Genomic DNA, 72,089 nt, shown 5'->3' with positions numbered 1-72,089 from the left:
GTGGCACCTACTCACTCTGATACAAATGTTGATGAAGTAAACTCCTCTACTCCAAGGAGAAACACAACCGCTGATCTTACTGAGAACATCTTTTCTCAAATAGCCATTTGTACACCACTGGTGAAACAACAAGAAGTCAACATGACTCAGTTCACATCATACGAAGCTCCTCAGAGTGAATTTACTTTTATACCTACCAAAGAACTATCCAGTGACTTTAATGTCCTTCCATCAAATGATGTTTTTTCCTGTCAGTCAAGTGCTGCCTGTGATCTTTCTGATACAGTTTTACAAAAAATCTGTAACCTGACAAAAGTTAATAAACACCAAAGGCGCAAAATGAAAAGAAGATTAATGGCATCAGACAAACCGAGAAAACAGAGAAAAGAAAACCAAAAAAGGAAAGAACGACAAAGGTATGCTTCAAACAAAGTATACAAACAAAAGAAAAAATCTTGCACAAGCATGGCATATAAAAACAATCCTGAAGTCAGACGGAAACATCAACAATATATTAAAAGACGTTACTCTGACAATGCTGAATTCAGAAAGAAACAACAACAATATGTTAAAAGACGATTTTCTGAGAATGCTAAAGTTAGACAGAAACAAAAACAATATATCAAAAGACGTTACAGTGAGAACGATGAATTCAGACAGAAGCGGCAACAATATATGAAAAGACGGTACTGTGAGAATACTGATTTCAGACAGAAACAAAAAAACTATATCACTAAAAGGTATCAAGAGAGCCCAGAATTCAGAGAGAGACAGAGATCTCGAGTGACTCAGCGTTATGCACGTGACAATGCATTCAGAGTAAGACACAGACAACTAATGAAACAACTAATGCGAGACAGGTATCAAAGTAATCTTGCATTCAGGATTATGCACAATATGAGATGTGCCATGAAAATAAAAAGGAAATACAGATGGGTTAACAGACAAACCCAAGAGAGTGACAACAGTGTGATCAACGAGGCCATATCTGTGTTCAAATCACAAATCAAAGTTGGACCATCATACCCATGTACCGTATGTTTCAAGGCTTCATTTCCGAACCAAGTGCGACTCTGCAGAAGGTCAAATTATGTCAAAAACCCACATGTGGTTGCAACATGTTTGACAGGAAAGTTTGTTCATGTTTGTGATGAAAACTGCAGAAATGAGCAGTGCAATGTGCCTGATGAGAGAAAGAGAGAGTGGATTTGTCACACCTGCCACAATCATCTTAAAAATGGATCCATGCCAGCACTTGCTGCGGCCAATAAACTGGAGCTTGCTGATGTTCCACCTGAACTGTCTGATCTCAACATACTGGAGAGACATCTCATAGCCAAGTGCATACCATTTGCCAAGATTATTCCTCTTCCCAAAGGCAGACAGAGAGCAATTAGAGGAAATGTGGTCTGTGTCCCATCAGAGGTACAGGAAACTGTTGAAGCATTGCCTAGATTAAGAATTAATTCTCAAGTCATGAGAGTAAAACTGAAGAGACGCTTGTCTTATAAAGGTCATCAGCTGTTTCAGACTGTAAGCTGGTCTAAACTTGTGCAAGCACTGCATAAACTCAAGCAGATTCATCCACAGTATAAGGATGTGAGCATCAGAGATGATGCTGAGCTGTGTGATCCAACACTTCCTGATGAAGATGATGAGGAGGAGGATGATGAAAACATGAATGAGGACGATTACGATGAGGCTGATTTAATGGAAATTGACAGCTGTGAGAAAAATGCACTGAGTGAAGCACAAAATAAAAATGAACAGGATATTGACATGTTACCCTGTGATGGTGAACAACCACATGAGCAGATGAGAGATGATTCAGAGCAAGCAGATGGACTGACTAATGGTGGTTTTGCACTCGAGTCCTGTTTGCAGCCCCTGATGTGGCTGAGGAGATATTATGTTTCAGTGAAGGAATCTACTCTGTTGCTCCTGCAGAGAGAAACAATCCAATAAGTTTTTTCAAAACACCTAAACTGGAGGCCATGGCCTTCCCTGTGCAGTTTCCTACAGGCCAAAACACACTGGATGAAAGAAGGCTGATCAAAGTATCCCCCAGTGGGTATTTCAAATCAAGACTTTTCTGCATTGATGATCGTTTTGCCAGAGACACAAACTATTTGTTCTTTGCACAGTTTGTGACTGAAATACATTTGGCTACTTCCAGCATGACAATACAGTTAAGGAAGGCAAAGCCTTTGACCAGAGATGGGAGAAAAATAACCTCAGGCATGTTACAAGATAAACATGAGGTGGAGAAACTGGTGAGAAATAAAGATGCAGTGAGATTCATGCAGCCTCTGAGAGGAACCCCAGCCTATTGGGAGAAAACCACTAGAGATCTTTTTGCCATGATCAGACAGTTGGGAACTCCCACGTTCTTTTGCACATTCTCAGCTGCTGAAATGCGCTGGCCCGAAGTGATTGAGGCAATAACAAGGCAGCAAGGTGAACAAGTCAATTTTGAAGGACTCGACTGGTCAGCAAAGTGTGACATCCTGAGGAGCAATCCTGTCACAACAATGCGCATGTTTGACAAGAGAGTTGAAGCATTATTCAGAGATTTACTCTTATCTCCTGCAGAGCCACTTGGCAAAGTCATTGACTACTTTTACAGAGTCGAGTTTCAGCACAGAGGAAGCCCACACATACACTGCCTCCTGTGGGTAGAAGGTGCTCCTGTGTTTGAGGAGGATGATGATCAAACTGTTGTTGATTTTATAAACAAATACATCACAGCTCAGCTGCCTGATCCACATAAACAACCTGAACTGTACAAGAAAGTAACAGAAGTGCAAAAACACAGTAAGAACCACACGAAGACGTGCTTTAGGAGTTTAAGCTCCGGGTGCCGTTTTGGTTTTCCTAAACCACCCTGCAATGAGACAATGATCACAAGACCCAGTGAGGATGATGAACTGGAGGTAGAAACAGCAAAAAACAAGCTCAGGCCACTGAACCAGCTGCTGAATGAGCCTGAAACTGCTTCCATGAGTTTAGAGCAGCTCTTGGCAAGATGCAAGTTGACACATGCAGAATATGAGCGATACCTGAATAAAATGAACACAAGGAGTACGATCATACTAAAGCGTGATCCAAAAGACTCTTGGATAAACGGCTATAATCCACATCTGCTTGAAGCCTGGAACAGTAATATCGACATAAGCTTTGTTTTAGATGCTTTCGGTGCAGCAAATTATTTAATGAAATATATATCAAAAAAAGAGGGCGGGCTATCTGAGTACCTGAAAACTGTCATTGAGAACTCCCATAAGGACAGTGTAAATGAGTGCGATGAAATGAGAGCTGTCATGCAGGCATATTCAAAGAAGCGAGAGATCAGTGCACAGGAGTGTGTTGCTCGTGCATGTGGTCTTCACATGAAGCAATGTTCACGGGCTGTAATATTCATACCAACTGATGATAATCCAGTGAAAATGAGTCGTCCCCTGTCAGTTCTGGACAACACAACACCTGAGTCTTCCAATGTTTGGATGACATCTTTGAATGACAAATACAAAGCCAGACCTGAAACACCAGAGTATGAGGAGATGTGCATGGCAGACTTTGCTGCTACTTGCAGGATTGTCTATGGCCAACAGACAAAAGGTAAAGATGTTTTGCCCCTTCTCAATGAGATGGGATTTGTGCAAAGGCGCAAAAACAATAAGCCTGCTATCATCAGATTTCACCGCTGCTCACAAGAAAAACATCCAGAGCAATATTTCGGAAGACTGCTTAAACTGTACCTTCCTCATCGTTCAGACCATGAACTGAAAACACCATCTTTGCCAACCTATCAGGCTTTCTATGGTGCTGGCTGTGTACAGCTACCAGGTACTGACCGTCTTGAGTACGTGCAACACACTGTCAAAAGAAACAGAGAAAAATATGAGAAAAACAGTGAGGAGATCGAGAGCGCTGTTGAGGAATATGAGCAGAACAGAGGTGTGACTGATGAATGGTGTAATCTGGCACCTGAATCAGATCTTGTAAGGTTGCCACTTGTTGAACAAGAAAGAGAGCGAGACAATGAAAATGAACAGGAAGATGTGCCCGACTACAGCCGTCAGGCTGATGCTTCAACAGAAGTCAGAGCCATCAGGGAACCCCCTGCTATTGATCCCACTTTGTTACGTCAGATGTTTCAGAATCTAAATAAGAAGCAAGCCTGCATATTTTATGCAGTTAGAGACTGGTGCATTAAAAAAGTCTGTGCTCTAAATCCGGAGCAGTTTTTCTTTTATATTAATGGTGGTGCTGGAACAGGAAAATCACATCTTATCAAATGCATCTACTCAGAAGCATCTAAGATACTGAGCAAAGTGCCCAGATATGCAGACGACGTTGACATATCAAAACCCACTGTCCTGTTAACTGCTTTCACTGGGACTGCAGCATTTAACATTTCTGGAACAACACTGCATTCTCTTCTCAAACTCCCTAGAAGCTTAAAACCTCCCATTCAGGGACTTGGCAATCAGCTGGATGAAGTCAGATCAGAACTTTTGAATGCTGAAATAATCGTCATTGACGAAGTGTCTATGGTGTCAAGACATCTCTTTGCATATGTAGATGCAAGACTTAAACAGATCAAAGGGACTCGGAGACCCTTTGGAGGCATGTCAGTCATTGCTGTTGGAGACTTCTATCAGCTACCCCCAGTGCGACAGTCGAAACCTCTCTGTGTGCACGACCCGTCCGAGATCGACCTGTGGCGGGAGCATTTTCAGATGATCACTCTGACTGAGATTATGCGTCAGAAAGATGATGTTGTCTTTGCTGAGATGCTGAACAGAATCCGTGTGAAAGGAAAGTTGGATGTGCTTTGCGAAGCAGATAGAAATTTGTTGTCACAGGCCATAACTGAACCAGCCCGTTGTCCGACTGATGCGTTGCACATTTTTGCAACTAACAAAGAAGTGGATGCACACAACTCTGCAACACTGGGTCTGCTCCATACTCATATCATTGACATCCATGCAGATGATTATAGAAAGGATCCTAGAACTGGCAGAATGGCACTTCAAGACAGACCATTCAAAGGAGGTAAAAACGAGTTACCAGACACACTGAAAGTTGCAGAAGGAGCTCGTGTCATGCTCACCAGAAACATTGACATACAAAATGGTTTGGTTAATGGAGCTTTTGGAAAACTACTTAGAGTAGTTTACTCTGAAAACGACCAACACATCATCAAGCTTGGACTTAAAATGGATAATGAGACATCTGGAAAGAATAACCGCACACCAGCAGACGACATGGTGTACATTGAGAGAGCAGAGGAGAATCTAAAGCAGAAAGGAGTGGTACGAAGACAGTTCCCAGTGAAGCTGGCCTTTGCATGTACAATACATAAGGTACAGGGTATGACAACCACATCAGCTGTTGTCTCTCTTAAGAGCATTTTTGAGCCCGGCATGGCCTACGTAGCTGTCAGTAGAGTGACGTCTCTCAGTGGACTGTATCTTCTTGATATGGAGGAGAAAAAAATATTCACCAATCCAGAAATCACTGCAGCGCTTGAGAACATGAGACAAGCCAACCTTGATGACATGATGCCTCTTCTACATGTGAGACAAACACTGAGCAGGTCAGAGGTTTTCACCATTGTTCATCATAATACAGAGGGACTGCCAGCTCACATTAATGACATCAAGAGTCACCATGAATTGTGTCTAGCAGATGTTTTGTGCCTAACAGAAACACACCTGCGGGGCTCTTTTGTCGCAGAGAGTCTCCACTTGGAAAATTACAATTTGTTCAAACGCAACAGACACCTGTCCTACACAAACTTTCCCCAGATGGCAAACAGAAGTGGTGGTGGAGTTGCTGTTTATGTGAAGAGTGACATTCAAGTGCATGAAAAACAGTACATCCATAATGTAACTGACCTTGAATTTCTGGCTTTAAAGGTTGAAGCACCAGTCAGTGCTCTGATTGCAGTTGTGTACAGACCTCCAGACTACACTCTGAGGCCATTCCTGAAAAACCTGGTAAGCCTATTAGACTCATTAGAGATCATGGACTGTCGTCCCATCATAGTGTGTGGTGATTTTAATGAGAATGTTTTATCCAGTGCAAACAAACCAATCCTGGAGCTGTTTGAATCTAGGGGATACGCACAGGTCATCACTGCCCCTACCACAGAGAAGAACACACTGCTTGACCTAATTTTCATTTCTCAGCCAGAGCGATGTCTCCATTCTGGAGTCATGAAGACCTACCATAGTTACCATGACCCTGTATACTGTGTATTGTCCTGTGATGATTCATGATCTAGATCTTTGACTACAGTAAGTAATTTCTATATTTTTGAATGACTTAAGAAAGTAGAGCGATATTTAAAAGTTGACTTAAGAAAAAGCGCCCTGCATTGCAATATAATGTTTGAATTGTCTACATAAAATACAATTAAATGAATTAAGTAATGATATCAGTAAAAGATGACAATTTTATGTATTACAGAAAATCTAAAAATCAGAAATCTATGAATGTCAGAAAAATCAAATATAGCAGTTTAAAACAAACAGTGTAGGCATATCCTCTCTGCAGCCAGGCTTCAAAATCCTGCCAGGCTGCCCCAGTCTCACTGTGGCTGGGAGGGAGGGAGGGTGGACCAGAGGATTGCCCACACAGCAAATAAATGTTCAACAGCTTCTTCATTGTTTCTGAGAGAACAACACAGACTAAAGGTTGCTTTTAAAAAAAATAAAAAAAATAAAAATAAAAATCTAATTACAGCAATAATGACAGTTAAGCCAGTTTATCTGTGCCTCTATTTTGAAATAATATTTACAAAAATGTTATTGATTTCAGTTTAATATAATCTTTAAACTTTTTCAAAAGTATATCATTATATTTTTGGACAAATCTTTCAATGAAACATACATTTTATGAGCTTTTATCATGTTTCAGCCAGTGCATTTATCAGGGTGGGTCTGGGTCTGGGATGATAAATGCACATTTCTGGCCAGAAATGTTTCAGCAGTGTTACATATGCACTACATATGTTAAACTTGCTTTTTGTTACCAGTTGATACCCTACATTTGTATAGACATTGGGTGGTGTGAGGCTGGGGAGTTGAGTGGAGTGGGTAGGTGGGAGTTGAATGTGGGGGGGTACGGTGGGAGGTTGTTAGGTTTCTTTTTTTTTTTTTTTTTTTTTGTTAAGAGAGACACAGTCCTCCTGTGTCTTCTCCAAGCTTCACATGCAAAATCCAACAGTGTGAAGCACATAGCAGCCAGAAACTGTAATGCCACAGATCAGAGAGGCTTCATCATCACCATCTTCATCGCCGTACGATCAGAGCATGAGACTTCACATCTGGAGCACAGGAGAGATTCTGTGATAAGTCCTCCTTCTAGCTTGTCCCACTAGCAGTCGGTGAGATTTACTCACAACAAAAAGGGTTAATGACATTATTTTCATGAAAACATGTATTAATTCTTTGTAAAGTGTTTAAATTGTGTTTTCACTTGACCTTAGGAGTGTTATTTTGAGTGTATTTTAATATCTGTACTCAGGTGTTTCCCTCTGTGATCCATCCCCTTCAGAGCTAAGACACTCAGGACTGAACAGACTGCACAGTTTCTGTGACTGAGCCTCCAAAACATCTTCTTTGAAACCACACATGATAGAAGGGCTTTATATTTGCAGCAGCACTACTAAAGGTATTCAGTTTATTACAGGATGTGTTTGTTTCTTAGGACCAGCTCTAAGTGCATACTACCTAACATATCCACCTTTCTGTTCATTACAAACCAACTACTCTGGATCATATGGCCAGTCGGCAGGACTGTTGCTGCAGGAAAACATCCCTGCAGATCACCATCATTGTCAGACTGACTGTGCCTCCTCTGTGCAGTGTCAAGATCCTCCCTAAATGAGTGTGTAAGTTCATTATTTTATTCCCTTTGACAAGACAAGTATCACTGATATTTACATTTACAACTACATATGTTCCTGTTTTCTGCTCTTCTTTTAAAGTCCTCAGCTATCCTGCTTCTGTGCTGCTTGCCACACATCAAACACTGGCCGGATGACAGGGAGGATCCACTCTGAAGTCACTGGACATGATGAGGATCATATGGGACTTTATAGTTTCACAGAAATGTTGTGCTCTTTGATTACAGGTTTTAAATGGACATAATGACTGCCTCTCTCTGATCTGACAGGCTAAAGGATTGTTTTCATTGTTAGTGCTCTGTACAGTGTATGCTTATTTAATATTTCATCACAGAGCAAACCTTTATTTATTTAACATATTTTTATTTTGTTTTAATGTTGAATTAACTGTGGGGATTTTTTTAAGTGGGCACTCGGGATGTCATATGACCAGAAATGTGGTAACTGTAATTCAACAGTATGTAAAGAAAGAATCTGCTAAGAACAAAACACACACAAAAAACCCCAAGAGAACTCAAATTCGTTCCATGTAATCCAATCTAAAACATTTTAAACTGCTGAACAGCAACACAAACAGTGTTAAAGAAACAGTGTTAACAGAATAATTATGATGAGTTTGTACCAAAGTTTCAGGTCACATGGCACACCTAGTGTGTAGTGTGGGGTATCAGCTGGTAAGTATAGGTTTTTTCATATTTGTGTCCTTAGAGTTCAGATAGATTAAGCCTTGTGTATAATAATTAGTCATAACCACAACTCAAAGTCAGGGATGAACTAAATTTGGGACTTTGTGCCTGAGCCCAGGTTAAAACACAGTGTTAAAAAGCATTTAGTGGCATGGCTGAACAATGCTGTAAACTAATGATACGTATTTATCCATGTTCACAAAAAGGACTAATGTGTTCATTTGATTATTTGTATGTGTTAAACTGTGTCACCACCTTAGGCTTTCGTTTGAGTTCACTCAAAAATCTCTATACAGTTCTATTTTACCACTGTGTGGACACTGTTTACAATAAAACATAAAAAAGAATGAGTAATAAAAAGATGTGTAGACAGATCAGTAGATTCAGTAGACCAATATTAACAGCTGTTCAGCCATGTTCTACGAAACCAACACAATTTAAAGGTTCAGGATTGTGGTTTTAAAAGTTGAATTTTCATGTATTTCATATGTTGCTTATTATTTTTATTTGGTTATTTAATTTAGTTATTTTTATTTATTCTCCTGTGAAGTGTTTAACAAAAAAAGCTACTTTAATTTCAATTTTATTTGTTTATTATTTGGTAATTTGTTCTTTAAGAATCGAGTCTGTGCCAAAAACTAAAGTTGAACAGACACATGACAGGATCAGATTATTAACACCTTAAAACATTGCAAACGTCTCTTTTTAAAATGATTTTTATTCTATTTCGAAAAAAAAAAATGTTGAATTAATTTAAGTCCTTTTCAGAAAGAAGCTGTACAATATGACTTAAGATTTTTATGTTATTTTCTATGATATACAAAACAAATGGATGTATGTAATACCATTAAACATGATATACACATGTGTATATGTCTGAAAAACATTATGCTGTATATTAAAGCTTGTATTTTCTCCAGCATGTTTGTTCATCTTTTCAGTTCAATTCAACAAATTTGTTTTTACATTTATTTGTATTATTTTTTTTATGAATTAGAGATTTATAATACATAATTCCACTCTTTAAGTGATTAGAAGAATATGAAATTTTGTTATTCATTCAGAGGTTTTCTGACTAAATTTTCTTTTGTCATTACTCATCTTTTTCTAATTTATATTTTAAACATGTTCAGCTATTTTCCAACTTCTTCTGTGTGAAAACGAGCTTTCAAAAGTTCTGCACTTTTGTTTTCAGGTTAAAAAATCTGTATTTTCCAGCTAATTCAACATTTTTAGCTTAATATTCAGTAATGATTTCATTTCAGTGCATACATTCAGATTCAAGCATTCACACTGCAGTTTCTTCAGAAAATGCACTTTCTAGTTATATAATAAGTTCATCATTTTTCAAATAAAAATGCTCAGCATTAAAATTATAATTGTAAAATTTAACATGTTTAGATTTCAGATTGTTTCAGATTGCTTCAGATTGCAAAAACAAAGATTAATTGATTAATGCAAATATTGTAAAGCCAAAAGCTGCAGCTCTATGATGTATGTTGGGCTGATGTTTATTAATCAAACCTGAGGAAAAGTTATGTCTTAAGTGTTATTCACTAATCCATGTTAGAAAATTCCAGAAAGTTGTTTTTGTTCATCTGGTCACAGGATCTTTAATGGCAGAAATGTTTCACTGCTTATCCAGGTGACTTCGTCAGTATCAGCTGACCACAACCTTAACAGTGCAGAACAGCTGCATAACAACTGAAACCAGCACCACTGACTAACAATGAGCCACCAATTCAGTTTCAGGATCGTCAGTATGCAAACTGGTACCATGAGTACCAATCACATCACTATGAGATGATGAACAATCGTTGAGAGGTGTCATCGCCTTTTCACATAACGGCTCCCCACTCAAACCAGGATGTGCACATCGTCACTGAAAGCGTTGCCACTGGCCTGTAGGTGTAAACAGACCACAGCGTCCCGGCCTGATGAGCTAGCTCTTCTGCGCTGTGCAGTCTGCTAACCTGTGGTTCTCTGGTTGACTTTCTAAATTCAATGTAATTGGGAAATAAAGAAAAATATATTAAACTGCAAGCTTGTTGAAGGAAACCAGGGTTTTGGTTCATGAAGACACTTCACCTCTCATGCGTGATGGATCGTTGACCCGCCCGGTTTCTATGCAGGTCGTTAAGGGTCCCATCAGTTGAGCTGATGTGTGACCCAATGGGTTATTTGGGTCACATGACCTAAGGTGTGATTTCTATGTGGGACAGCTTCATGAACCAAAAACAAAGTCTAGCTGTCATCACATTAATAACTTCAAACTAGCCTGGTCTCAACAACCGTATCTTATGTTTCATCAGAACCAAGAATGTGGCAATCATGTGACATCCTTTGAGAAAAGCTGCATGATAACATGTTGCTAACAACAGTGACACGTTAAAAGGTGATTTGTGTTTCCACTTTTTTCTTCTTTAAAAAAGAAACAAGTGCTGCCTGCTATAGGAAATCAAATCCGGCTTTTATGGGCTTAGACTAAAATGAAGCTATTCTTCTGTAAGTTCACTGGCGTGTTTTGTGATTTGTCTTTCAGAACTGCTCAGGATCCACGAGCGCCATGGCATCCACCCCAGGTACTGCACGAGCCTTAATCTGCACTTTAGAGCTTCAGTTAGATGTTCATGTTTTAATTCTTTACTTGTTTTCAGAGTTGAAAATCGGCCAGAAGCTCAATGAGGGCAAGACTAAACAGATTTTCGAGCTCGTGGACCAGCTGGGACTGGTTCTAGTCCAGTCTAAAGACCAGATCACAGCTGGGAACGCCGTGAGGAAAGATCAGATGCAGGGCAAAGCTGCCATTGCCAACAAAACCACGAGCTGCGTGTTCCAGCTGCTGCAGGAGTCTGGTGAGGTTTTTATTTCTGCAGAAGGTTTTGGAAACAACAGATTGCATCAAAGGTTGATTCAGTGACTGGAAAAAACTAAATCTCGTACATGAACAGAAATGATAATCATGCAATAATACTTAATATATACAGATTCAATAAAATATAGTTTTTAATCTCAGATGTTGTAATATGTCAGTGAGTTTGAGGTTGCTCTGATATCCACCCTTCTCTCCTCAGGCATTAAGACGGCCTTTGTTAAGCAGCACTCGGACACGGCGTTCATCGCAGCGCACTGCGAGATGATACCCATTGAGTGGGTGTGTCGCAGAGTGGCGACTGGATCTTTCCTCAAGAGGAATCCAGGAGTCAAAGAGGGCTACCGCTTTTCTCCTCTAAAGATGGAGATGTTCTTTAAAGTGAGTCTTGCTGCGTGCAGTGATTCTCTCCGTGTGTTTTCAGTCTGAGTGTTGCAGAAAACTCATCACTGATTGTGTTTTTAGGATGATGCCAACAATGATCCTCAGTGGTCAGAGGAGCAGCTGCTGGAGGCCAAACTGTGTGTGGCTGGGCTCACTATTGGTCAGTGTGAGGTGGACATAATGAATCGCAGCACTGTGGCCATTTTTGAGATAGTGGAGAAGGCCTGGGCCACTCAGAACTGCACCCTGGTGGACATGAAGGTAGCTGTGCAGCAGCGCCCCCTGCTGGTTAAAGTCACATCTTGGTGCGATCACTTTTCTCCTGTAGCTGCAGCAGAACTACAACTAAGGACTTTTTCTTTGCTTATAGATTGAATTTGGCGTCAGTGTGAAAAGTCGAGAGATTGTGCTCGCTGACGTGATTGACAACGATTCATGGAGGCTTTGGTCAGCTGGAGATCGGAGCCAGCAAAAAGACAAACAGGTGATGGACTGACTTTGATTTATTTTCATGCTGATATGAAAAAAAGACACAAGCCTCAAACTTTTCTTTTCCCCTTTGTAGGTGTACAGAGAGCTGAAGGAAGTGACCCCAGAGGCAATGCAGATGGTGAAGAGGAATTTTGAGTGGGTCTCTGAAAGGGTCAAGGTACAGCACACAGATGCCTCTAATCTATTCTTGATCTTGTAGGAGTGTTTAGCTCTTTCTTTGCTTTGAACATCCAAACCAACAAACACTGTTTAACATCACAAAAGCCTGCAGCTGCTTTTGATGTCATTCAGGAAAAAACCAGCACAGCTGTACGATTTTTCTTTTGAGCAGGTAAAACTGACATAAAGTGATGATTCAATGGTTTCTGTGTGTCTACAGTTGCTGCTGGAGCCCCAGGCAAGCAGCAGGGTGGTGCTTTTAATGGGCTCCACCTCAGACGTGGCCCATTGTGAAAAGATAAGAAAGGCGTGCGCCTCCTACGGGCTCCCCTGTGTCCTCAGAGTCACCTCGGCACACAAGGGTCCAGATGAGACGCTGCGCATTAAAGCTGAATATGAAGGTGTGCTTTAATACTGACGTAACTGCATCTTTATACTGATCTGGGATTCTTTCTAATCGGATCATTTCTTTATGCTGTGTTGCAGGTGATGGCGTACCCACTGTGTTCGTGGCTGTGGCTGGGAGGAGTAACGGCCTCGGCCCAGTGATGTCTGGTAACACGGCTTACCCTGTGATCAGCTGCCCTCCTCTCACTCCAGACTGGGGACCACAAGATGTCTGGTCATCCCTCCGCATGCCAAGTGGTGAGCAGAGCTCTTTACTGTAACGTGCAGCGTTAATCATACGTGCTGTTTTTGCATTGATTTATTTTTGTCCTGCAGGTCTCGGCTGCTCCACCGTGTTGTCTCCTGAAGCTTGTGCTCAGTTTGCAGCGCAGATCTTGGGGTTGAGGGACCACCTGGTGTGGTGCAAACTGAGGGCATCCATGCTCAACACCTGGGTGTCTCTCAAGCTGGCTGACAAGAAGTTACAGGCCTGCAGCCTCTGAAGAGCCCAGCGTGCATCACACTGAACAAAAGAGCTTTGGTCCATTTAGCACCCTTGAAGGGAACTGCAGGACTGACAATGACACAATTCATTTCATTGAGGCCAAGTTTATAACATGGAACTGTTTCTAATAGATTTGTTATAGTTTCTCAATTTTAATAGAATTTTATGGAATTTTTTAATTTGTTTATTTATTTTTGCCTGCATGTTGTTGCTGCCTGTGTTTAATTGTGTCATTTTTGTAACTTGCTGCTGCCCATCGTCAGGTCTCCCTAAAAAAGGTTTTTGTTTCAGTGGGATCTTCCTGGTTGAATAAAAGAAAAAGCAAAAAGAAATTCCTTCTCCATCTCAGACTCTGTGGGGCTCAGTTAATGTGGTAAATGTTAAAGTTCATAACATCACAGTTAGAAAAAGACTGAAGAAGTATGACTAAGGAAGAAAGACTAAAACGAACATGGTTTTGTTCTATCTGAACAAACAACAAGACTTTGTCAATTGTCACGCAGAGCTGTGGAGAGGCGTGATTTAAGCTTAATTTAGCACCACTGGACCTTTGAACCTTGCAGTCATTTAGAAGCAGAATTTAATGATCAGAGCAGAATTATGGATCATAGTTTCCAAAATATGATTTATTTATGTCAACATTCATTAATACATTATCTCACATGTGTTCCACATACTCAGGTTTCATGCACAGCGCAAGCACGCGCGCGCACACTTCAGTAAAGTTGGCTTTTCTGTCATCTTCAGTACTTCATAGAAACTTGAATAAATTTCTAGTTCAAGTAAAAGAGAAATAGCAGCAATGTAACAGAACATGAAACCAGTAGGACCAATGACATGTGCTAAGAAGGGGTAATAATTTTCCCAGTAAACTGAAGTGGGCGGGTACCAAGTTAAATATCGGCCACTGTGGATGCCTCTAGTGATGGGTCCAGCTACACCGACGCACCGTCAGTTTGTATCAAGCTCACAGAGTGAAGCCTGTGTCGGTGCGTGCGTCGCTTTAGGAAAAAGTCACGTGATCCTCCACCCATGGAGGAAGTGGAAAGAAAGGCTCTTGGCTCTTTTAAAGGGAGAGTACCCAGCCACTGGTACAGATATATAGAAGACACCTGGGTCAAAATCAAAAGACAAGAAGTGGAATCCTTCACTGCGCACATTAACACCGTGGATAAAAACATCAAGATCACCAGGGAAGACACAAAGGACAACTGTTTGCCTTTCCTGGACTGCGCCGTGCACATTGAAGAAAACGGCAACCTCAACGCTGAAGTTTACCGGAAGCCCACACACACGGACCAGTACCTCCTCTTTGACTCCCATCACTAGTGATGGTGAGATGAAGCCTCGTGATGAGCTGAAGCTTTCCATCCAACTGGTCGACTCATGGTTCGAAGCATTGTGATGATTCATTTGCTCTACTGCGCCATCAAGTGGACGATTTAAGTGAATTAGGCTCTGTGATTATAATGATGTGATGTGTAAACCTCTAAACTGAATAAATAGATTGTTTTCGTGGTTATTTATCCCAAATATTGTCTCAGTATGTCTGATACATAAGAGAAAGTGGAAACTATCAGGACAGAGTTTTGGTATGATTGTGTAACTGTTAGGCCTGCGTATTGACACTGATTTCTAGAATCGATTCGATCCAGGATTCGATCAGGGGAAATTTTGCCTCAGTCAGAAATATTATAATTCAGGTCATGGATCAGTACATTTCTATATTTTTATATCTATAAAAAGAAAGTTGACACTTGCGAGACTTTATCAAAGGTGTGAGCATCACAGCAGATGCCTTTGTGTCAAAGCAGCTAAGGATAAAACAGAAATACGATTTATAAAAATATTCTGCAGCAGATCAAAAACGAAAGAAAACCATTCATCAACATATGAACATTACCTGATGCTGCTGAAGTGAAGCAAAGCAAAGTTACAGAGGTTTAGAGACACGGCTAAGCGTTTTGCAATGTTGCATTATTTTAAAAAGTTTAAATTTGTTCAGTAGCCTATTGAACAGCAGAAATTAGGTTTTCTTTTCGGTTTGTAAGTAAAAGGAAAAAACAGCGGCTGACAGCGCTGTAAACAACGGTAGACTTGTGCGTAACAAGCAAGCGAATAATGCAGAAAACAGATTTTTAGACGGGAAACTGTTCTTGAAGTGTACTGAGAGAGAGAGAGAGAGAGAGCTGTGCATGAAGTGTGATTTTTATCGTGGTCGGAGCAAAACAGCAAAAGTCAGAGGGAATTCATGACGATGTTTATGTGAACTGTAGTTTGGATCTTCTTTTGCTGCTGGTTCAGTCAATATTGTTTGGAGAAAAATAAAACCTGCAGCGTCAGAATCAGCACAAAAAGACGTAAAAACGAAGCGCGGACCCGCCGACACATGAGAATCAGTGAGCTGTCCTTTCAGCCCCGACCGTGTCCGTGTCGTCGGGTGAGACAGGCGACATCTCACTGATTCTGATCCGTCAGCGGTTCCGCGCTTTGTGTTTGCGTCTGTGTGCAGAATCCACCTGCTGTCATTTACTGTTTTAGCTGTTTGGTGGTTGTTGAAATTTTTGTCAGGTTTAACCTGAGATTCTGGCATTTCGGGCAAAATAAATTTATATTAAAAATCGATTCAGGATTTTAATTAAACAATATCACGTTTTCCAAGCGAGAATCGATTTTAATCGATAATCAAAACCCGCCCCTATAACTGTGTAATCATGTACAATGTACATCTGTATAATGACACAAACTGTGTGGCGCTTCACTTTTAAATAAACTAAAAGACATAAATCAGGTTATAGGATCTGTACTGTTGTTTATTTATATTATGGTACTTATCATTTATTTATTACTGTGTGTATACCTTATTAGGAGAGATGACATCAAAATGTTGCCAGACAGGGGAAAATTTTCTTTTCCTTGTTGGTTCCATCGAGGGAGGAAATGATCAAGTAACTATGTAGCACGTACGTAATCCAATTCCGCAACACAATGTGATGGGGGAATCAGCTGTGTTTTGCTGCCCATTTTATTTCGAATCTGGCGCGAACCAGTGAATCAGTTCCCGAATCAGTCACGTGGTACGGACTGCCCGCGAAGCCTCGAACGTCACTGCATATGTAATCAAAGCAAGCCTCGATACGCGCTTCACAGACACGCCCCCGAGATTACCCGAAGCGCGATTCGAAGCTTCGACACACAGGACACATCACTACCCATCACCCTCTGGAACACAAACTTGGAGTAATCAGGACCCTACACCACCGGGCAGAACATGTTCCCTCTAAGCCTGAAGGGAAAAAGAAGGAACACACACAGGTAAAGGAAGCACTTAAAACATGTGGCTATCCTAATTGGGCGTTTATAAAGTCAGCAAAGATGCACAAAAAAGAAGATCAGACACCAGCGAGGGAGGATAAGAAAGACAGACGCAACAACATTGTCATCCCCTATGTAGCCGGTGTATCAGAGAAACTCAGGAGAGTTTTCTCTAAACACGACATCCCAGTGTACTTCAGACCCAGCAACACACTCAGACAGAAACTGGTTCACCCGAAAGACAAAACTCCTAAACACAAACTTAACAACGTGGTGTATGCTGTACAGTGCAGCAAGGAATGCCCAGACCTCTACATCGGAGAAAACAAACAGCCACTTCACAAGCGCATGGCACAACATAGAAGAGCCACCTCCACAGGACAAGACTCAGCAGTTCATCTGCATCTAAAGGTCAAAGGTCACTCTTTCGAGGATGCCAACGTTCACATTTTGGACAGAGAGGACAGATGGTTTGAAAGAGGAGTGAAAGAGGCCATTTACGTCCACTGTGAGCGACCATCTTTGAACAGAGGCGGTGGTTTACGACACCAGTTGTCTGCCATCTATAATCCAGCTTTGAGATCCCTTCCCAGACGCCTTAACGCCCACTCACATCCTGGGCCATCTGACCTCAGGAAATCACATGATAGGGTGGGGCCAGGTTTAACAATGAGCTCACCCGAAACCCTGGCTGATTGGGACCCATGCCCACTTTCACACCTTGGCTCATGTAATTAGGTAGAGGATCATCAGGGGGTCCTTTGTCCCTCTTTGGAGGGAAACTCCCACTGGGTTTAAATCTGGGACTCTCCACCATTTGACCTTAGAACTGAAGAAGCTTCTCAGATGAGAGGTGAAATGTCTTCAAGCAACTTAAAGAAGTCCAGACGTTTTTCTTTCCAAGCTCCTTAGACTACGATGACCTGGATGACTGAGAACCTTCACAGCCATTAGTCATATCCTCCAATAAATTCTGCAGATCATCACCAGAGCAAAAAAAGTTTGTATCGTCAGCAAAGAGAACCATTTTTAATACTTTGGACACTTTACAGATGTCGTTAATGTACAAGTTGAAGAATTTTGGACCCAAAACTGACCCTTGGGGTACACCACAAGCAATGTCCATACATAAGGAGCAACCACCATTGAATTTCACAAACTGCTTCCTGTCACTTAAATAACTCCAGACCTAAAGCTACCAAAAAAGCTACCCCTCTGAAGCTACCCCTCTGACACTATAACGTTCCAGTTTTCTTATTATTATATCATGATCTATAGTGTCAAATGCCTTTGTGGGCGACCGTGGCTCAGGGGGTTGGGAAGGGCACCTGTAACCGGAAGGTCGCCGGTTCGATCCCCGGCCTCTCTGTCTTGGTCGTTGTGTCCTTGGGCAAGACACTTCACCTACTGGTGTTGGCCAGAAGGGCCGATGGCGCGATGTGGCAGCCTCGCTTCTGTCAGTCTGCCCCAGGGCAGCTGTGGTTACAACCGTAGCTTGCCTCCACCAGTGTGTGAATGTGAGAGTGAATGAATAATGTCATTGTAAAGCACTTTGGGTGCCTTGAAAAGCGCTATATAAATCCAATGCATTATTATTTGTCAAGTGTATGAATAACCCAGCCACATATTGCTTTTTGTCTATGGAATTTGTGATGTATTCTATTGAATCTAACAGTGCCAATGATGTTGATCTGCTTGATCCGTACTGACTCTTGGTTAGTAGTTTATGTTTATCTATGAATTTTTCCAGTCGGTTTATAAACAGTTTTTCAAGAATTTTTGAGAATTGAGGTAGTAAAGAGATAGGCCTGTAGTTTGTGAAATGGTGAATTGTGAATTGAATTGAAGTTTCTGTGCCTCCCTGTGTTTCCTCCTTGTCTGCCTTTTGGATCACTTCCTGTTTTATTTTGAAAGAATCTGTTCTCTTATTTTTTACTTTACTTCCTTTTCCTGTCTTTCCACACAGATTTCTACCTTCCAGCAGTGACCCTGAAGTATCTGCAGCTATAATCAGAGTTGACTGACTGTCTAAATACCTTGATTATCTTCTTTCAGATAACACTAAAGCTTGACCTGCATATGAGTGTCCTGTACTTACATGTCCTGTACTTACATGGAAAACCAAAATCCAGACTTAGTTGTGAGCAGGTTTTAATTTTGTTGTGTTCTCACTGTAAAAATTACAACATTCAGACCCCTAAAAACAGAAAGCTGCTGGCAACGTTTACAACAATTTCTGCATTTTATACTTTTAGCCACAATGTTCAGTAAGGCACTGTATGGCCTGGATATCTGTATTATGGATATAAATGACGCTGGGATTTCAGATCATTTTCCTATTTCCTTTGATATTGGTTTATCTGGCGCTGGACCGCAGTCTGGAGCTCTTTCTCGTCCACTAAGCGTACTCAGCTCTGAAGCTGTGTCAAAGTGTGCTGTGTCTTTTTTAGATTTGGCATCTATGATTCCTGACTGCTGCTCATTTCGCTCATCTGATTGTTATGCTGATATTTTGTTATCATTATTTTCATCTACCCCTGATTTGGCTGTACCTGACGTACCTCTGTCTTTTCCTCTGAGTGTAATTCAACTTTTCATCAATTTGAGCCCGTGTTACTTTCGACTCTGAAGCAACAGGTTGATCAACTGAAAAACACAAATGCTGTGTTTGATATTCTCCCATCACGCAGTGTTAAAGGCTGCTTTGATGTAATTGGACCGAGCATTCTATTCTTAATGAATTTTTCTCTATTCTCTGGATCTGTCCCACTGGCCTTTAAGCATGCTGTAGTCCAGCATATTCTGAAAAAAAAAAGAATCTTCATTGTAATGATTATTTGAACTATAGACCGATCTCTAAGCTTGCGTTTCTGTCCAAGATCCTGGAGCAACTAGTTCTTTCTCAGCTTCAGGCGTATTTAGACACAAACAACATTGCAGAGAAATTTCAGTCTGCCTTTAAGCCACAGCATAGCACTGAAACAGCCTTGCTTAGAGTTCTCAATGACCTTCTTGTAAGCACTGATTCTGGACGCTCTGTGGTCCTGGTTTTATTGGACCTATTGATATGGTCGATCATAACATTCTTCTACTAAAACTTGAGCATACTGTGGGTATAAGAGGCACTGCCCTCAACTGGTTGAAATCTTATCTCGCTCATTCTCGGTTAAATTGGGCAACTTCTCATCTTCCTCAGTACCTGGACGCTATGGTGTGCCTCAAGGATCCTTATTAGGCCCTATTCTCTTTTCGCTATATCTGCTCCCTCTTGGAGCAATTTTTGAGAAGTATAATATTGCCTTTCATTGCTATGCTGATGATATACAGATTTATTTTGAGATTACTGACGATCTTGCTATGTCTTTTCACTATTTTCGTGAATGCATGTGTGAGGTTAAAGATTAGTTCGGCTTCCGGTGAAGATGGTTGGCTAGAAGACGTGCTTTCACTGTGCTCCCGCTCCCACCTGTATTTATTACGGTGTAATGCGCGCTACTGTCTATATTTTTATCTAAACTATTGACTGAGAGTTTTGGGAATACGCAACAGTCCTAAATACGCTTTTTGGATGATAAATAATGTTGAAACAGACGAAGATACAGTCTCGAAAGACCACGGCCGCCATGACGAACAGTGCTAGCCAAACTGACATGCTAGTAGCAGTGGGCGACCAGCCCTCGCCCCCGGTGGACACCCCAGCTCTCATCCGTGAGGTGACCAATAGCATCAGTGAGGTACTTGACCAAAAACTGTCTACACTGTCTGGGACACTGGAGAAAATTTTGTCCTCGCTGGAAAACGTCTCCAAACGCGGAAGATGGGGTGACTGACCTCGCGGGAAGACTGGCTGAAGCTGAGGGGAAGATTAAGATCATGGCAAAAAGCTTGGATGATTTAGAGAACCGCAGCAGGCGCGACAATATTCGCATTATTAACCTGAAAGAAGGCGCGGAGGGTGAGAGTCCTACTCATTTTTTTGAAGCCTGGCTGCCTGCCACGCTCGGGCTGGGAAACAGCTCCACGGGTAAAGCCCGCATTAAAATTGACCGTGCACACCGGGGCCTTGGCCCGCGGGGTACTCACCCCAGGCCGGTGATTATTAAGCTCCACAACTCCAGAGACAAACAGCGGATTATGGCAGCAGTGAAAGCGGCCCCGGAACTCCACTACGACGGACAGCGGATCTTTATACACCAGGACTTTTCCTACGCGATCCGTGAGAAACGACGGGGATTTAATGCTTCTTGTCGTGCCTTAATTGACAAGGGCATCCGCTTCAGAATGCGCTATCCAGCGACGCTCGTGCTGAATCACAATGGCACTGAGCACAAGTTTGAGTCGCCTAAAGATGCACAAAGTTTCATCAATGCGCTGGATTAAAAGATACTTGTCCCTTACAAACTGTGGCACTGTTGGATTTAACCTGGAACATGACGTTGGATGCGTAAGTCCACAGTGTTTAATGAAGCTTGAGGGAAAAGAGACAGTTTAGCGGGGAAAATAGAGATTTGTTCATTTTTTTTTGTACCTAAAGTGGCTTTAGGGCCAATATCTAGTATACAGTACTAATTGTTTACTCAGTCTTTAATTTTGTTTCACGACTGACAGTAACCCGATTTTATTCAGGTTTGGGGAGCGGGGGTGGGGTTTTGTTTTGTTTTTTCTTCTTCTCTCCCGTGGAGTGAAACTTCTTTTGGCTACACTGGGCTTGTAATACCACCCAGTGGGTGGCGTTTTTGTTTTTGTCTTTTGTTTGTTTGTTCCTAGTTTGTGATATTTTGACGTTTATCTTAATTCCTATATTCGTATGCAATTTGTTGTGTGTGTAAAGGTTCCTTTGCCATTCGTTTACGATGGTTTTGTTCATGTCAGCACGGCCAGTTCAGGCCATGGGTTAAGTCTTTTACAGTGTGTTTATTATGATGGCTCTTTTTGTTTGCTTCGGGTTGACGATTTTTGTCCAATGACTGACAACTTTTGCAATGAGTAACATTAAAATTATAACTCTCAATGTCAAGGGAATTAATCACGTTATTAAGAGACGCAAAATAGTTTCCTCACTCAAAAAAGATAGAGTGCAGATTGCATTACTGCAAGAGACTCACCTCACAGATTCTGAACACTTAAAACTCAAGCGTGATTGGGTGGGACAAATTCACTATTCCTCCTTTAACTCTAAAAGTAGAGGCGTTGCAATATTGATCCATAAAAATCTACCATTCACTCTAAATACTATTGTAAGGGATACGGACGGACGATTTATTCTGATTACTGGGCTTCTATATGGGGAACAAATCCTATTGGGAAGTGTTTATGCACCAAATACTTTTGATAGATCGTTTTATTCAAACTTTCTGGCAAAAACCTCCTCTGTGTGTCCGAATCACGTAATAATTGGTGGGGATTTTAACTGTGGTTTGAGTCCTGAAACTGATTATAATCCACCAAAATCTCAACCATCTTCAAAAATGGCAAAGGCTACAATGGACCTCTGTTCAGATCTTGGTCTTTTTGATGCTTGGAGAGTTTGTAATCCACATGTGAAGGACTTTACATTTTTCTCACGCCCCCATTTTTCTTTTTCCAGAATTGATTACATGTTTGTTTCTAGATCTGTCCTTGACAGAACTCGGGGTTGTTTGATCAACACATGCGCTCTCTCAGACCACTCATCAGTCTCAATGGAGTTATTACCACCTTATTATGATCCCTTGTCTAGACACTGGCGGCTAAACCCGGCTCTCCTTAGTGACCCTGAATTTGTAAAATATTTAGAAGATCAGTGGGAACTTTTTCTTTCTACAAATGACTTACCGGGGGTTAGTGCTTCTACTCTATGGGAGGCGGGTAAGGCATTTCTCAGGGGCTCTATTATCTCTTTCACCTCGGCAAGAAAGAAGAGCAACTTAGCCAAACAATTAGTGCTTGAACGCGACATCACTAACTTGGAGAGGGAGTTTAAGAAATCCTCGTCTGTTTCTGTGCTTAAAAAACTGGATGCAGCCAGATCAGCCCTGGACCAACTACTAACTCAGAAAGCGGAAACTGCAATATTCTATGCAAAGCATAGATTATTTGAATCGGGCAACAAACCTGGACGCTTACTTGCCCGACTTGCCCAGGGGAAAAAGGGCTCTTATGCAATACCCTCTCTAAAAGATAAGAAAGGCGTTTTACAATTCGAGGCTAAACTTATCAGCAACATAATGAAAGAGTTCTATCAGGACTTATATTCCCCTGAGTGTCAAAATACTGTAGACGCTAGGAAATTGTTTCTTGACAATGTTAATCTCCCTATACTATCAGAGGAAAGTCGATTGGATCTTTGCAGTCCTATTAGGGCGCAGGAGGTCTTAGATGCAATCAAATCCTTACAGAGTGGAAAAGCTCCAGGTCCTGATGGGTTTGGGCTAGAGGTTGGGCCAACCATGTGGTGGGTCCTTTGTTGGAAATGTATGTAGAATCTCTTGAGAGGGGCACACTTCCACCCACCTTAAACCTTGCCCATATATCCCTGATCTTAAAGAAGGATAAACCTGCGGATCTGTGTACATCTTACAGACCTATAAGTTTACTCAGTGTAGATTGCAAGATTCTGTCCAAAATTTTATCTAGACGGTTGGAGGAGGTTCTGCCAGTTCTGATAAAGCCTGACCAAACGGGTTTTGTCAAGAATAGATACTCCCGCTCCAATGTCAGCCGACTCATAAATGTTGTGCAGTTCTCTCAGAACATCAATTATAGGGCTCTTGCAATTTCATTGGATGCTGAGAAAGCATTTGATCGGGTGGAGTGGGAGTATCTATTTGATGTTTTGGACAGATTTGGTTTGGGATCTGAATTTGTCAAATGGATCAAACTGTTGTATGGGGCCCCAGCTGCAAGGGTCTTGGTTAACGGCTCGGTCTCAGATATTTTCCCACTGGGTAGAGGAACGCGTCAAGGATGCCCCCTTTCTCCCCAGCTGTTTGCACTTGCATTGGAGCCACTGGCAGAGGTTGTAAGAACTGACCCTGAGATCTGTGGGGTGACCTTGTTGAATACTGAATACAGAATTTCCCTTTACGCAGATGACGTGTTGCTCTTTCTCACTAAGCCAGAAACCTCTATTCCTGCACTGACACATATCATTAATCAATTTGGCCTTTTTTCAGGGTATAAAATAAATTATGATAAATCTGAAGCTTTGCCACTGGGTGATGGGGGGAGGTGGGACACTCCTCCTAATTTTCCTTTCAGGTGGTCGACCACAGGTTTTACATATTTAGGTATCAGGGTGTCCGCAGACACAGCAGAGTTGTACAAGTTGAACTTTAAGCCGATTGTGGCCTCAATCAAGAACGACCTCAATAGGTGGTTTGACCTCCCCCTGTCTTGGATGGGTAGAATAAGTTTAATCAAAATGAATGTTTTACCCAGAATATTATATCCCATACAAATGTTGCCTCTCAGGATCAACAGAAAAACATTCTCAGAGATTGAGGGATGTCTTTCTAAATTTATATGGCATGGGAAGAAATCTAGACTAAAGATACAGATTTTACAACTGCCTACAGATGAGGGGAGGCAGGCACTTCCTAACCTTTTATATTATTACTGGGCTTGCCATGCACAAATAATCTCAGGGTGGTTACATTCCTTTCTATACCAAGGCGAGCCACCGGTAGATACTTGGTGCTGTGACCCTCTTTCGCCTCTTAGTCTTTTATCTATTGATCTGGCTGACCTCCCTCTTGGTGTCAGAAATAATTTCATTTTGATGCCTACACTTAAGGTTTGGCATAATATTGCTGCCCACGTCGGAAGAAGAGGTTTTTCTAGTGCACTGCAGCCTCTAATTAGGAATAAAGCTTTCCCCCCAGGTATTGGCATTAGCATATTTGATGATTGGTATTCTAAAAATATCAGATTTATTTGCGATCTGTTCGAAAGGGGTAGTTTTATGGCCTTTAATCAAGTTCAAATTAAGTATAATTTACCACAGAAACACTTCTTTGGGTTCCTACAAGTAAGACATTTTGTAAATTCCCTTAAATTTCCAGCCAATCAACCAGTTTTGAATCCTGTTGAAAGCTTTCTTCTTAAATTTAACGAGGAAATAATCACAAAAAAGAAATTTATCTCTCTTTGTTATGGGAAATTGTTGTCTTTGAATTTTGTAACCACTGATAAGGCCAGGGTTCGGTGGGAAACCAACCTCAAAGTTCAGGTTGGTGCGGAAGCATGGTCCAAAACTTTTAGATCTGCCAAGAAATTGTTTTCCTGTAACAGACTCCAGGAAAGCCATTACAGAATTTTACATAGACTCCAGTGTACGCCGGAGTTTCTAAATAAAATTCATCCTCAGATTTCTCCTCTTTGTGTAAAGTGCAATACGGATGTAGGGACCTACTACCATTGCATATGGCAATGTCCTTTAATTACTAGATTTTGGAAAAATATTGCTATAGAGCTTTGCTCCATCTTTCACCAAACGATCCCACTGAACCCTGTGCTGTTCGTTCTGGGTCTATCTATAGAAGGGCTCTCTATGTCTTCTGTACAGATGCTTTTGTTAGGTAAACTTTTACATTTAGCGAGGCGATGTGTACTGTTTCAATGGATTCAGAGACAGCCTCCCACTGTTACACAATGGTACAGAGAAATGTTCAAGGTGCTGCCAATGGAGCGCCTCAGTGCCATCATAAAGGGCAATTGTAATGCATTCTGTAGCATATGGCAGCCTTTGCTTGATCACCTACCTCGTGACCTTGCTGTGCTATTACATAAAGGGGGATCACATTTTGTTTTTAAACACAATGATTAATGTCTGTATTTTTTTTTTATTTCCCTTGACTTCAAATGTGAAACGCTGTACATATTTTGACCCAGGCATGTGTATCGGTAACTCATGCACCTGTATTTGTTTTTTTTTTTCTTCTCTTTTTCTTATTTGTATTTGGCTGTGCTGATTTGTTGATGTTTGTGTTGTTCCGAAAAAATCAATAAATCATTGTTTAAAAAAAAAATTAAAAAAAAAAGATTAGTTCAAGAATAATTCTCTTGTCCTGAATGTAAAGAAAACGGAGATCGTGGTGTTCGATTGTAAAATCCCCTGCGACCAATTGTGTGCTGCTCTGATGCCTTTTGCTAGCTCCCCTTCTGATTATGCCAGTAATTTGGGCATATTACTGGATAGCTCGTTTAAATTTGACACAAGTGTCTGCTGTTGTGAGGTCTAGTTTTAATCAGCTCCGCCTCATTTCTAAGGCCCAGCTATATTCTGCATAATGACCTGGAAAAACCTATTCACACATTTGTCACTTCAAGGTGGGACTACTGCAACTCTCTTTACATTGGCCTTTCCTCCTCCCTTCTCGTTAGATTGCAGACTGTCCAGAATGCGGCGGCACGCCTTTTGACAGGTAGCAGGAAGTTTTCTTCCATCACTCCTGTTCTTGCTATGCTTGCACTGGCTGCCAGTTAAATACCGTATTCAATTTAAAGTACTACTTTTTACTTACAAAATTATCAATAATTTGGCGCCGAGCTACCTCAATGAGTGTCACGGTTTGCCGGGGCAAGCCGTGTGGAGATAAATTAGGACCCAAAAGGTGCAGGTGAATGTTTATTAAACAGGAGTGTTAAACAGGAGTGGAGACAAACAAAAGCGACGAGGGTGAGCATGAACTACAAAAACCTAAACTGGGAAAACTAACAAAACAAACCAGAAACGAAGAAGCAGGGATGTCCAGGAAAACACACATGGAGAGATGCAGGGAGACCGAGGGGAAACAACACAGACGAACCAGCAATCACTAAGACAAAAGACACGACTAAAATACACTCAGAGAACACAGGGAGATTACACAGAGGTGGGGGACACAGCTGGGAGAGATTAACCTGACGAAACAAGGGAGGCAAACTGAAAACACTCACATCAGACGCAGACCTTCACAATAAAACAGGAAACACATACACACAAAGACACAGACTAGGAAACGCAGACTTAACACAGGAGTAGACGGCAGAACAGAACAACGCTAAACAGGAGGAAGAACAGAACCAAAATGACACTAATAGAAAACACAAAACGCTAGGTCAAAAGGACCCAGGATCATGACAATGAGCTTCTTAGGTTGCACACTCCTGTCAGACCACTTAGATCTTAGATCTGCTACCCAACTTCTTCTGGAGCAACCTCGTTCTCGGCTGAAATCTCGCGGCGACCGTGCGTTTGCTGTAGCTGCCCCAGTCTTATGGAACAATCTTCCTGTTGCTATCCGGGCGTTTGACTCTATGCCACTGTTTAAATCACGACTGAAGACTTATTTATTTAATCTTGCTTTTCCACCTAGTTAACATTTGGTGTGCGTTGGTACATTTTTATCCGGTATGCTTGTGAACTACTTTTATATATTATGATTGTCAAGGTTTTATAATTGATACATGCCAAGTCCTTTCTCTTTTCCCTCCCATCTCCTTTTTCCTATTTTATTTTTTGCCAAGCACCTTGATATACCCTTGGTTTTTCATTTAGTTTATTATTACTATATTATTAAGTGTTTGAAGAGTCCCCCCATGAATAGAATACATTTCCATTTATGGCTGTGATAAAACTGATTACAGGCAGAGAACAAAGTCAACATTATCAAGTCAATGAACTGACTTCCAGTAAGTAGTTCTAATTCAGTCTAATTTAGTAATAAAAAGACATAAAACATATAGAAATCTGTAACATGTAGATGTCCTCTGGTCTGAGGTGCTGGAGGGACCAGTTAGTTACTTCAGTGAAGAGTAGACGACGTCTCGCTCTGGTTTAAAGTCTGAACACAAACACACACAGTTCAAACAACATGATTACAAGCTTTGTAGTTCAATCAAGTTCAATCAAGACCTCCAATCTCCACCTCTCTGCATCACACACAGTCCCAGTTCAGACTTTACTGGGAACCAGCTCAGATACAACTGCCAGTACTTTCATACTGCTCACACTTTAACTGCTTCTTAAGATGTCAGTCAGAAAGTCAGAAAATTATATCACATAATCTATCCTAGCGTCTGTGTTTTAGGTTGTAAACAGACAATCAGACAAATAGTATGAAGGTAAATTTTTGCCTGGTTCTCTAAATAAACATTTAGAGAATTTATTTTGACTTGAATTTTACTTTTGTCAGATTAAAGTCATTTCTGTGTCCACTGTGAGTTTTTCTTTCATTAACCGAAGGGTACAAACAATTTTGTCCACGTATGTAACCCAAATGTTTTCTCGCAGATAGGATGTTTGGTAAGTGTTTGGGACTTCTGTGTCTGTGAAACAGAATTGAGATGAGTCTGCCTCCTTTAATTATGCTATTATCTTTTATTAATTATCATTTTATTTTACTTAATGATTTTCAGTATTTTGCCTCACTAGTTTTTCCTGACTGAGTTTGTCTTGTATTTCTTTGATTATGCTACGTTAAGCTAGCATAAGACAAACATCATGTTAGTTTAGCATCAGGCACGTGCAGAGGGGGGGGCTAGAGGTGCTTGAGCACCTGCCCCTTTCCTGATGAGTGCCCAAAGTGCCCTTTTCTTGAGGCAACTTTTTAAAAAATATATATATATATTTTTTTTTAATGTGTGTGTGCGTGTGGAGTCCTGTCTGTGCCCCTCGACAATAATATTTAACTATTAATCACAATTTGCTAAATAAAAGGATCTGGCTTGCATCAGTCACATGATCACCATTAACCAATGATCGCCCTTGACGGCAGAATGCGCTGGTTACGAGCCGAGAACGAGCTCATAAAGAGCACGCGCATTTTTAGCGGTCCGGAGCTGTAGGAGAAACACAAATTACCTCAGGCACACAGACTGATGCGACAAAACCAGTAAGTAGGTGTACAGCGTACACTGTAGTCTATAGCACACAGGAGTGTTAGCTTATTACGTACACGTTGGTAAGCTGTCTTGTGACAACTGACGAACTGAAACAAATGAGCGTGCTGTGTGTGCAACAGCGCGACAAACTTTACCTGTCCTTTTATTAACTGCACAAGTAGTGCTGGTCATAGCTGCTGGCTCACTGGGTAAGGCTGTCATGGGTCTGTAGCTCTGTCACCGTTTTAGGGAACATATTTAGTTTTAAAGTAAGTTACAGGGCTTTTCCTGCCTTTCTGGAGGGGTTATATTTCACTAAAAACCATCTAATATGCATGTCCACATAATTATGGATTATTATAATTATAATATTTAAAAAACATACGCTGTATTTTAAAGAACATACATTAAGACACAGATTATAGTAGATTTATATTTTAAAATGCTGATTTTATAGCAGTAAAATTGTTGTATCTCTACAGTTAAAAAATGTAATAAGCTTTCTGCCTGCACAGAGTGGATAGTGAAACAAATGGAATCATCATAAATACATTATTTCATATTTATTATTGTTTTTCCCTCATTGCTTTATTATTGTAGCTCTAGTAATAAATAATAATGGAAGGATTCTGGATCAGCACCATGATGCCTACATTATATACAGTATTCTGAAGGTCTAAAATGTCCCTGTGTGTGCGTGCATGTGTGTGTTTTATGTATATGGATTTTTTAAATTATTACTCATGATATAACATTGTCCAGACATGGCTGGTAAGGACATGAGGAGGAAACAGTAGGAGCTGTGTGAGGCTACTAAAGGCAGTGGATCCCTCAGCAGCTGGATTACAAAGAGCACAGGTAACATTAACACATGTACCAGTTGTTGGAGAGGTATTCCAGTATAAAAATAATAATAAGCACAACTGGAATGTTTTGCTTCTATAACATTTTTCTGTCATCATTTTATTATTGATTAAATGCAGCAGTTGTTAGGTGTGGATAATTAAATAATAGTTTATTGCAATAGCAAGTTGTGCCTTGTTCTCAGATAGACAGCAAGTGGAGAGTGATAGATGAAATGAGGGGATGGAAAGAAGAAGAGAAGCAGCGTGATTCACAGGCAGAGCCTAGTTTATTTCTCACAGTTTTTTGTTGCTTTGTGGTTCCAAGCGCATTTTCTTATGTTCTTTGCATTTAGTTATTATCTCATAACACTTGTTTAATCAGCTACCATCTCTCCTATGAACATTTTAATGTCTACAGTCTAAGATCAGCACAGCCCTGCCCTCCAGCACTATCAGCAGCAGGAGCAGCAACAACCCCTCAACAGCAACATTGTACCCATCAGGTAAAACATAGGCTACGTTTGCTTTGCCTTGTTGCCACCTCACAACAGTAATGTAGTATGATGCGATCCCATATTAGATTCTTGATGAATGTGTGTTGTTGTTATTCAGCCTGGTTCAATGTGCCCCTTTTTAACTTTGAGCACCCGCCCCTTTAAACGTCTCTGCACGGCCCTGTTTAGCATGACGGCTGTAAACAGGGTGAGCAGCTAGCTTATCTCTATCCAAAGTTATTGAGCAGCTGTACCTCTGGTCTTCTTTGATCTGATGACTATTTGTCCATAACTGACGTCTTCAGTTCTCACTGCTGAGTAGACAGCAGCTGGATCACTGTCTGCACAATAAAACACAATAAAACACATTAAAACACAATAAAACACACTGCAGGTACAACTGCAGCAGTATTTACACCACAGGATCATTTCATCACAAAGCAAACCTTTAGAACATTTCTACCATCATCATTTACAATGAGAAAAACAGTTTTTTTTATTAGTGTGTGCATAGATATTTTACTTTACAGGACAGCTCCATTTTTTCATAGACTCTGACATTTTCTATTTTTCTGTCCCAACTTCAGTTCCTGATTCATTTTGATGATAAGAACCAATTTGAAGATAAAATGAAGGAGAAGTTATGATGTGTTGAGATGGCCCGGCAGCAATGGAAAAATATATAATTATTTTTTTCATGCAGCATTGCAAAGACATTTGCTGATACATTTTATAAACTGCAGCAGCTTTTCACAGTTTTTTTCCTCATCTTAACACCTTAGAAGTGAAACAGCGCCTGCATACAAAGAACTGGGGGAGTTTCTGAGTAAAAGATGTGGACGACCTCAAAGCTTCCACCTTCAGTTAAAACAGGCTTGACACCTTTCACCACAGAGCACGAAGCAAACATGCTCTAACAACATGAACACTATTATTAGCCAAACCAGAACCATAGTGAGAAATCTCACCTATGTCAGACTGACTGCAGTCAACAACAGGATCTATCTGCTGTGGTTTTACATGCAAAAAAATAAAAATAAATAAAAATAAAAAAAATAATTATAACAAAGAACACTGCTCATATGTTTTTTCATCACATGTGAACACACTGTAATAATTTTTTGACTCCATAAAGCTGCCACAAAGACAAATATGCATCAATTTATGACTGAAAAAAGTGCACCATTTTCCTCACAGAGCTGTTTATATATATATATTTATATATATATATATATATATATTTATATGTACATATATATATATATATATATATATATATATATATATATATATATATACTGCACAATAAAACACACAGAAGACATCAGGCAGTTCAGGTCACAGCAGAGCAGATAATATGTAAACAGCTGGTAATGCAGTAATGGTTTTTTGATGTTTTCTCGAGGGATTAATAATTTTAGTTTGAAATAATTACAAAGTAAAATGCTGGCTTCTTCATACATGTTCTTTACTAATTTGTGGTTGCTGATTAAAAAATATATTTTTTGTCATCTCATGTTTTGTTTTAATGGCATCAGGAGAGTGAAGACATCTTTAATGACATTTAATCTCATCTTTGCTTTTATTTTAAAGTTCTGCTCTAGTTCAACACCCTTCGCTAAATTCTTTGCAATCCTCACTGCATCTCTTATGTTATTTTCGAACCTTAAACTTGAAGCAGTTTAGCCAGTAATGGACGGAGATGACAGATTGACTGTCTGCCTATGCTGGTGAACCATCGGGCCATTCCTTTGCACCAGTTACCTTTAATGGAGGTACAGTTTAAGCACATTAGCATGAATCTCATCAGGCTCTTTCACCACAGTGCACAGGGATGCCATTTTGTTTTATGCAACATGATATCACAAAGTAGTAGTGGTTTTTGATACTGGCGACACGGGCGGCATCACGGGCATCAGGAAAAAAATAAATAAAATAAAATAAAATAATAGAATAAAAATAACATAAATAAATAAAAAATGCTAGTACTCATGCTGCCCCGACGTCATGCCAGCGCATATCAGGAATGGTATAAGCATCGATCGGTTTTCTGGGTGGGTGGGGGGGATTCTCTGGATGGCTGGGGAAACCAACAAACACGAAAACACCAGACATTATGATACAGACTTCAAAATTCTAAACGCGAAAAGTGAGTGATGGAAGACGGACAAGAAAAGTTCAAAGCCATCATGTCCTCAGTTTAGAAAAAAGAGAAAAGAAGAGGAGAAACGAGCAAAAGATACAGGTAAGTAGATGTGTCATTGGATAATGGCATTTCATCCTAAAACAATCAGAATCAGAATACTTTTTTAATCTATAAGGAAATTATGTGGGTTACAGTTGCTCCAAGAAGAAATGGTCAAAATATTAACAGTAACAGACGGGAGTGTTCGCCGAGGGCAAGGACCGCGACTGTCCCAAAGCAATGCTGCTTCACAGCAATTCTGCAAAGAGTGTAGCACAGAGAGTATCTTGAAAGAAATGACTGACTGACCAGGGAACCTCGTTCATGTCTGACATGTTAAAAGAACTGCATGAATTACTAAGCATTAAATCTACTTGGACTATCATGTACCGCAAACCTACAGACTGGTGGAGCCAAGTGGATCATTATGGCTTTGCCAAAGTGGTCCACTGAGTTATTAAAATCAGAACTGACAGGACTGACAGGAAAGAGAAAGAAAGAGGCTGGGAAGAAACATGACAGTGCATATTTGTGGCTTTTTTGTGTACAGTGATCCCTCGCTAAACGCGGTTCAACTTTCATGGCCTCGCAGTTTCGATTATTTTAGTGCAATTTTGTACGCTTTTTCTCTTCCTTATTGGCTGTAGATCATTGTCAATCGATCTCGTGCCGTGTCTCCTGTCCACTGTAAAAACAATAACTAGTAATTGTTGATTTGAGTAAAGTTTTCAAATTAAACTGACTTAGAAACAAAACTTTCCATTTACAACCTAAAATAGCTTGTCTGCCCAACAAATTTCTTCCATTGTTGTCCTAACTAAGATTTTCTAGCGAGCATAACAAAGATTATCAACTTTTGAGTAGATTTTTTGAGTTGAGCTGGGAACCAGTGGGAAACCCCGTAGGTGACTGGCACATGTGGTCTGAATAAGTTTGAACTAGACCAAACGAGCCTGAGCAGACTGTGTGATAGTGGTTTGTCGACGTGTTCTGAACTGAAGACCTGCTAAGAAAATTTGAACAAACGTGGCCAAAGTTGGATGAAAATTAAAATTTTTCGACCATTACGGATTTTACCTGGTCTGAAGTTGGAGTGTATTATTTGACCATTTTTTGGACAGGTGCGGGAGCTGCCGGCCACTTGCACTAGCAGGTAAGCTAACGACATCTGTTATTAGGATTTTCTACAAGCGCTAGGCTGCATCCTCCTGAGGACCCAGGAGGGTGGAATGAGTAAAGCACTGAAAAAAAGCCAAACAATAACATATTTAAGTCATCTAAGGGACTTATATATCATGTTTAAACTAGCGAAGGACCGCGCGGGGGGTTGAAAATGATATGCCAGGAGTTTGCTGTTCTCGCTGCTCTAGCGAGCCTTGAATCCCCAGCTAGCTATCGAAGCTGGTGGTAGCAGACGTCTCCGAAAACGTAGAAGCATTTTTGCAAAAATGTGTTGTCTTAATAAACTGAGCAGATATTTGAAGTTTCCACAGCTACATTCTCACCTGAAAATACCTTAAAAGTTTACTTTGTGACCCAGAAAGAGTAATAAGAGTAATATTAAAACTAAGTGGCTGCCGCCATTGTTTGAAACTAGAATCGGCTGGGCCGCTCTATGAATTCTGGCATAGGGTGGGCCACGAAGGATACACCTGACCCATCCTTCAAAGCTGTGGAAAGTATTGTATTGTTTTGAGAGCCTTTTTGTTGGTGCAGTATTGATTTTATGTACAATTCCACGGGTAGACGCGATCTGTACGGTCCGACTTTGCACATGCGCAGTAAGGATCGGGGAGTCCGATCCGTAACTTTTTTCTCTTTTTTTCCCCTACATTATATTGAAATGTTTCGTTATTGCAAACATTTTCTCTCAGGCGGAGAGAGGTCGTGGAGTGTCAGCCTATGGTATCTGAGGTCCAGGAGAGATGACCTGCGCTGTTTTCCTCTGAGGAGGTAAGACTGTCCTAATTTATTTATAATTTAATTATTATTCAAATTGGGCATGATTTATACTTATATTGAAGCAGTACGGTATTTGCTGGGGTAATGCATTGGCCAACTTTATTATCTTGTGCTACCACTCCAGTCAAGGCCCTTGCCAGTGTTATATTGAAATCCTTACCCTGAACATTTCTGCCAGTAGAAGAAAAGAGTCCCCATGCTAAATCGAAATTGTGAAACAGAAAGGCAATCTCATAATTTTGACTTAGCATGTATTTTTTTGTGTGTGTGTGTGCTAGAAATAGGACTTCTATAGACTGAGATGGTTAGGGAAAGAATACTAAGGCAGGTCACAGAATCTGATTGGTCACAGATTTTGGTGCAACTTAATGTGTACACAACATAATGTGTATTTTCATCTTGATACTGGGTTTTGTGGGGGGTGTTTCTATTCCTGTGCAAAAGACATATTCATGAGAGAGTTTTGAAGTAGGTTTTGCTGTTGATAACACAATCAGGCATATAACATGGTGCAGACCGTCAAAGACAGCTACCCAGGAATTTTCTGTGCTGAATAAATGACAATATTTTGGTGAATGTATTGTTTAGATATCTGAAAGATTTCATCGGATCACAAGCAAAGACCTCCTGGGGACCTTCAATGCATCCCTTCACAAATTTGTGCCTGGCCTGCTGAAACTGTACCGGTCTAAAAAGGGAGTTCTTTGTGAGGAGGTGGAAGACCTCCTGGATAAACTACAAGACATTCAGGGTGTGTGTGGGTGAATTATTAAGTTGCTGGACACTTTTCTTTTTTGGTTCTGGACTCTGGAATTTTAACGTCTCTGCTGGGGTGCTCAAAGCACCCAAAAGAAACTGGCAACGCGTTTTTGTTTGTTTGTTATTTCTTTTCTTTTCTTTCTTTCTTTTTGTTTTTTTAACAGAAATTCACCCTACTACCCATGACATTCTGAAATGTACTGAAAAGACTGTTGAACAAAATAAATAAGCTTTTAGATAACATTGAATTGTGCTTTGTTTTATTCTGTATCATTTATTAAGTGTTTTTTCAAGTATAATAACAGCATACATTTTCCTTTGTTTATCTAGGTAAATTTTCAACTCACCGGAGTAAGAATTGTACGATTACTCAACAAGAATATCTGTGTTTGGTGAAGGCAGAAATACATTGCATTGAAACCAGAATTTCTTCGTTAGACTTCCAGGATTATCCTAATTAGGTGAACAAGAAGATCCAAGTTGGCAGAACTTGTAAATCTTAGTTAAGTCAACAACAGTTGGCAAAAGTTGAGAAAACTCAAAAATCTCTTGCATCATGTTGCCTTGAAATTTTACGTTTTCTCAACATTTTCTTTTTTACACTGTACAGAATGCGTTCAGCTTGTCAAATTTACTTAAATCTTTGATCGCTTAGAATGACTCTGAAGTGCTGTGTATGCTTGTAAGTTTTCTCCCCAACAAACCCAACCATGTCGACCAACTGTTTTGCACCATCAAAGGCACCTGCCATAGCATGCAAAAGGCAGAGGAAGATGCTAACCATCGCACAAAAAGATGGATTTCTGGACATGCTAAAGGAAAGTAGAAGTTACGCGGCTGTGGGGCGGGTGAAAATGTTCATGCCTGTCTGTGAAAAGTGTATAAAGTGTGTAGGGAGGCTTTTACAGCCTTAAAAACATTTATAATAATTGTAAAAAAAATAATAAAGCTGACTACTTCGCGGATTTCTGGTCTTTAAGTGATGACGTGACAAATTCTGATTCCGGGCCCAAAGTGCTCTGCGTTTAATAAGGCTGTTGTGCTTTTACCATGTTTTAATGCTTTGTGTCTTGTGTCTGCAGCAGATTTTGGGCCTGGACATGGCTAATGATGTCAGACTTAAAGACCAGATTTCAGATTATTTTAAGAATTCAACTCCTGCAATAAACGAAGGTCTGCTGTATATTTAGGCATAAAAATACACTTTTGCATAGATGCAATTGAGCTGACAGTTGTTTCATTACATGTTTTGTTTATAAAATGGTTAATAAACAAATATCTTTATGATCTGAATCATGTCTCTGTCTGAGGTATAATGGACCTGAGTGCCTTCTTGATAAATGTCACAGTTTTTAATTAGATATTTGCTGAGTGAAATTCTCAGGGTGCAGTTATCTGGTTTTTCCTGTAAAAGCAAATCTTTCAAACTCTCAATCATTACTGAAGATGAACTTTAACAAAATCCTCAAACAATGTGGCCTATTTTGCAATATCTCCTGATTTACTTTGGTGAGATCTCGCAAAAGTTCATCTTCAAATTTTTCTCCCATGTCCCTTGCGGGGCTCCGTAACGAAGTATCTGTCATCACTGGTTCCCTCCCCTTCTCTCTCTGTGCCATTAGCATTCTAATGTTAGCATGTAGCTTAAAGCAAACCCTCAGATCCAGGCTGAACTGAACCACAACAGAAGAGCAGCTGTACCTCTCATCTTTGAGTTTTTCTTCTTGTCTTTGATGATGATTTGTCCATAAGTGACGTCTCCAGTTCTCACTGCAGAGTAAACAGCAGCTGGGTCACTGTCTGTACAGTCAAACACACACAGAGGACATCAGTGCAGGCTTTAAAAAGTTTTTAAAAAGGAGAACTTAGATTCAGTCAAGACTTGGCTGCTGCTGTGACACATAAACAGACCTGTTACAGTAGGAAATGTCTACAGAGCTGAGCTTTTATCAACCATTTAAAAATGTATGTGGTTATTAAATATGAGGCAGTAAAGAGTCTTTAAAAAAAAAGAATGCTGTAATAATAAATGTAGTTAACTGGACTTTATTTGTAGGAAATCTTATTGAGATTCACAGTCTGTGTGCAGAGTTTACAGCTTTCAGAAACGATCTCTACATTTTTCTTTCTCCTTTTAAAACCAGCAGCTCTGTGGGGAAACACTTGTTGCCTACATATGTTTCTATAATGAGAAACAGGATGCTGGACGACTGCAGAGTTGTTAGCTTCAGTTACCCACAGACCACAAACACACAGTCCAGCTCACAATGAACAACACCAAATATGTACAGAATTAAACACACATGATTACATCTGACTAACATGATCGCACACACTTTTTATACTTCCAAGCTGTCTGTAATGTCCTCGTAACTCCTTATATAACTCAAATATAAACCTCCATCATATGATCACAGGCAAAAACGGTGTTCCTGAACATAAATGGAACTCTAACCATCATCCTAAAATCTAAAACGCAGTCTGAATTTTTAAAATGGTGTTAGGTCATCATTTTGTGTATTGCATTCACTCCTCCACACATGGGGGTGTTTTTATTTATGTACGGTCCAGTTGGAAGCTGATCATTGGTTGGAGACTGAATGGTGACGACTATAAGACTGGCTGTTCCTGCCTACGCCCTGTTTCCAGTCAGGCAGTGTTTACTTGTGTGATGAAGTTTCTGTATCTACAAGAGCTAAATTAGTTTTTTTGGTACACATTATTAATGTTGTATATAATCCACTTTTGTAGTGTGTTGTGTGGGAAGCCTTTCTAGAAAGTTCTCTTTGTTGTGTTAGATGTGCCCCTCTAATGTTCTTTTAAAGATGATTAAAACATTTTGGTTTTTGTGAAACTATAAAACTTGCTGTGCCATTGGTCGTTGAATGGGGGAGTCATTTTTTTGTGTTGCATTCTGGTTTCCCCTAGGCCATGGCACGAGTGTCAAAGGTCAGAGGAAATGTCCTCATAATCCAAACTAATAATAATAATAATGATAATGATTCTTTTTTCTAAATATCCTCACTCCGATCCCACATTGTAAAATTGCACCAAAAACTTTCTAAAATTAAATCTCACCACTCAGCCGCCATGTTGTAACACCTCTGGGCAGATATTTGGGCAGTTATTTTGAACGCCATGTAAAAATGGCAGTAATAATAATGCATTGGATTTATATAGCGCTTTACAATGCCATTATTCATTCATACACTAGTGGAGGCAAGCTACGGTTGTAGCCGCAGCTGTCCTGGGGCAGACTGACAGAAGCGAGGCTGCCATATCGCGCCATCGGCCCCTCTGGCCAACACAAGTAGGCAGTAGGGTAAAGTGTCTTGCCAAAGGACACAACGACCAGGACAGAGAGGCCGGGGATCGAACCGGCGACCTTCCGGTTACAGGTGCCCTTCCCATCCCCCTGAGCCGCTCAGGGGGTTGGGTCAGGCAGTGGACATAATGCAAAGCCTGATGCTTTAAATCACAGCATCTGAAACCAAAAGTGTGTAAAAGGTGCCTCATTTCAGTTTTAATGGAATGAGACCAATGCCAACTCATGTTATAGACAAAGCAAAAAGTATATTGACTGACATTGTTAGCAGTGGCGGTCTTAGCCTGTTTGGTGCCCCCCCCACACACACACACACAAAACATATTAAGGATTGTACATTAACATAAAACTGTTGTCCACACACACATATGAAGAGAGAGAGAGTATGCATAGTATGCAAACGGCTACTAATCAGCCATCATAATTCGTCATACAATGAGAACAGGACAAATCAACTATATTTGATTGAGTGTTGAGTGTTGACTATATTTAATATATTTTGTTTTTATTTCTGAGCATTTTTTGCGCTTTGTTGTAGAAATTAAAATCATGACAAAATAATTTTTTTGGTATTAGTAGTGACCCTAGGAAGATGTGTATATTAGGGATGGGTTTTAATAATCGATTCATCGATTAAAATCGATTCTGGCTTGGATAACGTGAAATCGATTCATTAAAATCCTGAATCGATTTTTTAATATAGATTTATTTTGCCCGAAACACCAGAATCTCAGGTGAAACCTCACAAAATTTAAACAACCACCAAACAGCTAAGACAGTAAATGAGAGCAGGTACACGGATTCTGCACAAGGACGTAAACGCACAGCGTGGACCCGCGGATCAGAATCAGTGAGATGTCGCCTTTCTCACCCGACGGGCGCTGCTGCTTTAAGCGGCTGCGCGCGCTCCCATGGACGGCAATCACTTTCTGGCAGACAATCACTTTTTGGCACAACAACTGCACGGACACGGTCGGGGCTGAAAGCCGACAGCTCGCTGATTCTGATGTTTCATCGTCATGAATTCACTCTGACTTTTACTGTTTTGCTTCCACCACCATAAAATCACACTTCATGCACAGCTCTCTCTCTCTCTCTCTCTGTACTTCAAGAACAGTTTCCCGTCTAAAAATCTGTTTTCTTCATTATTCGCTTGCTTGTTACGCACAACTCTACTGTTGTTTACAGCGCTGTCGGACGCTGTTTTTTTTTTTTCGTTTTACATACTTCCAAAAATAAAACCTAATTTCTGCCGTTCAATGCTGAACAAATTTAAACTTTTTAAAATTATGCAAAATGCAAAACGCTTAGCCGTGTCTCTAATAAAACCGCTGTAATGTCAGAGGTAACGTTCATATGTTGATTAATGGTTTTCTTTCGTTTTTGATGTTCTGCAGAATATTTTTATGAAATCCAGGCCAGGAAAATCACCTTCATGTTTTTCTGTGTTTTATCTTCAGCTACTTTGACACAAAGGCATCTGCTGTGACGCTTACACCTTGATAAAGTCTTGCGTGTGTCAGCTTCCTTTTTATTGATACAAAAATATGTAAATGTACTGATCTGAATTATAATATTTCTGACTGTCAAAATTTCCCAGATTCAAATCGAATTTAATTGAATCGAATTGAATCGAATTGAATCGAATCGTGGATCGAATCGATTCGGGACCTTGTGAATCAGAAACGAATCGATTCTAGAAATCAGTGACGATACCCAGCCCTAGTGTATATACAGGTTTGTGCATAATGTTTTTGAACCCCTCCCTAATTTCCACCAAAGAAAAATAAATGAAAAAATTCTACCTCTGATTTGACTGATTGGCTCTTGATGATGATGATGTGATATTTTAATGTCACTGTACATGATGTCATCTTCAGTTACAGTGTTACCACGTCTACCTTTTTCTTGATCTGTCAAAATAAAAAAAGTAAACATTTAAGAATCTAAATGGACGATTGAATGATTGAAATATTCATCTTTCAAATGTTTGTAAATGTTAAAATATCCAGAGACCAAAAACACAAAACATCACAATGAACAGTGTTTATTAACCACACTCACATTCACACATTCCACCAGTGTGTGAATGTGAGTGTGAATGAATAATGTCATTGTAAAGCGCTTTGGGTGCCTTGAAAAGCGCTATATAAATCCAATCCATTATTATTATTATTATTAAACATTCAGGAGTCTGAGTCTCACCTTCAGGTTTCCTGTGAACACATCGTCTCACCAGCAGAACCAGTAACACCAGTAAAACCACAAAAGAGACTGATCCAACAGATGACAACACAGGAATGAGAGAGAAACCAGGTGGAGGAGTGGATGTAGGTGGATGTGTGGATGTAGGTGGAGGTGTGGATGTAGGTGGAGGTGTGGTGGTGAGTTTGTCTAAAATAAAGCAAACAGTCATTAAGTTGTCGTCACATTGTGAATGTTGAAAGCTGCAGAAACACAGACAGGTGAGTGTGTCACCTGTGACAGTGATCCAGCTGGATGGAGACTCTCCATGACCGCTGATGTCACACTTGTAGAGGCCTTCATCAGACCTGGAAACATGCTGGATGGTCATGTGACCTGTAGGCTGCTTCCTGATGAGGGAGCCATCTTTATAGAAAGCAGCTGGGAGGTTGGAGGGAGTGGTCTTTGTTTTACAGAGCAGAGTGACGTCATCTCCCTCCATCACAGGGAGGACAGGACTCTGCAGGATCACTGATCCACCTCAACACAGAGACAAACTACAGCATTTCATCCATTTACACACAGCTTCATCAACACTAACTCCACACACTCAGCTTACCAGTGACTGTCAGGTTAACCATGTTACTGATGGGACCCTCTCTGGACTCACACCAGTAAACTCCACTGTCAGATAGGAAAACAGTGATGTCACAGGAAGAACCAGCTGGTTTTCCCCACCCATCTCCACACTGAGTCCTCTGTTGTTTACTTGTGTTTCTCCTCAGAGTCCATCCAGCAGAGCTGTCGTCCTCCTCACAGCTCAGAGACACAGAGTCTAATTTAAAGAACTGAGAGCTGCTGGGACTCACAGTCAGACGAGCTGTGAGGGTTAAAATGAAAAACTGATGATCTGTTAGACTTTACATTGTGAAACATGAACCCAATCAGGTCATATCAGTGAGTATTTATCAGGTTTAAACTGTGACAGAAGAAGGTTACTGACCTTGGTTTGTTGTGCAGCTCAGCAGTGAGATCAGAACTAAAGAGAAACGACACTCAGGTTGATAAGAGGCCAGTGTTGGGGAGTAACAGAGTACATGTACCAACGTTACGTATTTAAATTACTAAATAAGAGTAACTGTATTCTGTTACAGTTACTGTTCAAAAAGGTGATGTTCAGAATACAGTTACTTTGTTGAAATAAAGGGATTACACAACTTTCATGTTTCATATATAAGGCTATTTTTGGTAATTCTACACTGGTGGAAACCCAAACAAAACACAAATTAAGAGGCTCTAAAGGATCATACCTAATGTCCACCCTACTGTTACTCATTTTATATTAAGATTTAAAAATCTAGTTGGTATTGGTATGGCAAGTAACCTTCAGTAACAGTAATAAATCACACAGCAATACTGCATTCATGTAGTTGTAAAAACCATGATAATATATTAAGTAATCCAAAGTATTCAGAATGTGTTACAAATACATTTTGAGCCATGTAATCTGTAATCTGTAGTGGAATACATTTTAAAAGTAAGAGATAAATAATGAAATCAAAGAAATGTTCCCGGTGTTCACTGCCTAACAGAGAAAAACAAAAATAATAAATCAACAAAAATCTTATATCAATACAGAACATTGTGGGCAGTGAATGATCTTAATTTCTATAATTTTACACATTTGTCATGTAGAAAACTGAGATGTTCTCATTTTCAGTTGGAAAGAAAAAATCTGGTAGAAGAGTGAGAGTAAGTCTTCAAACAGGTTTTATCCTAAAAGCAGCACTTAATGTGCACTAACTACACTGTGATCATGTATAAAATATCCACTACATTTAAATAACACAGTACAGTCATGTGTCCACTGTGCAGCTGTGTTGATATACTGAGTGAATGATTTGAGCTTTTCACTGCCTGCTGTGTTTCCTCGACTCCTGAGCAAAGATAAAGAGTCAGTTCAGACCTGCAGTTGGTCCTCGTGGTGTTTTGAACTTGAATTCAGCCTGATTTGTTTTTCATGTCTTCTCCTCCATCATCAGTTATCAGGAGAGCAGACAGTCAAAGTACAAGAATTCAAACAAACACAGAGATTCTACTTACAGAGCAGACACAGCACAGATGTTTCCTTCATCGTCCTTCTCACTCATTTCAGCTTTTTTTCATTTCTGTCACTGACACCAAGTAAAACCCGCCCTCTTCCTCTGAAGATGTCCTCTTCCTTTGTTAGTACACAGACAGTTGGTACAACTACGCTACCAGAGATGGTGATGCATGAACTTCATTAACAAAACTATTCTGAAATATACAGACAGTCACATCGCTCGTGTATCTAAAATTATTAAATGTTTTATGTGAGGATAAATAAATCACATCATACTCAGTGAAACTTCTGAATTTATTCACAAACTTTCAAGAGAATAAAGTCTCCTCTGTTCTCAGTGATCTGTAGTTTGGTTGATGAACAAATCCATTTCCATGTAGTGGACGTCTCCTCTTGTTTTTCAGGATTTTCTCATTTCTCTAATTTGTCCCTGTGAAATGAATGGACCCCACACAGCCTCAGGTGGCAGTTTTGTTATTTTATTTGCACAATACATCCTTTCTTTATGTTGGTCAGCTTTTCAGCTGCTTCTCCACTCCTAACTCAGCTGCTCTCTCAAGCCCCTGTGTCATTGAAATAGTGACAGTCTGATTACTGAGTGGCAGCAACTGCCCCGTCAGTCACCCTGGCACTGCCCCTTGAGCCCACTGCACCACCTCCTCCATTGCAGTGGGCCACAGACCTCACCCCTGCTACAGTTCCCTTTTTCTCCACTGTTTCCTGTCTTTGACCTGATTGCTTTTAGGTATATGTGTCTGTGATGATGATGATCAAAGACATCAATACAACACAAACTCTTATACAGGACATAAAGTCAGAGAGATATATGTTCTGAAACAACAAGGAGCAGCAGGCACGTCTAGTACACACATCTAGAAAGTGCCTTGACTCACACTGCACTGAAGCAGTACTGTCGCAATCCTCCATCTTTAAAATGTATCACCCTTCCAGGACCTGAAGCTTGGTAATGTGAAACCACAAAACCACAAAACCACAAAACCACTGCATAAGCCAAACCCATCTGTTCTCTGATTGGCATGACACTAACCAATCAGCTGGAAGGAAGGAAAATCAGGTTAAAATTTGTGCTCGTAAGTTGAAACTCACACACAAGCAGGAACTTGTAATTTTTTCCTTTGTATCTGTAACCAGACTTTAACAATAAAATTTGTAACTCATGTAAATCTTTTTTACACACACACAAATTCTCTTCTTAAGATGCACAAACATAACATTTACAGATATTTTGATTTACAAAACTTCACAACTACACAGTCTGATTTACAAATACAAAATATTTATGAGCACAATTGGAGCCCATAGAGCTGCTCTGGGTGTTTTACATGTACTGGGTCAGTTCATCATGTTCACTGTTCAATAACTAAATGTCACAAATATTTGATTTGTTTTTCACTTTCTGTAAAACAGTGTGATAGCTGTTACCTTGATTCTCGACACATGCAGACAAAATTCATCAATATTATCCAACATTTAATCCACACTATCAAGTTAGCGTCTCTGACACAGACAGAAACACTTCACTAAGTCCAGAAATGTTTCAAACCTCAGTATATGACAAAAATCCACAGTGTAAATAACAAACACACAGAGATATCAAATCTACATTTAAATCTGTGGTGACATGTGGCTGATGTAAGGAGGCTGGGCATAAAACTTTGGGCAGGACAGATGAATAGGAAACAAGAAATAATTCAGTCTAATTATATATCTGTTCAAAGTGATCACATGATTTATCTTCTCTGCCAATGACACAAATTAAAAAAGGAATAATTTAAAGTGAAGAAACGAGCACAGCATCCCAGGATGAAAAGATGGTCTCCAAACTGATGGTTCACAATCCTTTTACTGAACAGCTTTGAATGTGATCACACGGTAAAAGCTACAAAATATACAGAATAAAATTACCATTGGTAACTTTAATCTTTTTCCTTATTTATTAATCATAAATGAATTACTTTAAATGATGACACCTTTAAGGCCCTTGAACATCGAGCGCTTTTGCCGTGTATATTTATTCAACCCTTCTAACATTTAGCCTCTTACCTTTTCTATACCATGAGATAAAATACACCATATTACGATTGTCTTTGACCTTAAATAACATATAACAGTGAATCTTTTAAATCTTTGCATCGCTGACTAAACATGACAAATGTACCGAGGTGTGAGCGCCCTCTAGTGGGTGAAAACTTAACCGCTACACTCAGCAGCAGTCAGCAGCTTTATGCACCGTGAAATAACAAAGTCCACATTTACACAACAAACTTTGATACCAACTTTGTTCCCTCATCAACCAGATGCCAGGGAACTATTTGCAACATAGAATTCCACCTTAACAGCCTTTTCCACATTTCTTAACCGTTGAGCAAACCTCTCTGTACGTTGGATCGAGATGCTTGACACCTGGTCGTTCTACTTTCCAAATAAAAACATTTACTGTGTCCAAGCTACAACAGAATAATATGCACGTATGAACCAGTTTACAAAGGAAAATATTAATGAGCTTATTTACGATGAGTGACTGAGACTCATTGATGAAATAACAGAGCATGATAACAGGATCAGACTAATCCAGTAGTTTATTACTTCAAACACAGAGACACTCACACACTGACCTTTGTTCTCTGTCCTACATGCAAACATTTGGAGCTCACAGACTCTGAGAACTCTGAGTTTTCAGGCTTTTCTAATCCTGTGTGTGAGCAGCAGGAAACACAAACACACATACAAGGACAAACATACAACACAAGCAGCTACAATTTTTAATCACAAATGTTATGATCCAATGTTGTCTGTGTGTTGTTTTATGCGTGACTCCTCCTTCCATAAGATGGTTGTGGGGTTTTTCCCCTTTCTCTTTTAGGAGGTGGACACCTGGGCGTGCCTGCTGAGTAGTTGGGTGGAGTCTCTTCCTGTCCTTGGATTGGATAATTGGCTAATCACCTCCAGTATTTAACTACCAGATGACAGCCACCTGGCCCCTCTCTCTACTACCCTCCACCATCCTACAAATAGCATGTGCTTTTTATTCGTTTTTTTTTTTTTGATAGAGTGTGTTTGCCCATTGATCTGCAAGTATAACCGTGTGTGTGTGTGTGTCTGGTGTTAGTATCTTAATTCTGTAAATGGCTGTAAATAGATTTGTAAAGTAGCAATTGTGTATTTTGTTCACCTTCTATATATTCGTCACTGCAGCAGCCTAAGTGAACTGTCGTTTGGTTGATTTTCATTTGTGTAGGAACGAATAGGGACCATTAGGGAGTTTTGTTTGTTATTTTTGGCACGGCTCACTGCTGAAGCAAATAAATGGCTGCTTAGCACTTTAAAAGATACCACTGTTTGTGTTCTTTCTTGGGTGGTGCGGGAGTGGGCCAATTTCTTGTGTTCAATACATGCCTAGACTAAGAACGTAACACAAATAATAATGTTAAAAATGCCTGAATGAAGGAAAACAATCACCATTTGTAACATTTGTGTTATTAATGAACAAACAAATAAACACTGAGTGCATCATTCAGGAGGTATGCAACCATCCACGACTTTGTTCATGCAAATATTGACATGTGTGGTCTCCACAGAAACTTTAGACTCTTAGAGGCTAAATATCCATATAAACCCCCAAAACACATCTAAGAAGTCATAAAAATATAAAACTTTACAATATCTACAAAATTTACATTTCTTTTATTCTTCCTTCAGCAGAAGTTACGTAGACGACGTTGGAAAATGTTAGAGTGTCTCTCAGTGTGACTGAGAGAAATGTTGGATGACATGGAGTCTATGTTGGATCAACACTCGGGCTGATGAAGCTGTTGGCTCATTTTCTCTGACTCAGCTGTTTGGAGCTCGTGACATGTACTACTACTACTGTGATGTTGTTCTGACCTGAAACAAAACAGAGCAGAGAGGTTAAATGTGAGCAAAAAAAGAAGAGACTGATTCATAAATGTCTTTGTTTCTGCTCTAACCTTACCCAAACAATGCTGCTCTACAACTCTAGACTACCAGACACAAAGACAACAGCTGGAGAAACATCTGTCTACCTCTGACATCCACCAGCTCATCCATACAACAAACACACATCAACAACCAGGAAGCAGCTTCACCTCTGATCACACACACACTCAACTCTACTCACTCACCTGGAGGAACAATAACAAGGTTGATGCTGCTGATTAGAGTCACAGGTCCTCCCACTCCCTGGACAACACCACACTCGTATGTTCCAGTGTCATTAATCGTCACATCCTTCAGAATCAAAGACACGTCTCCATCCTTCATCTGTCTGTCCTGCAGATCCACCCGGTTCTTAAAAGATGGATGCTGCCCTTTTGGATCAAACTGCTCATCCTGGTACAAAAGCACATATTCATCTACCAGGTCAGCTCTGCTCCACTTTACAACTATGATGTTGTTGTTTGGAGCTCGACATGTCAGAGTGACGTCCTGTCCAGACTCAGCTGTGATGGTTTTCTGACCTGAAAGAGGAAACAACACAGAGCAGAGAGGTTAAAGGTCAAAGTACAATTATGATCAGAATGATTGACTTTAAATATTTTGTTTATTTCCTTTGACATTTGAGTTTTTAGTCATGTTGAATTTAATGAACCTCTGAACATCCACCAGGTCACCAGTGACCCACTGAGGGGGAATTTTAGCCTCATGCTAAACATGCAAAGTGTCAGAAACTACAAGATGTTAGCTTCCATTTTATTCCTTTTATCCCAGAATGAAGGAATTCGGGAATAAAAGGAATAAAGGATTTTCTGATCCAACACTTTGATTATTATTAAATAAAACTCTTAAGATATTGGTGTAGAGAACCTAAAGAACTTACATTTCAAACCTGCCTTGATGATATTAAAGATAAAGCTGAAAATCTGTAATTATGATAAACAATCTTTGAGCCACACTCAGCACTTCCAGTTCACAGTTTGTTAACATGTTGATGTTTGGTTGATGGTAGGTTTGACTGAAGGACAGTCACAGTGAAGCGTTTCATGAGGGATGGATTTAAATATGAAGCCAGAGTAATGTGTTAGCGAGCTGTGTCCAAATTCATGGGCTGCATCTGTAGGCCGACTACGTCACAGTGATGTGACAAAGGCTGCCCGAATTCAAAGACTCGTTCCTTTTTCCCAGATTTGAAGGATGTGTTGGGTGTGTCCTTTGTGGCCCAATCTATCCCAGAATTCTAGTTTCCAACAATGGCGGCAGCTAGTTAGTTTCAATATTACCCCGATTACTCTTTCTGGGTCACAAAACAAACTTTTAAGATATTTTCAGGCGAGAATCTAGCGGTGTAAACTTCAAATATAGGTAGCCGGGGCGAGAATAATCCCTGACACATCATTTTCAAACCTTTCGCTACTCAGGTTAAACGTGATGTATAAGTCACTTAGATAACTTAAAAATGTTATTGTTTGGCCTTTTTCAGTGTTTTATTTGTTCGTAAATCCGTGACAGCCAAAAAAACGTCACACAGAAATACAACACTGTGATTGCAGCCATTCCCCAACTCTCTGTGAATGGTACTCATGGCCATTGATCAGTGTTCTTTGATCAGTGGGTTTTAGTCAGTGGTTGTTGATCAATGGTCATGAGAATTTGCATAATTATGATTAAGGAACTGACCTCACAGCCCATTGTTCCTTCAGTGGGCTGGTTTCAGTCATTATGCAAATGTACTGTTTATAAGATTGGGGAAACCTGCAGTCAGCTGAGACTGAAGAAGTCACTTGGATGAGTGACGAAACGTTTCTCCCACAAAACGCTACGTCCAGATGAACAGAATCAACTTTTGGAGATTTACTTTCCTGGATGACTGAGAATGCATCAAGACGTTTACACAGAAAGCAGATTAAACAGAGGTGTGACATGATTGAGAATTTAATCCAGTGTCCTAAATTTTAGAGAGCAACGAGCAGACGGCTGAGTTTATTAAACCCCACAGAGACAGCAGTGGAGTTTAATAAATGAGACCACACACTGTTGGTCTGAGTCTGAACATGATGATCATCAGAGAAATAACATCAGACTCTGAACATCCAGCTTTCTACAGCCGTCTGCTGGATGTTCACCATCATTTATTTATCTTTGTGTTTGTTCATCTGACTCACATTCAGGCTGAAGAAGCTGAAGATGCTCTGCTTCATGTGGATCAGCAGGATTCAGTTTCTTTTTTCTGTAGATCAAGAAACCAACAACAGCAACAAGAAGAAGAAGCACAACAGGAACTGACAGACCGACGATCAGTCCAACAGATCCTGCAGGTGAGAAACAGGTGTGAGGTGTCAGCTGTCAGGTAGGTGATGAGTGAAGAACAGAACAGAATCCATTTCCTCTTCAAACTGCTGTCAGACATTATCTACTGCACTCTGATCACATCACTCAGACCAGCTGCTTTCTACAAAGTCTCATCAACAACATCTTTAGAAACAAACATCAACAACCAGGAAGCAGCTTCACCTCTGATCACACACACACTCAACTCTACTCACTCACCTGGAGGATCAACTTTCAGTGTGATGATGTTGATGAGCTTCAAATCCACATTTGTTTGGTTTGGTTGTTTCTTACCAACACGACACTCGTATCTTCCAGCATCATTAACCGTCACATTCTTCAGAATCAAAGACACGTCTCCATCCTTCATCTGTCTGTCCTGCAGATCCACCCGGTTCTTAAAAGATGGATGCTGGTCATCTGGACTAAATTGACCATCCCGGTACACAAACACATGTTTATCTCCCAGGTCAGCTCTGCCCCAAACTACAACTATGAAGTTGTTGTTTGGAGCTCGACATGTCAGAGTGACGTCCTGTCCAGACTCAGCTGTGATGTTTTTGTCTGAAAGAGAAAACAACACAGAGCAGAGAGGTTAAAGGTCAAAGTGCAACTGTTCACTTCTACAGCAGCCAATCAGAAACACACAATAAAAGATTGTCTTCTGTTATTAGATGATGATCTTTGATTGTGTCTCTTCTTGTGTCAGCTGCTCCCTTCAGGCGTCACCACAGCGAGTCTTCTCCTCCTCCTCACCTGATCCCGAGCATCTTCATCAGGGCTGATTTGTGACAGAAGGACAGCAGCAAGAGTGAAAGGGAAGGTTTAAAGATGGCAGTGAGCTGCTGTGATGTTTGCTTTGGAGACTCTGACACAAAGACAGGAGGCCGAGCTGAACATGTTCAGATTTTCATTGAGAGCAGAATGGACGAGATTATGAACGAGTTGATCAGAGGGAAGCTCAGGCTGAGAGGTTTGGAGACAAAGTTCATGAGAAAGACTGAGATGGATGAAAAACATCATCTGAAACCATTTTGTGAACAAATAAAAACAAATCTTTAGTTTTAGAATCTGTTAGTTTGATCAAATGTTGTTGATGGACGAGTTCATTGAGACTCTGGACGTCTGTCAGACTGAGTCACTGCTTTTATTGGAACAGCTGTACTGATGCTCCTAAATCTGGCCTCTGACACAAACCTCCAAACAGTAAGAATGAAAAAAGAATAAAACCATTAAAAACTCTTCAAGCAATAAATAATCAAACCTGAAAAAGAAGAAAATCATCTGGAAACTAAACTGAACCAAACACAAAAAGTCCAAATGGAATAAAAACTAATGAGAAAATACAAAACTACAATAACTCTGTTGCACAAACAACAACATGTGCTGATAATAAGTGAACATAATGTGTGAGAGAAAGCAGCCTCTCATTATAAGACACTGTGAGTCTCTGCATGCTGCCTTTATGGAGCTACAGCTGTTTGTATACACTGAACAAAAAGCTTTGTAGCTGTATACTGACTCCTGACACTACAACACACTGACACACACATTACACTTCTTTGTGTCTGTGCTGCAAACTGCACCGACACACACAGACTCCACCCAGCCTTGGAGTACACATTTTGAGTGTGATTACGTCAGCGCCACGCGACGACAGCTGTCCCAAATGCAGCGTCAATTCCGGTACGGATCGGGTAGTGACACGCATATTGAGAAAGGGCCCGTGTCAGTACCTGATCCGTATTCAGCCTGCAACACTTCAACAGGAGGCTGGTTTGTTTCCTCACTCTGTTGTTGTCTAAGTTTGTAGATCAAAAAACCAACAACAGCAATAAGAAGAAGCAGAAGAAGAAGAACTGACAGACCAACAGATGCATCCTCCTTTTCCTTACCTCCATCTTTGTGTCCTCCCGTCTGACCTGCAGGTGAGAAACAGGTGTGAGGTATCAGCTGTCAGGTAGGTGATGAGTGAAGAACAGAACAGAATCCATTTCCTCTTCAAACTGCTGTCAGACATTATCTACTGCACTCTGATCACATCACTCAGACCAGCTGCTTTCTACAAAGTCTCATCAACAACATCTTTAGAAACAAACATCAACAACCAGGAAGCAGCTTCACCTCTGATCACACACACACTCAACTCTACTCACTCACCTGGAGGAGCAACATGAAGGTGGATGATGCTGATGAACTCTAAACTGGGTCTCTCTTGGTTTGGTTTTCGCTGAGCAATGTGACACTCGTATGTTCCAGTGTCATTAATCGTCACATCCTTCAGAATCAAAGACACGTCTCCATCCTTCATCTGTCTGTCCTGCAGATCCACCCGGTTCTTAAAAGATGGATGCTGGTCATCTGTAAGTAAGTGACCATCACGGTACACAAGCACATATTTGTCTCCCAGGTCAGCTCTGCTCCACTCTACAATGTTGTTGTTGTTGTTTGGAGCTCGACATGTCAGAGTGACGTCCTGTCCAGAATTAGCTGTGATGATTTTGGCTAAAAGAGGAAACAACACAGAGGTTAAAGTGTCATGAAAGACTGTCAGTGGGCCATCCTCTTGTTCACAATGCTGCAGTTAACTAGACAATTAACCAGGCTGTTAACAACTCTTTGTTAACCAAAGTATAAATAATATTTTTATATAAATAATAATTTACTTGAAATAATTAATAATAATGAAATAATTTAAATTTTGAGATTTTATTCATGTTAAACTCTTAACATCCACCATTAAAAAGCATAAAAACAAAAAAAACAAATAAAATTGAAAATAAAACAAAATATTTACCTGCAACTCTCACGGTCCTACGACTCATGAATCTCTGACCTGAAAGGTCAAAGTACAATTATGATCAGAATGATTGACTTTAAATATTTTGTTTATTTCCTTTGACATTTGAGTTTTTAGTCATGTTGGATTTAATGAACCTCTGAACATCCAGCAGGTCACCAGTGACCCACTGAGGGGGAATTTTAGCCTCATGCTAAACATGCAAAGTGTCAGAAACTACAAGATGTTCGCTTCCACAGAACAACAACATGTGCTGATAATAAGTGAACATAATGTGTGAGAGAAAGCAGCCTCTCATTATAAGACACTGTGAGTCTCTGCATGCTGCCTTTATGGAGCTACAGCTGTTTGTATACACTGAACAAAAAGCTTTGTAGCTGTATACTGACTCCTGACACTACAACACATCACACTGACACACACATTACACTTCTTTGTCTCTGTCACAGCTGGATTACAGATGTTAAGTGTCCACCCAGCCTCGTGTCTCCTTCACACACACAAACTAAAATAAAATTACAGTAATTCTTAAGGAAGGACTGGAAACATCCAAATAAGAATGATCATCAATTGTTCATCTTCTACCAAATAGAAGCGCAGTTTGGTTTTCTAGCTGTTAATTCTCACCTGTGTACACATTTAAGACAAAAAACAAGACGAGCAGTTCCAACAGTAACAGTAACAGTTTCAGCCACCATTTCCGTGTTTCCTGGTTCTTCTGCTCCGACATTTAACTTGCTCTAAATGTCTGAGTCTGTTGGTATTTCTCATAAATACAAGAGTTTAAGTTTAAACCCCGATTACACGAGTTTAATGTTTAAACAAGCCTGAAAGTCAGCTTTGTTTAAACGTGAAAAAGTACTACAGATAGGCTGGAAGCGGAAACTCCCTCGCCAGAACACGTGACACCAGTGACGGCCGAAGCTTTGTGACGTCACTACTCGGTGAAGAGAAATCTGCGAAGTATAATCCACGTATAATTCATTACTTTAAGCTTCACGAATCGCAAATGTCTAAAATTCCTCCAACATCTTCTGGTTCACCCGCAAAACCTTAAATGGATGTTGAAGAATCGCCTAAAGCTGATGTTATGGTGTATGTAGTGTCTATAATTGCTGACTCTGTGTATTCTAGCAGAGGAATGATGAGATGTTGTGTTTATTTAGAAAAATAAGCGTCAGGTTAATTAATAAACAAACAAAAAACTAACAAACAAAGAAACAAACCCTAACAAGAGTAAAGAGGAAGCTCAGATATTCCACTTTTACACTGTGACTTGAATGCAGCTCACATTTTTGGATCTGTGGGAAAGACAACGGTCTGGTGTTGGTGCGCTGAGAGCTGGATCGACGGGTTGAGCTTTTCCCCAGAACTGAACGAGGAAAACCGTTGTTAGTGGTGTGTGACTGGCTGGAATGGAGTCTCAGGAAATCCATGGATGAAATGGAGACTGGACCCCGGTTTCTAGTGGGGGAGGAAAGGGAAGAGGGAGAAGCAGAAGAGAGGAGGGAAGTTTCAGGAGTAAACGGAGTTTGGAGGCGAACAGTTCGGATGAAGGGACAGGGCTGTGAGGAGAAAGAGGGAGGGGGAGGAATTTAAAATAATCCCGGAGTTCAGGGAGGAAGTGCAGCTAAGTGTCCAGAGAGTTGAAAAAGAAGTTTGGAGAAGTGCAGCTGGCTAAAATTCTCATGGATGGAAACTTGTGGATAGTGGTTAAAACAGAAGAACAGAAACGTGTTAAATGCTGAAAGCATCTGTAAGAAGACTGTGGGAGAGAAAAGGATGTTAGGAGAAAGTAAAGTGACTAAAAAAGTAAAGCTTACTTAAAATAACTTTGTTAGGACAACTTATTCATTGCAAGAATACAGTACTAAGAATAACTTGATGTTTCTGACTGTGCAATACTAATTGTTTACCCACCGCTAAGGCCGGAAGTACGAGGCTTGTGAAATGGGACGGTCTAGCCTCCGACGCGCTGCCCAGGTTGCCTAGCAACCATAACACCAACCGCTGGAAACGTTTCATACAGCTTTGACGGAAATGAAGGAGAACATATTTTGTTTATTTGTTTGTTTCTACACGAGCTTTGTGTGATTTAAACTCTCAAATCAAATCACTTCTATTGTCACATCACATGTGCAGGTACACTGGTACAGCACATGTGAGTGAACTCTGTACTGAGCTTCAGTAAAGATTCAAGTTGCAGTCATTTATATGTCCTATCACCTTAAATCTTCACTCAAAGACAAGTATTTTTGACAGTGTATATGTAGATGTATCATATATAAGAGACAAATATTGTTCATTTAATATGTTGGCATTACTAAATTTGGCTCAATGCTTACATATATGTGTAAAAAGCAAATGTACGAGCTGTGAAAACTGTTTCTGATAGAATGAAGATCAGACTGATATATGAAATATTCCTTTATTGGGTGAGAAAATCAGACCATGTCATAACTGCTTTAAGTCACACAGAATAGATATCAGAGCCTTAAACAGGCTGACTTCTGCTAAATGGGTCAAACTGGGCAGAAAGTACACAAACACATAACATCCTTATAGAATATGATGTAACACTATAGATCAACTTACCTCAGAATATATAAAGCATATAAACAATTACAGCAATATGATGCAACAAACACAGCAGTGCTACTAATCCAAAATACTCAAAGCTTCATAGAACTGAAACAAACATTTATTTTTAGCTCCATTCTGCTGCTGATACATACTTTAGGTTTCTGAACATTAAACTTGTTGCTGCCTTTCATAGTGTGTAACTTGAAGGCCCTGAGTACTTTCTCCCACACTGAAAACACTGGAATGAAAACATTATTTGAACATTACCTAATAAGACTGATTCAGGACAGACAATTAGTTATGTTAAACTTTCCTAGCAGTCCTTCACAAACAGGGAACAGTCTGTCTATTCTCTCCATCTGTCAGCTGCTGCTGGCTCTTCCTCCTCCTCTTCCTCACACACTGCTGAGTTTGTCCTGGTGGATCATCAGGGGTGCAAAGCCTCACAGATGATGTGCAGCAGTGGATCCCTCAGTCTGTCCTCACTCTGGACACTTGCAGTTGTCACACATGGAAATCAAATGTGTGATAAGCTGCAGGATTCAAACACAAGTGTAACTTATAAATACATGTTCATACTTTTATTCCACAATCAGAGAGAAAGAAACAGAGAGAGAGTGCAGGACAGACAGACAGGTGACAGTCTCAGGTGTATACACTGCTACAAAACAGCACAAGAGAAGGAGGATTTAGTGTTTGTGTTATTACGAGTGCTAAACAAGAAGAGTTCCAGATGGTCCAGTGGACACGTGTGTGACTCCTGTGATTAAAGCATCTTTCTTTCAGCTTAACGAGTGAACCGTCAGCTCGTTCAAACACACGTTAAAGTCCGTTTGGCTCGACACCACCGAACAGAGGCAGCAATATAACATAGCTAACATTAACAGTGCAGTGAATCCTGCTTGTGCCGTCATATTCAGGACTGCAAACCGAGCAGCATCACTGACTTTCAGCTTGTTGTGTTTGTGGATTTATGACTGACTTTAATTATCCATAAAATCATCACATTCTCTGTAAGATTAAGGTCGACTATTGTATTATTATATTTGAAAGGCTTTAAAACCAAGTTAACGCTGAAAGTACAAACATCGCTAATGTCACATAACTTTGCCGACATGTGGCCAACAGTAATGTTTTAATGTTCCTCATTATTAAACATTTGCACATAAATAAATGACATCATATTCAGTACTTACGTTTAACAGTTTACTCTTCGGCTGCTGCGCTTCTGCCGTCTGCAGCAAAATTGTCCACAGTGACTGCCGCGCTATGAATTGTGGGATATGTTGGGCCACGAAGTCTATATCGCCACAGCCTTGAAATTCAGGGAAATGAAGGCCGCATTTCAGGGCCGCATTTCGAGCAGCCTTTGAATTGGGACAGCCTTTGGCGCGCCGCTGTGACGTAATCGGCTTAAAATGCAGCCTTTAAGGCTGAAGACCCTGAATTGGGATACAGCCTAAGTGGGCCGGGTCCTCAGACGGTCGGGTAGGCCGAAAGTAAATGGCAGTGAAATTGGACGGTCTAGCCTTCTGATTAACGTCACCGCTGTCTCGGTGGAATTTAATAAACTCGGCCGTCTGCTCCTTGCTATGTAAAATATAACAGGACACTGGCGTAAATTCTCGACCGTCTCACACTTCTGTTTAATCAGTTTTCTGTTTGACGTTTAGTCAGCTGTATAAAAACCAAGGAGGAACCCACTCGGGGGATTAATAAAGTTTTATTTTATCTAATCTAATCTAATCACTTTAATCTCAGCCAAACCGATTTACTCACGAACAAACAAAACACTGAAAAAGCCCAACAATAACATTTTTAGGTTGTCTCAGGTACTTATATACTACGTTTAACCTGAGTAGCGAAAGTCCGCGGTGATCTGAAAATGATGTGCCGGGAGTTGTGCCGTTCTCGGCGGCTTCAGTGACCCTCGAGCTCCCGGCTCGCTATCGAGCTGGTGGGTAGCAGACGTCTCCGAAAACGTCGAAGCACTTTTCCAAATATGCGATATCTTGATAAACCGAGCAGATATTTGATGTTTACACAGCTACTTTCTCGCCTGAAAATATGTTAAAAGTTTATTTTGTGACCCAGAAAAATTAATAAGAGTAATAATCACCTCTGTCAAGCCTTGATATTTACTATTGAGCGATTTGTATATATTAGTGTTATTTCATCTTAAATCTGTATCATATTGTATTGTTAAATAGTCTGTTTCTGTTACTGTTATCAATACTGATGCAACTGTAACCCAGATAATTTCCTCAGGGATTAATAAAGTATATTTCTAATGATTCTGTGTTACGGCCGAGAGGGCTGTGGGTGTGGACTTAAATGCAGACACAGAGGGAGGCGAAACGGGCGTGAACTCAGTGCTTTATCTACATCGCCTAGTTAATTTACAAAGCAGGAAACTATGAATGCTATGATACAGTTTTCAGTTACAGTTTTCAGCAGTTTCAGCAGGAGGAACATCAGAGCAGCAGGAGGTCCTCTTGGTTTAATATACGTATGAAATCGAGGAGGAAGTGAAACAGTTCATTCCTTTTAAAATGGGAGTTTTTTCTTCGCACTGTTTCCAATTGATTGCTCAAAGAGAGACATCTGATTGTTGGAAATACTATTTCGTCCACTGCAGTGGAGCCAGAGACCGCACCCCTGCCACAGTCCCCTTGTCTCCTCTGTGTCCTGCCTTTGACCTGATTGACTTTAATTAAAAAAAGTATAACATCTTGACATGCTCATATTTTAAACCTTGTTAAAGTTGACTAATCTTCATCATGAACAGTTTTGTTAAAGTCCACGTACAGCAGCATCTTATGATGTCAGGTGTAACAGAGATAATGACATGTTTCATATTTAGAGACACTTTTTAAATACATTCACAGCATAAATCAGTGTGACAGATATCAGAGCTCACTCACAGGAGTCCTCCCTCCATGGTCTGTATATTCCAGCTGTGGCCACGCCTCTTTTCCACCTGAAGGTCAAAGGACTCCTAAAGGTGATAGTGATGATGATGATGAAAGACAGTCTGTGGGTACAACTTGATAACCAAACAAGCTAACGTCAGCTGATAACACTCCACAGTCTCATTAATACAGTAACAGAAAACAAACAAACCAATGAAACGTGGGATCCTGAGGCCACGAGTGTCATTAGCAAAGTCAAACATCAGGAACAAGTCTGAATGAACACACTAATATAAAGTGAACTGGTGTTATTGTAAATAAAGTTGATTTGAAATAAAGATTTACCTGGCTAAATCACCATGGTAACTGATACTAAATACACAACCTGAGCAGGAGCAGGTTGTTGTTGGGATCTGAGCTGGCTGGATTTACTTTTATTGTTTTCCTATTCAGGAACAAGAGGATGGATGGGCGTGGCCATGGTGTGCTGGGTTTCCCTGACACACCTGAGGATGCTTTGGCTCAATCAGGCTGGTGTAGTTAAGGAGCAGCGTGGCAGCTATTGTCTGTATTTAGTGGTAACCAGTCACTTCTGTGTTTAGTTTAAAGATGAACTTTGTCAAGGTTGTAATCTGCACTCTTTACTTCTCCAGAGTCTTCTGCCCAGATCACCAGCAGATCAGGATCTTGCAGAAGGACGTCTGCCAAGAGCTTTCTTCACCTTCACCTGCATAAATCTCCCGCCTGTCCTCAAGCCCCACCAAAAACATTTGACCAGTGAACTCCACTTTCCACTGAATCCTCTCACTCATATTCAGACAGATTTCTAATCACGAGCTTGTTAGTCACTACCTGCTGTTTCCACTTTGTCCCTGCATCACCTGAGATCCCTGGTTTGTTTCTGTGTCTTGTTATTTGTCACTTCACTGTAAATAAAGCATTTTTCACTGCAGTGTGTTTGAGCTGATCTGCTCCTTGGTTCCACAGTTATGATGAAAGTTTTACTTTAAAATGTTTTCACTGAGTCTCTTATCACAAGGAAGAAGAGTCACATGACCAATAAACACTCTTTAGTATGTGAGTGCACACAGAGCCTGGAGCAGAAACAGTGAAAGATGATACCCACAGTCATGTCACCTGCTGGGGTTTTAGAGTTTACTGAGCTGGCGAACATACAGGAAGATCTGACCTTTGACCTTCCTTTGTCTGCCTCTGGTTAAAAGTGCATCTTTATTGACACAATCCTGCATTTCACACATCTTCATCATTAGTTACCATGGTGATCTAGCTCGACCCAATAATCTCACTTCATAGTGTCTCTGGAGAACCTTATCTGCTGAATCAGTATTAAATATGTAAAAAAGGACAATAAATAAATGGAGAAATTAATAAAAACTCAAATTTTAAGCTTAACATAGCAAATTAACCCACAAATCTAGCTTTGTACTTGCAGCACTGATACAGTCATCCAATTTTTAGCATGTCTTCTTAAATAAGGCAAAAAGTAACCTTAGATGAATATAAATATTATAATAAGATCACACTCCACCTCTCAGTCACACCAAAGGGTTAAAATCAGCTCAGAAAAAGGTGAGACTCTTAACATCTGAGTGAAAAAAGTTTGCCCGTTGAATTCTAACAGATTTAATCCATAGCCCCGTTTCTGTGCACAATAAATAAAAAATAATAAAATCTCATCATCAACCATCTGTGCAGCTTCATCACCCTCGGTAGGACAGTCCACAGTGGGGTGTAGAGGGTGGATTTGGAGCCTGCGTCTCTCAAAGTTAGAATCAGCTTCGTGACCTGAGCCTCTGTCTTCATGAAAGGACGGCAGAAGTCCAGGTTCTGAATATTCAGCTCAAAGTGGTTCATCAGTGAAAGTTTGCTGCTGCTGACTTTGTTCTTCTGTTACATCTTTTACTTTCTGTGACACCATCTCTTTACTCAGCTGTGTGTTTGTTTCCTTTACTTAAATTATGCAATAAACCTGCTCCTGACCCAGAAATGTATGATATGAACACATAAACACATAAATGAACTGGTCAGATATTAGAAATGAATTGTTCCTCTGAGTATTTAACTGCTGTTGTGTTGCTTTTGTGTGCTGGTGTCACTGATGGCTGTGACAAGAAACACACAAACAGTTTGATGTCATCAGAAATCACTCTGGAAATACTCAGAAAAAAGATGGTTTATGGTTTAAAGCTGATTTACTTTCACACTCCAACACTGTTATTATGTCCTGCTGTCTGAGTGTATAACAGCACTGCCCCCATGAGGTCAAACTGGAGCATTGCACATGATCGTTTTCATCCAAACAAGCTTCATTAAACCTCCACTATGGGCTCAAATTTTGGTTATAAGTATTTTTATCCGGCTCACCTAGTAATTCCGTGTGGTTTCCTTGTGGTTTCTCCTAACGACCTTCTCCTCTCCTTGTACAAAGTGTTCCTCTGACAGGAAACCTATCTGCTCTCTGATTGGATAGTTAAATTTATGATTGACATGGCATACACCAATTAGCTGAAAGGAAAGGAAATCTCACACACAAACTGGGAACTTGAGTTTTAAATGTAGTTTTTTGCTCTGTATCTATAACTAGACCTTAACAAAAAAAAAAGAAAGGTAACTTGTATAAATATTTTTTTTTTTTTTTATAAAAACACACATTTTCATCTATAGATGCACAAACATGAAATTTTCAGATATTTTGGTTTACAAGGTTACGAAACCCAGGGGTCCGTTCTTCGTATCTCGCTAAGTAAGTTAGCCGGATTTGATTGTTGACGATTTCGCGTGATCTTGGATCGTTCGGTTCTCCGAAGCTCATCCGGGACTTGCTGTCATAGCAACAGATCCGTAAGCGTAAACCTGCTTGGGAGCAGGCTTACTTTATGTAAACACGATTAGATCGCGGCCACTCAGGCTGTGGCGTGTCCAGCGGGGTGGCCCAGGCCACCCCCCCAACCAGACTGGGCACCCCAGGTGCCACCCCGAAGCCAAAACAATAAAATCCAATGAAATATCAAATGTACGATTATGTTTTCACAGTGAAGCTCAGATATCCGAGTGTAAGTGAATGCAGCATCGGCTTCTGCGCTATGAGCATCATGTTAGCAAAGGTAGGAGAGCCAAGCAGGAAAGAGGCACCGCAGAAAACAGTTTTTCGGCGAAAGATTAACAGTTTAACATAGCTGGACTGGCCATCGAGCATGGCGGAGCTTCCACAGCGGCCAGCAGGTGGATGAGGGAAGGGTAGGCAGGAGGAGGAGAGACCCGAGGCAGCCGCCAGTCCGAGTGTCAGGTGAACTGAACTTCAGGTAAGAAGTTATGACCTGCAGTCTATCTGGGTCAGATATAAACCAAGTTTAGGTGCAGTTTATTTTCGTTGTGCTGACTTTTTACAGTCAGTTACAATAACTCTTACTGCGTACTAGCTAGCATGATGGAGTTTCTATACAGCTGGGTGGGTGCTATGATGTTACTGATGGTGAACTTTATTTTATTCATAAGGTTAGTTAGTAGAGTTTCCAACGGCTCCTTAAAATATATAATGGTCCCCCATTCAGAGAAAATATTACGTGTTACGTATTGAGCTGAGGAGAGACGCAGTTTGTCCCGGACTTTAGCTAGAATGGAAAAAAAGACACAAAGCTGGAGTTATTCTGTCTTTGCGTTGCAGCTGCCTGTCTCCTCTCATTTTCTCCCCTCCCTCTCCTGGTGCTACTTCAATCATTAAACTGATCAATGATCAGCTGATCGGCTTTTCTCTCTTGTTTGTTTATCGCTCACTTTGCGCCAGAAAAAGTAAACCAGCAGATGTCGCGCTAAACAACAGCAGCACCTTTAAGTTTGATCAGCTGTTGTTAGAATGTATTTAATATTAATTTCTAGTATCAGCTGATGTTTGCTGGAGCCACAGCTGTAAAGCTGCTGGTCATGATATCGGTTTGGTTATCTGGTGAGAGGGAAACATGAAGATGAAACCAGGAGATGTCCTTACTGAATCATCAGAGCTGAACAGGTGATGTAGAAACAGGTTTACCTTTTAGGTGACATGGATGAGTTGAAGGGAAGTTATGAACTGTTTCTGAGAGAAAAATAACACCAGGATCCTTTTTATGTAGCTGACAGCTGGTAACTGTGCAGGGGCGGGTCTAGCAAAGTTATGCCAGGGGGCCAGGTAGGGCATTAACAGGGAAAGGGGGGCACAAAGAAATACTTTTCTTACTTATTCTCATTTAAAATATCTCGCTTTTATTAAATAATTATCTGAATCTTGCGAACAAAGTTTTTATCTGACGTAAAATTGATAGAAATCCTACATATACCAACAAGACAGTGTACATCACTGTCACAACAGCGTTTGTTTTCATTCAAAGGCTTTATGGTTTTAATACCTGGTGGGCCGGTCTCTGGTCAAAATGCCCAATTTTTTGTCCCAGTTCAGCCCTGCAGGTTAATACTGGCAGTGTCACCATGCCAGCTGTATTTCATCATCAGCCAGTGTTGTTCTTTATACATCAATATTACCAAAGTTTACCATAAGGCAGCATAGAAAGTATTTACTTGCTTTCAGGTTTCATTCAAATGTTAGTCTTTTCATTTGTTTCCCCACTTTTTTCCTGTTTCAAAATCAAACACCAGTTTGTGAGAAGATTATCTTCTTTTTTTAATAGGCAGATAAAATTTTGCATTGGCTAATTTGCCAATTGTATGTTAAAAATGTTTGTATTTTAATATTCAAAAATGTTTTTGCCCAAAACATATGTGCACTATATGTCAGTAAAAATACTATGCAAATATTGCTGCACCGTAGTGGTTAAAACCTCATTCTAATAAGAGTCAAAAGCAAATTCAGTTATTAGGTTTACAGGGTTATTGAATGATGGTTAACTGTTGGTAGAATTTTTTTTTAACATTATCTGCCAATTACATCTGCCACCCTTCACCAAATCTGTGCCCCTACCTGGCCCCCCCAACAAAAATTTTCTAGACACGCCACTGCACTCAGGTATGTCCGCTTCATTTACACGAAAGCAACAGCGATATTTCTCCACTGTTTTTCCATAAATAAATATTATCAATGTAACTAAAGATAATGCAGTATTTGATTCTTTTATTGATTTCATACAGATACATACAGGTCATTTCCTAAAAAAAGGGAAATGTACTATTAATCATTCTATTTCATGTATTTGATTATTTCAGATGTAATTCATATTTTAGAGTAGTAATAGTAAAACACTTCGTGTAATCAAGATGAGAGACCACGACTATAAAAGCGAAGGTGGATTTGGGAAGTCTGTCGCAGCCATGTCCTGTCCGTTTGTACGCGAGCAAGGAAGGTGCAAGATTGATAAGGAGAGTTTCCAGAATTCAGCGGATATTGCGGGATAGATGGGATAGATGGGATCCTTTAGCTCAGCGCGACAGTGTGCTCATAGAGAGATGTCGATTCTCCCGTGAGCAGTGTTGGGGAGTAACGGAATACATGTACCGCCGTTACGTATTCAGAATACAAAATATGAGTAACTGTATTCCGTTACAGTTACCGTTTAAAAAGGTGGTATTCAGAATACAGTTACTTTGTTGAAATAAATGGAATACACGGCGGTACTTCCCTGTTTCATATTGTCGCGGGTCAGGACTGTTTGGGTTTGTTTGACAGCTACGTAATGTTGTTCCAGGCGGCAGCATTACGGTTGCCATGGTTACAGGGTGACGCGCTCTCTCTCTGCGTGTTTCCTGGGTGAGAGAGCGCTTTTTTGTTGTTGTTGTTGTGCTAAGCTAAAAGGCAGAATGCTACAGGCATAGCTCTAAAGCATGTAGCCTGATGGGCAGTGTAGTCCGTGCTGCAGGGAGAATGGACTACCATACCCGTTATGTGTCTGTGAGCGAGGGAGGGAGAGAAAGGAAGTCCGAGCTGTCACGGAGCAAAAACGGGAGCTGGAAGCATGTAAATATAATAATAACCACTGCAGCCAAGAAGAGTGCCTGACGAGCCCATTTGTAAGTAAGCTATTAAGACTCAACTGTACACTGTGTTCGTGTTTTCCTCCGGAAAAAATAAGTTCTGTTGGAGAAGCCTTTCAACGCCTCTCTCTGTCTCCCGCAAGCAAAGTTGACCCAGACAACAAAGTAAAGCTAGTTTTCGGCTACCAGCCCGACAGGGAACCGGACGTATTAGCCAGAGGTCCCTTTACTACGTTTCGGAGCCGCGGACCTTCAGTAACAGTAATAAATCACAGCAATAGGACATTCACGTAGTTGTAAACAGCATGATAATATATTAAGTATTCCAAAGTATTCAGAATACGTTACTCTCATTGAGTAACGTAACGGAATACGTTACAGAATACATTTTGGGGCATGTATTCAGTATTCTGTAGTGGAATACATTTTAAAAGTAACCTTCCCAACACTGCCCGTGAGGGTATTATTTACTTAACACTCTCTCTCTCTCTCTCTCTATAGATATATATATATAGATATATATATATCTCACAACTTACTGTGCATGCTTCAGTCACCCCTTGCATGGGAACAGGTAAAAGTGATGGAGTGTTATGTAAAACTACACACAAAAAAACCCACAATGTCAATAAATGTCACAGTACAAAAAGCCGGGGTGTGACGAGGGGGTGCAGGACCACCACCTGTCTTTATTTGCTCTGCCGTTTTCTTGGTTGCTGTTATAAACAAACAAACAGATTATTTCAGGGTCTCTTTTCAAGAGACTAAAAGCAATATAAGTGATAAATATTACCATTCTGTAGAATATTCTTATATTTCACTTTTACTTGTTCCCATGTTTTAGTGGGTCCTGTTGTGGCTCTAATGTGAAAGAGGATATAATGTAATATAATATAATATAATAAATTACTTACGAGTTTAATTTGTCAGCAACTCTCTGCCAGCCCTCTCTCCTTGCTTTTGCAGCCTTTGCAGTGTTCCCCTGCGTTTTAATTAAACTCTGAAACTCCTGAAATCCCTCAATCAAGAGTTCTTGCTCTGCTGCCGAAAAATACTGAGCGCGCTCCTTCGACATCTTCGCCGACCAATCAAAGGGTTGCCGATCAATGTTTCTACTATCGATGCGTAGCCCCTTTTAAGCCACCCAGTGATCTCACATTACTTCATCCAGCTATACTAATCGTCAACAACAGGTGTGTTCGGAGAACCGGATTAGCGAGCTCAAAGTTAGCGCGATGATTTGATCTTGGATGTAGTAAGCGAGGTACGAAGAACGGACCCCAGGTCACAACTACACAAAATATTCATAACCACAATTTGAGCCCATATAGGGAGGTTTAATGAAGCAAATGTCCTGTTTATAAGATTGGGAAAACCTGCAGTCAGCTGAGACTGAAGAAGTCACTTGGATGAGTGACGAAACGTTTCTCCCACTGAAAACATCCAGATGAACACAATCAACTTTTGGACATGATGAGAAGCCAGCAGGTGAATATGGTAGATGGCCACAGGTGAGCATTGTAGGCGAGGCCAGAGGCAGGGAGCAAGGTGCAGCTCCGCTTGTCACGTTCCTGGGTCTGTTGACCCAGCGTTTTGAGTTCTAGTTTATGTTTTATGTTTAAGTTCATTTGTTTATTAGATTACCCTTGTGTTCCTACCCCTGTGTTAAATCTCCCTTACCCTTCATGTGGTTCATGTCTGTTTGTCTTATGTTGTCAAGTTCATGTTGTCATGTCCTGTTTTATTTTGAAGTGGTCCTGTGTTCATTGTATTTGGTTTTACACTTCCTCTGTGACGTCGTTATGCTCATTGGTTCAGCTGTTTCCCGATGTGTTCCCACTTCCCTCGTTATCCTCCTGTGTGTATCTGTTATTCCTTGCCATGTTTCCAAGCTGCCATGTTTCATGTCCCAAGTAACTTTGAAGTTTTAGTTTCTCCAGTATAGGTTGTTTGTTTAGGCTCATCTTTGTTTGCCTTAGTATTTTTCCATCAGCCGTATTAAACAGCTCACTTTGTTTATATCAAGCTTTGTTTCACGTTCATTCGTGTCTGCATTTTGGGTCCACTCCTTACAGTCTGTCTCTCCCAGAGTGTGACACTGCCCTGGTAAGAGAGGGGTGAAGACAGCAACCTGCAACAACACATCCTACAGATCCTGGAGACCATTGCATGTTCAAAATCAACAGCACCAGATACAAAGCATGAAAACATATGAAAAACAGAGAGTAGTTTTAACCCAGAAGCAGGGTTCTTACATCATCACTTAAAGACACAAAGCAGGTTGGTGCTCTGAGTGTATTAATTCAAAATCTGTGGAGTGTTGGGATGTAGAGATTCTTTTATTGCTGCCATATAATCTGCCTTATGATAAATGCATTAATAACATGTTCTACAGTATTATTTTATCAGTAATATTGTTTACAGGGTTCATATTGCATTGAATATGTTTGTCATCACATTCATTTTATTCACAGGTTGAGTTTATTTTATACACAATGCATTACTGTGCTTGTTTAGAGTTGATGTTCTATCCAAGAGGGTTTTAAGCTTCACTGGTGAGAGTGTCCAGGTGATACATGTTGAGGGAAGATGAGAACATAGCAGGTTAATTGCATGCATGCTTACAATACACATAAATCTAGTAGCAGGCCTGAGCGAAGGCCCAAGTGTCTTCTGCTTCTTATTTGAGACCTGCGCCAATTCAGTCTACTTAGTGATAGATGACGAGGGTCCATTATTAGCCCTTAGAGGCCCTGAAGCTTGAAGTTATTACCTTAAAAGGAAGGTGTTATCAAAAAGAGAAGTTATATGTCTGTTCATAGTTATTAGAGATGTACAAGATGTACCCTTGTCTGTAAACAATGACTGGACATAATGTATTTTTGACCTGTATTGACGTGTATGTGGGGGTGTGATCCTCTATGCTATAAAACCAGAACTCAGTGTATTTTTGTCAGAGCAAATAAGCCATATGCTGACGGTTGTTCTCAGTTGTCAATAAACTCATCGTTTGATTGCACTTTTCTGGGCCTCCGTCGTTTGTTGTCTGGTCTACAGTTGATCGATCTCGCTTCATTTGGTGGAGGATGCAGGGCAACTAAAGATCAGCAGTAAGAGGTACAGGTGTTTGTTGTCGGCGGAGGTCGAGGCCAGATCAGGTGATCGAACGGCAGACGTCACGGTGATCGCTTGACTATTGGGCCCGCAAAAAGGTAAGGCACAAACCTCTTAAACTGAAATTGTGCTGTAGTGGATTATAATTCTAGAATATGTAGTCAAGTGGTCATCCGTTGATCTCTGTTTTGAGTTTTGTTTGAAACGAAAACCTTTGTTGCAACGAAAGTGAAACTTAAGAGTAGTATTGTGTTCACGGTCGCTCGGAAAAAGCAGTACTGAGCTAAAAGTAATTTGTGTTGTGTTCATGGTCGCTTGGAAAAAGCAGTACTGAGCTAAAAGTAACTAGAGATGTTGTTTTAAGGAAATAGAGAGGAATAAAGAGATTATAAGTGTTTAAAAGTCACGGAGCCGGAGGACTCCACCCCCGGGAAAGACGTTTCCTGGGTATTAAACTGGGGGAAGGGCCCCACTGAGATTTTGTGGCCTCAGATATAGCCCTGGTGATCGCAGAGGATCATTGTTAGGGAGACACTTAATTGTGAGAAAAAGAGTAAAATACCGGACGCAAGAGTCCAAGGAAATTGATATATGATTTAAGAGAAACTCAGGTCAGCCGTAAGCTTGAGGTTTTGCAGTAAAGCCACCCGAGCAGTAAAGTGAAACTAAGGTCTGTTGTGTTGAAGTAACTCTGAGAATAAATACTGTGAGCTATGAGAGACGATTAAAAGTATTACCTATGCATTTGTGGACCCGCCGTGGTCAGTGAAAAATTTGTGGACCCGCCGTGGTCAGTGAAAATTTGTGGACCCGCCGTGGGCCGAGAAAAGCTGTGTTTTTGTTGATATTCCTGGAGAATTTGCAGACCTGTTGACGTCTCTTAAAGACGAGCAGCGGTGTGTATATCCGGGTTGTAGGGACCCACTCATACAGCTGGAAACCGTGACGTAAGAAACTGTCTGCAATGATTTAAGTGCCAGCCGGTTGCAGGCTGTGTGTGAGAGAGGCTGTAAAAGTCTCTTTTTCCGTTCTTTTTGCTGGGGAAAAGTGCGCAGTCAAAATTTGGGTGCGGTCACTTCCCCTTTTAATTTTAACAAAGAATAGATACATTGATTAAATGAGGGGTAGATAAAGGGCATGCTCATTGTGCCGGTGTTTCATTATAGGTGCTTGGAAATAGACAGTGAGAGGCCCACGGGGATCCCATTAAGGCTGCTGAAGCATTTTCCTGTTTTGTGAGCGTGCCTTTGGTGATTTTGAAATACAGTATCACTGGACAGGGTGATTCTAATATAAGAGTTATTTTAATCCAACCAGAAACAGAGTAAGAATAAAGCTGTGAGCCTCCTCCTGAGTGGAGAGAATTTGCAGAATTTTTGAGTATCTCTTGTTAAAGAAAAGGGAAAAGAGATTCTGTGTACGGCAGACCGTGAAGTTTCTAGATTAAATCAGAGAGAACTAATGTGGCCGAAGGTTGGATCTGATATGAGGCGAACAGAGGACCGGTCTAAAAGATTAAGAGGTACGCACAAACCTGTTCAATAAGCAAATTTGTGCAAATTGACTGAATTCTAAATTATCTGTTCGCTGAGTAGATGATCTTAACTACTAAATTGGCGCAGTAGGGGTAAAACTGAATTCTCGAGAATAAAGTAAAACATCGAAGTAATGAATGAGTAACTTGGAAGTAATGAGAAGCTTTGAAGCAAGGATAATGAAACTTTGAGAAACAGACAGTACTGAGTTAAAAGGTTATATGGTATTTCATGGTAAAAAAAAAAAAAAAGAAAAAAAAAAAAAGAAGAAAAAGAGACCAATGCATGTTTAAGAATAGAGAAGAATATAAGAGTATTGGTCAGCTTATGGTTTAATAAGTGTCAAACTCACGGGATTGGAGAATCCTGTACTTCTTTGAGACTTCAAAGAGGAGCTCCAGCGTGGGCATACGTCAGGTGGTGTTGCCGAGAGTTGTGGGCTCGGTGAATAGCTAATGATCAAGAGGATCATTTTGGGAGACGCTTATTTTTAAGTAAAAGGATTAAGTTCGGACGAGGAAGTCCGACAGAAAACACCTGGTGCTGTCAGGATGTTTAAGTGACACAGAAGTTCAGAAAATCGAGTCAGAAATGGTTTTGTGGCTCTTGGTAAACTGATTTTGAAGGAAAATCAGTGTTTATTGTGCTGAAGTAACAGATCCGGCGTGGTCTGAGGAAAAGAAATAAATCGGTTAATGGCTGATATATTTATATGAATTTTGGTGGATCTGCTGAGGTCCAGAAAATAACGAACGTTGATAAATGATCCAGGAAGAATTGCCCTGGGTCTGTGTCTGTGTGTGTGTGTTGTTCAGTGACAACATGCACAGTTTAAAATTGGGCGCAGTTCCTTCCTCTTTTTGGTTTCAAAACACAAAGGCTGTTGCATTAAGAATTACTGTGTGAGGAACGGCTTCACTTTTGATTAGGGACATAATATGCTTACTTTTGGGTTTATGAAGATCTCGTAACAATCTGGGGGAGATGCCGGGGTAAAAAGAGTGAGCTCGGACGAAGGGGTCCGAGAAAAGAACACCGTGAGTTGAGCAAGGTGTTTTAACTGACTCAGGATTTCAGAGAATCGAGTCAGCTGTGATCTTGAGTTTTAAGGGTAAGTTGATTTTAAAGGAAAATCAATGTTTACCATGTTGAAGTAATTCTGATGATATTACTAGATGTGTTGTGATACAAGTAAAGAATAAGTTGTGTAAATGTCAACACACGATTGTGTTGAGATGTATGGATCGGCTGCGGTCCACCTGATAAGTTAATACTGGGTAAACTGAGACAATAAACTGTTTTTAAATCTTCACTGGCTGCAGTGAGATACGTGTGCTGAAGATTACTGGACCCGGCGAGGTCCATATGATGAAGTTCTTGGGGAGATAAATGACAGAAACAGTTTCTGAATTTTGAGGAGAATTCTGAAGCACTGAGGTTGAATTCTCTCTGTGCTTGGTGCGCTGTGTGGACTTATATCAGAGTTATAAGTCCAAAGGTTATGACCTGGAGGTCATTCATGGTGTTTAAAGAAGAACAGGAATTAGAAAAGGATATTTAATGTCATATTTTGTGTAAATTGAGGAAAACTCACCACATGTGTTCACCTTTTTTCATTTAAAGGGACACAGACATTAACACACACACACACAGTACTTGGGTGTGAGTTACTTCCTCTCTTAATTTTAAACTGCAACACGTGTTCATTGAACTAGAATTTCAGCAGTGGATGAGACAGGATTTAGGTTAGGGCTAGTCAAAGATAAAGATGACTTTTATTAGTCCCACAGCTGGGAAATTTGGTTTGTTAAAGCAAAAGTGCAAAGTTATGCAGCAGAAATTAGAAAACACTGGAATGCAATAAAATAAAGTAGAATAGAATAAAATAGAATACCAATACTATATACAGCTGAGTAAGAAAATACAAAATACAACTTTGTCAAAGAAAGAATTGCACATATAGCTGTCTTATTGGACGTATGAGGGTTCTGTTAAAGTACTAGTTCTGGTAAAAGTAAAAGATTATGCTCAAAGTTTTATGCCCTGGAGGCCAAGAGTCGTGTGTAGAGAAGAACATGACTTGGAAACGGACATTAAGGTCACATTTTGTCTAAGATGGGGAGAATTGTCCCATATGTGTTTATTTCTCTTCTTTTTAAGAGGACAGACGCACTGAGTGTTGTCTACTTGCTCTTTCTGATTCTAAGCAAGCATGTTTGATAAAATACTCTTAGGAAAGCGTATTTTGAGTGCTTCTAAGTGTGTGAATGTTTTGAGTACTTGATTTGAATGATTCTGTGTGATTTGTACAAAATAATAAATAAGTAATAATAACTCATAGGAGAGTGCGTGAATAGAGGAGGCCTGAGAGAGTGTGTGTGCGTCAAACAGGAAGTCTGATTATAGCTGGGGAGAGACGTTGCAGCATGAAAACAGAGCAATTAGAGACTGAATGTCTTAAGAAAAAGTAATAAAATATATTAATTACATGTTTTAGAAAAAGAAAGACTGAGAAAATAAATACATGAACTAACAATTACATTAATGAATAGAAAACACACGTACACAAATTGTTACAGGTGAAATGTTGGGAATAATCAGAAGTGAGATAGCTTAATATACTGATGAAATGAAGAAAGCAGCTTACACTCCTTTGATTTCCAGAGTCAGTGTGTCCCCTCCCCTCATAGCACCCGTGCCCACTTGGCCCCCGTATCAGGCGAAGCATGGAAGGCTGGACAGCCCATGACGGGTAAGATCCCACCTCGAAACCCTGGGACAACCTAAGGCAAGGCGCAGTCACGATTGCTTGAACCTAGGTCCCTAAGTGAGCTGGACTCACTGGAGGAGACGGGACTACAAGGGTAAAGCCGCTGGGGCAGAGGGGGAAACGTCATTAACAATGACGAGTGATGAGCCGAAGAGGGGAGACACTCACTGTCTTTCAGGGTGAATTGTTCCCTGAACCTGAAAATCAAGCTCTAACTTCTGGCTGAGGACAAGGAATGTTGTTATTTAAGGAGGGAGATCAAATTTGGGAAAGAGAAAAACTGACTGTTTAAGTGGAACCTTGTGAGGGAGTCTGAAAAAACCACGAAAAGAAACATATACACAATCACACACACAAATAGAAAATGCGTTAACCTTTGAATAAAAAGAGCTCATGAAGATCAGATAGCAGGTTTAGCATAGGAGTCTGTTTATCATGTTGTCCAACTCGCTTAGTGCATAGTAAGTTTTCAGAAGAGAAAATTTAGAATTTAGTGTTGATGGTGTGCAAGTTGTGTGGTGTTTAACGAGATTTTCTGTGTATTGAGCAGGTGAGGTGATGTTAGTTGACCTGAGAGTGTCAGGACCCTGAAGAACTTGTGGCAAAATGTTCTGTGTTTAAGATTGTTGAGGTTGTGTTGTAGTGATGGGTTACTTCTATCGGTTAGATTTGTGTTGTTTTCTTATTTTAATAGAGGGAGTTTTATCAAACATGCACATGTCTAAGGGGGTTCATCATTTTTGTAATAGTGCACTTAGAAAAAACCTGTCAGGTGATTTTGTTTTGTGTTTGGATGAGCCAATAATCAGCTCTCTTTTTCTCATTTTTGTTCTAAGCAGGCCTGCAAAAGAGTGGATAACAGCGCTGAAAATTCTCGGTGACCTTCTCCAGATTACAATGGCCAGAGGAGAAGGCTAACTCTCTGTCTAAAAGGATTGCCGCGAGCCAATCCAGTCTAAAAGCAGAAAGAACTATTTTCCTAAAAACAAAATAAAACAAATGAATGAGCGCATGTTGCTGAGAGTGAAGACTGAATATTTGCGAGATAGTCTCCACTGTCAGCAAGACCTGATGTTAATGCATGTGAGTGAATGTGTGTAAATGGATGGTGACTGGACGGACGAGGCAGACCATAGGTTGGACCGACTGGACACTGAGATAAAGACTGGACTAAGGTTAGACATATGACTGATAACTGTTCTGTTTTAAGTTTTCTTTTTATAACACAGGTTGGATCATAAGTGGGGAAAAACTGAGTATGAAATGTGAAGTTCTGGTTAACACACAGGTTTTTGTTTCTAGGAAGTTCCAAGGATGCAGGCTGGGGATGGAGCCAAGAAAAGATTTGACATAATGATTAATTTGATTTCATTCCTTAAACACAGGTTTGAAGGGCCGGAGCATGAATATCTAATATGATATGACTAACCTTTTTCTTTTAATCTCCTAAGCTCGAGTGAAGGATTTGAGTTTGTAACACATAAGATGTGTCACAAAAGGGGAGTTACAGGATTTAAGGTTTAATTTGAAATGGGTTTTAGGATCGTTTTATGACGTTTGGGTTTTTGATAATTTAGATATAGAAATTGTTTTGTGGTTCTTTTTGATCTGTTTCTATGCTTAGATGGTGATGGTTTATATCTTACCCTGGTGTGTTTAATAAAACTAAA

The 72,089-nt window shown here is 40.3% G+C and overlaps 3 protein-coding genes and 2 long non-coding RNA genes across 9 annotated transcripts in view; 3 read left to right on the top strand and 2 right to left on the bottom strand.

Moving 5' to 3' along the window:
• LOC109200588 (uncharacterized) overlaps positions 1-1,826 on the top strand; it is a 4,401-nt gene extending 2,575 nt beyond the window's left edge. Inside the window, exons 2-4 of the mRNA XM_025904927.1 lie at positions 1-36; positions 1,591-1,726; positions 1,816-1,826. The exon at positions 1-36 is cut by the window's left edge and continues 2,010 nt beyond it. Coding sequence (XP_025760712.1) covers positions 1-36; positions 1,591-1,726; positions 1,816-1,826 — 183 coding nt within the window. The remainder of the gene's footprint in view (positions 37-1,590; positions 1,727-1,815) is intronic.
• A 64-nt stretch (positions 1,827-1,890) lies between these two features.
• On the top strand, positions 1,891-9,524 carry LOC109200589 (uncharacterized). Of its 4 annotated transcripts, none has more exons than XM_025904929.1 (4): positions 1,891-6,005; positions 7,567-7,683; positions 7,800-7,903; positions 8,000-9,524. In XM_025904929.1, the coding sequence occupies exons 1-2, from the start codon at positions 1,995-1,997 to the stop codon at positions 7,570-7,572; spliced, it is 4,017 nt and encodes a 1,338-aa protein (XP_025760714.1). In that variant the 5' UTR covers positions 1,891-1,994; the 3' UTR covers positions 7,573-7,683; positions 7,800-7,903; positions 8,000-9,524. The 4 variants fall into 4 exon arrangements, with proteins under 4 accessions (XP_025760714.1, XP_025760713.1, XP_019211721.2 ...); XM_025904928.1 differs by having other exon boundaries at positions 7,237-7,683; XM_019356176.2 differs by lacking the exons at positions 7,567-7,683; positions 7,800-7,903; positions 8,000-9,524 and adding an exon at positions 6,198-7,180.
• A 1,621-nt stretch (positions 9,525-11,145) lies between these two features.
• LOC100704318 (multifunctional protein ADE2) lies at positions 11,146-13,726 on the top strand. The gene is made up of 9 exons (XM_019356175.2): positions 11,146-11,186; positions 11,262-11,459; positions 11,679-11,857; positions 11,942-12,121; positions 12,231-12,344; positions 12,426-12,509; positions 12,732-12,912; positions 12,998-13,156; positions 13,235-13,726. The coding sequence occupies exons 1-9, from the start codon at positions 11,171-11,173 to the stop codon at positions 13,399-13,401; spliced, it is 1,278 nt and encodes a 425-aa protein (XP_019211720.1). The 5' UTR covers positions 11,146-11,170; the 3' UTR covers positions 13,402-13,726.
• A 13,585-nt stretch (positions 13,727-27,311) lies between these two features.
• LOC112845521 (uncharacterized) lies at positions 27,312-40,457 on the bottom strand. The gene is made up of 4 exons (XR_003218351.1): positions 40,338-40,457; positions 39,938-40,045; positions 36,509-36,607; positions 27,312-27,523 (listed from the first exon to the last, which is right to left on the bottom strand). It is a non-coding gene; the product is annotated as an uncharacterized LOC112845521 (long non-coding RNA).
• Positions 40,458-45,002: 4,545 nt separating this feature from the next.
• Positions 45,003-53,102, bottom strand: LOC102080874 (CD226 antigen). Of its 2 annotated transcripts, none has more exons than XR_002060745.2 (8): positions 52,818-53,102; positions 51,524-51,562; positions 50,887-51,231; positions 50,622-50,648; positions 48,946-49,290; positions 48,561-48,707; positions 46,584-46,919; positions 45,003-46,326 (listed from the first exon to the last, which is right to left on the bottom strand). It is a non-coding gene; the product is annotated as a CD226 antigen (long non-coding RNA). The 2 variants fall into 2 exon arrangements; XR_002060746.2 differs by lacking the exon at positions 52,818-53,102 and adding an exon at positions 52,154-52,437.
• Positions 53,103-72,089: the final 18,987 nt, after the last annotated feature.

Source organism: Oreochromis niloticus, unplaced genomic scaffold (genome assembly GCF_001858045.2).
Source record: "Oreochromis niloticus isolate F11D_XX unplaced genomic scaffold, O_niloticus_UMD_NMBU tig00007745_pilon, whole genome shotgun sequence".
NCBI classification, from domain to species: domain Eukaryota; kingdom Metazoa; phylum Chordata; class Actinopteri; order Cichliformes; family Cichlidae; genus Oreochromis; species Oreochromis niloticus.
This window is presented reverse-complemented; position numbering and strand designations above follow the sequence as displayed.

Bases quoted from the DNA above. Each gene is read 5' to 3' on its own strand.
- LOC109200589 (XM_019356176.2), top strand. From the start codon at position 1,995: ATGGCCTTCCCTGTGCAGTTTCCTACAGGCCAAAACACACTGGATGAA. The intron at 6,006-6,197 runs GTAAGCCTATTA...TTCATTTCTCAG, and splicing joins GGCCATTCCTGAAAAACCTG to CCAGAGCGATGTCTCCATTC.
- LOC100704318 (XM_019356175.2), top strand. The intron at 12,122-12,230 runs GTAGCTGTGCAG...CTTTGCTTATAG, and splicing joins GCACCCTGGTGGACATGAAG to ATTGAATTTGGCGTCAGTGT. The intron at 12,913-12,997 runs GTGTGCTTTAAT...GCTGTGTTGCAG, and splicing joins CATTAAAGCTGAATATGAAG to GTGATGGCGTACCCACTGTG.